The 68,306-nt window shown below is 61.1% G+C and overlaps 1 protein-coding gene across 5 annotated transcripts; it reads left to right on the top strand.

The window, feature by feature from the left end:
- The first annotated feature begins 11,510 nt into the window (after nucleotides 1–11,510).
- TPCN2 (two pore segment channel 2) lies at nucleotides 11,511–39,617 on the top strand. 5 transcript variants are annotated; one of them, XM_046015529.1, is made up of 25 exons: nucleotides 11,511–11,657; nucleotides 14,761–14,825; nucleotides 15,523–15,599; nucleotides 15,978–16,155; nucleotides 17,728–17,844; nucleotides 21,556–21,662; nucleotides 22,292–22,367; nucleotides 23,483–23,585; nucleotides 24,545–24,610; nucleotides 25,224–25,288; nucleotides 25,773–25,873; nucleotides 26,435–26,516; nucleotides 26,734–26,820; nucleotides 27,617–27,736; nucleotides 27,847–27,906; nucleotides 29,555–29,683; nucleotides 30,445–30,494; nucleotides 31,850–31,949; nucleotides 33,708–33,779; nucleotides 34,787–34,860; nucleotides 35,338–35,419; nucleotides 35,557–35,591; nucleotides 35,951–36,032; nucleotides 36,422–36,516; nucleotides 37,091–37,315. In XM_046015529.1, exons 1-25 carry the CDS (start codon nucleotides 11,561–11,563, stop codon nucleotides 37,167–37,169), a joined length of 2,199 nt encoding a protein of 732 aa, XP_045871485.1. In that variant the 5' UTR covers nucleotides 11,511–11,560; the 3' UTR covers nucleotides 37,170–37,315. The 5 variants fall into 5 exon arrangements, 4 of the variants coding, with proteins under 4 accessions (XP_045871485.1, XP_045871483.1, XP_045871484.1 ...); XM_046015527.1 differs by having other exon boundaries at nucleotides 35,509–35,591; XM_046015528.1 differs by having other exon boundaries at nucleotides 22,227–22,299; nucleotides 35,509–35,591.
- The last annotated feature ends 28,689 nt before the right edge of the window (nucleotides 39,618–68,306 follow it).

The following is a 68,306-nucleotide window of genomic DNA, read 5'->3' as shown; positions in this document are numbered from 1 at the left end:
CCATTTGCTTGTTTTATAAATAACGAGTTTGGGGAAAAAGGATTTGCTGGGTGTTGGGAGCATGTTGATTTGCTCTGGTGGAGACCCCCCATATCTGGAAGAACATGCGAAACTGAATTCACCACTGATTGAGTCCACAATGTTCCTTTCGGTGTTCGATTTTGTGTGTGTGGGAGGAGAGAGAGAAGCAGTTCTGGGGGATTCTGCTCAGCCATTTCTGCTACGACAGCCCGCCCCCTGCCAGCCAGGGAACCACCACCTGCTGAGATGGTCTATCCCACCCTGCTTTCCAGAACAAGGGGGATGAGTTCATGGGGACTTGGAGGACCCACGAAGCTTGGTATGAGATGGGTCAGTATCAAAACCCTGTTCATTGCTTGACCCCCAAAAAGAGGACCACAGGGGTGATGTGAGTTTCCCAGAATTCACATCAGCTCGGACCCAGGGTGCTCTACTCTACCCCTCACACATCTGGATCCTTCCTTTCCTCCATTACGACTGCCCAAGTAAATGGCCTCTTTGAGGGAAGGCAAGGAGATCTGTACATTATACATTTTTGGTAGACAAGCAGGGTCTTTTCTCTGGGGGCTCCATAAAATCTGGGGCCTGGAGAAGGGGTCAGGACTCAATACCAGAGTGATTCAGGCAGGTCTGTTGATCAGATCTAGAGGGTTTTGGCTTATTCCAGTCGAGGAAGGTCTCAGTAGGGCTGCTCATCTGTTTGTGAATTATGTTAAATTATAGTCATTCGGGTAACGAATGGTTGACTCTCAGCACTTTGTGTGATTAAACCAAACATTTTGCTGTCAGATACTTCACAATCAAGTAGCCATTGTCAAAGATCACCATGGGTCAAGCTCTTCTGGTGATTACTGTTCTTATTATGGCAATTACGTCCTCCTTGGCTCTCTGGCCATGGGCCACATGGGGCGCTATCATCTCTGTTGAGTTCTGGAAGCCCATTCCTGGGAAGCCCCAACATTACGTTTCTCCCACTTTGGTCCAACACCCTGGGGGTAGGGGCCGTTCCCATATATATTCTTGAAGTTCCCGCCAGTAAGAATGGAAAACACCTGTCAATTCTTGTGCATAATATGTCTTCCTGGGTCGGATTTTGTTGCCATGCTCCCGGACTGTTCTGGGTTTGGAGGTAGGTGCAGATCTAGAAGCAGGAGGTCGAGGTGGGCTCCTGAGGACGTGCCTAGCTCAGGAGTGACCCTTATAGTTCTTCAGGTTAATGACCTTCGAAAAAGGACAGGGCTGCTTTGACCAGCAAGAGCGTTTCTGTGGAATTTGGACATTCAGCGTCTTCACCTGCATTGGAGTCTTTCCAAATGGAATTCATTCCAGTGTTCAAGGCTCCCCTCTTCCCCATTTGATGCCCTAATGTAACTGAGGAGGGGCACGTGGCCACGAGTTGAAATGGTCGTGTCATGTGGAGTTCAGCTGCCCCGTCGGGTCAGAATTTGGGTTTGGATTTTCAGAAATCTCCTGTGGCTATAAGAGATGGGGGGCTTTTTTCAGGCAGTCGTGGAAGTTTTCTGATGCTTTACCTTGGCCATGCACTGAATAGTTAATGCCTTGAGCTCATTTTTCCTCCCCTCCTAATTTTGCTGTGGAGTTAGAAGAGGCCCGCCGACTCCATATCATGTACACTCTGCTGGGCGTGGTTGTCACTGTCAAGGAAGAGGTTGTCGCTCGATCCTCTATGGTACGTGCTGGAAGCCTGGTTGGGCAGAGCACACCGTGAACACCCCCGTTCATCGCTGACTTGAGAAATTACAGCTCCCATCTTCCCACCAAATTCCCACCGAGCAGGATGTGGAGAAGTACGTATTATTCAGCCTTCAAGGTCAGGGGCTCCGGAAGTGGCCAATCCAGAGCATCTCCCTTGCAATGAACGTCCGGTGGCAGGCCTTGATCTTGGAGCGGTGACCATCAAGGAGGGAGGGCTACAGAGAGTGGCTTCACTGTGGAAGCTTGCTGCTCGTGGGTCCCCACCAAGGTTGCCTGTCGTGGATGATCTCTGTCCAGTTCCCGGACACCCTGTCCCGAATTCCCCCCAATAAACCTACATCTCCATTGCTGTCTGCGGGCCTTTTCTTCAGTCTCGCTGGGTTATCACTGGTGTTGGCTTAGAGTCTGCTGGGTGCAGCCGCACAACCTCTGTGGGGCTCATGGTGATTGTTTAAGTAATTGTTTTGGCCCCCTGGTTGCGTGAACACTGGTGTCCCAGTCACCACTGGCAGTTAGGCGCCTTTAAATAGAATCAGGCCAGAGACCACATTTCAGATTCTCACCTCCAGACCTGACTCCTGTTACAGAAAATGGTATCCATCTGAGTTTGATCAAGAAAACAGAGTCCAGGTATTCCAGAAATTAAGGCTTTACTATAGAAACTGGGGCTTCTCTGAATAGGAGCTTTGGGTAAAGGTCTGGAAACCCCAGAAGATCAGGGAAACAGTCACTGTTCACTTTGACCTGGAGCGCTGGAGCAGAGGGGACACACAGGTCAGGGAGTGGTCCAGAGGCAACCACCTTTGACCACTATGGGCGGGAGGGAGGAGCCTGGGAGAGGTGGGAGACCCTCTGCCCACTCCTACCCAGAGCCAAAGGGAAGCTCCAGGAGACCTCTGTGAAGCTGTTGTATCTGGTTGGCACAATGGCTAGAGAATTCTGCTTTACAGATAATTTACGCATCTTTTGAAAATGCCTCTTACTGGTAAAGTCTTACTAGGAACCGTTCAGAGAAGGTGATTCTGGGACATGCCGTTCTCAGCCTTAGAAGGAGCGGCAGTGGCATGTGGTGAGTATCAGACAACCCACGTGTCAGCCGGGGCTACCGTGACCAAGCACCACAGGCCGGGGGGCTAGAACACACAGTTCCAGAGGCTGGGGACTCCTAGAGCAAGGATGACACAGCTTGGTCTCTGGTGAGAGCTTTTATCCTGGCCTTTGGATCACTGCCATCTTGCTGTGCCCTCATGTGGACAGAGGGCACTGATCCCCGCACGGGGCCCCACCCACGTGACCCCGTGTAACCCTCACCACCCCAAGGGCCTGTCTCCAAACACCACCCGGCAGGGGCAAAGGGTTCAACACAGGAATTTGCGGGAGGGGGCGGGGACACAAACATTCAGCCCACCACACTGGCACACCCTCTGTCTCTTTTTTCTATTTTAGTGTGTATTTTTTGTATTTACGATACTCGTTTCTGTGGTCGCCTTCATGACCTTATATAACGTCCACAGTCACTCATGTTTCTGGTCTTTGTCAACTGGTTTCCTACTCTGGGTGGTGTGCTCTTCTATTATGTCATTAAAATTCTATTTAATTTCACGAATCATAGTTTTTGATACTTGCTCTGTCCCGTTGCTAGTTTTCTCTGTGGGATTCCTCTTCCACATCTCTTGGATCTTCTTTGCCCGTCTTCTGCGCCTGTAATTCGATTCATAAAGTTTCTTGTTTTCCTTAAACCTTGTAAACCTCGTTTGCGCTACTTGCTGGCTCATCTCGGTTCCTTTCTGATTCAGCTCTCACTTAGATTTCTCTCTGGTTTTAATTCTTTTTGGTTCTGCCACCTCCTTCCAAATTTTCCTTTTTCTCCACTTGCTTCACTTTTGCGTTTGTTCTCATTCTTGCTCAGGCTATCGGCCACAATATTTCTTACTCTCTAAAATAACAGACATTATTCAGCCATTAAAAAAAAAAACAAAAAACGGAATCCTGCCAGTTACGACAGTGTGGATGGACCTGGAGGACGTCAGGCTGAGTGACATCAGACGGAGAGAGACAAATATGGCGTGATCTCGCCTACCTGCAGAATCATAAGAAAAACAAAGTCGCAGAAACCGAACAGACTGATGGTCGCCAGAGGTGGGGGAAGGAGGGCAGGGGACGTGGCAGAAGGGATCTAAAGTACAGACTTCCAGGAAGAAGATCAGCTAAGCTCTGGGCATGTAAAATGATTGAAATAGCGAATGTGTAGTTTTTATCTGTTCGGAGGGCATGTCTTCGCAGCGTGTCTTCTGGGGGTTATCACTCTTCCTCACCCTCTCTTTTATACAGTGTTTTTCTGTGTGTGTTTTAAAGATTTCATTTATTTATTTGAGAGAGAGGGCGAGAGAGAGAACAGCGGGAGAGGGAGAAGCAGACTCCCCACTGAGCAGGGAGCCTGAGGTGGGGCTCGATCTCAGGACCCCGAGATCATGACCTGAGCCGAAGGCAGACGCTTAACCGACTGAGCCCCCCAGGCGTCCCCCGTGTGGTTTTGGCCGTAGTTCTTTTCTGCTGCTCGGTTTTCTCCCCGGGAGACGAGTTTTTGTGACTGTTCAGAAGAGGTGGGCTCTAAACTGTGCCTCTTTTATCTGGGCCTGTGCTTCGCTCTCCCCCGTCCCTGTCCATTGGAGGCTTTCCCTAGCAGCTGCTTCTCGGTGCAGGGCTTTGTCCCAGAAGGAGGTTTCGCTTCATTAGCCCCAGAGTTCACGGGGCCCAGACTGCTTCAGCACCGGGCCCCTGCTCCTGCCTCCTTGCGCTCACTGCAGGTGGAAGCCTGCGTGTCCCCCTCTAGTTACTGATCCTCTCCTGCAGCCGATGGGGCCGCCAAGCTCGCCGGTGAGGATCTGTCAGGGACCTGGAGCGCCTCCACTTCTCAGGCCCCCCTCCCTGGCCTCTCCTGCCATGGCTGATGGCACGTAGGGTTGCGGCCCTTGGCGCTCCATCCCTACCCGCTTGCACGTTCTGGGTGCCTAGCTGCCTAGTTACACGGCGGCTGGTGTCCGTGAGTTTTGAGTTTTGCTATCCTTGGCGCTCTGTGCATTTTTAATGGGGCATTTTGGGAGATCAGAATCCTATAGCATCAGCATTTCTTCTTCCCCGAAATGCCTTCAGGCCCCACTGACTAAGCAGCAGCAGAAACATCTGCTCGGGAGTCAAAGGGTTGACGACAGCCTGCAGCCGACCGTTCTTTAATGCGAACAAGCAGAGCCAAAGATCAGAGCACGAAATGCTTGGGGGTCTTGGTCTTTCTAGGCCCCCATTGCCCCACTGCAGAGGCCCTATGAAGAGAGCAGCAAGGGGGGCCACCATGTACTGTTGCTGGGTTGTACACTGCTTCGCTGTTTGATGCAGGGTGAGTGTCTCCAGGGTGGCACGCCCAGCCGGCTCTGAGCCACTGCCTGGGTCCAGCTGCCAGGATGCTGCTGGCTTCCTGAGGGGCTTGTACGGTCCATCGATTGGTCACTGGAGACGGACAAGGCAAATCTTGACCAGGAACCTCCAGGTCCCCTAGCCTGGCTTGGCACTCTCACAGGTCGAGGCAGGACCAGGCCTCTCCAGCCTGGATGACCGTAAGTGCCTCCTTGGCCTTGAGTCCAGGGACCTGCCCTTCGAGACCCCAAGCATTGGGTTTCCTGGTTCTGGTCTCTGCCCCTTGGTCCTGGGACCAGCTGAGGCTGGCCTGGCCGCAAGCTCAGCGTCCAAGCTGTTTTCCAGGTGGTAGTGGGGTCTGCCTCCACCCCTGCCCCCACAGTCTCTTGCTCATCCACTCTCGCCTGCCCTGCAGCCCCGAGATGGGCTTCTGCAGCGCTCCCTTTCTGTGCGGTGGCACCCCTAGCCTTTTCTCTCTCTGCCTAGGATTCCTCATCTAAGGGCAGGGATGCAAATGGCCACCGAGAGCAGGGTTTCCCACCCACAGCCTTCTTAAGGCCCAGGAGTGAGAACACATTCGTGCCAGGAACCCCCCAACCCCAGCCCACCACCCTTCAAAAGCACAAACCCCATCGGGTCTCTCTCCCCTGCCCAGATCCTCCAGCTGCCTGCCTTGCTTTTAGCGTGAGATCTGTACCCCTCAGTGTGGATGCCCGGCCAGGCGGGTCTGCTGCTTCCCCCTCACTTTGCCTCAGACCCCTCCTCTCAAGGTCCCTGTCCTCAGCCTGCTGTCACTTACGTGCTGCGCCGCCTCCTGCCTCACTCTGTGGCCAGCTCCTCCTCATCCTTCAGGACTCAACTAAAATGTCACCTCCTCCCAGAAGCCCTCCCTGACCATCTCATCTGAAGATGGCCCCACTATGTGTGTGCTTCCTAGAATGGAGATATAATTCACCTACTATAAAATTGACCCTTTAATTTATTTCTTTTGAGAGAGAGAGAGAGAGAGCGAGAGCAGGGGGAGGGTTGCAGAGGGAGGGAGAGAATCTCAGGTGCAGGGCTTGATCTCATGATCCCAAGACCATGACCAGAGCCAAACCAAGAGTCAGATGCTTAAGTGAGCCACCAAGCACCCCTTTTAGGGCATAGAGTTCGGTGGTTTTTAGTATATTCACACGGTTGTGCAGCTACCACAGCTGACTGGTCCCGGAACGCTTTCATCACCCCAGAAGAAACCTCGAGTCCATTAGCAGTCCGTGTCCCACTCGCTCTCCCAGGCTCTGACTCCCCTAACCTGCCTCTGTCTCCGTGCACTTTCCTGTTCTGGACATTCGCACAAGTGGATCTGGCTTCTTCCACTGAGCGGGCTTGGCATTTCATCCCTTTCTACGGCTGAAAACCATCCCCTTGCTCCTGCGCGCTCCTTTCTGTTTATCCATCCTTCGCCCCTTTGTACAGAACGCCCTGTGAGCGCCTGATATCCCTGCGTGCTCTCCTCGTGTCCCATTTCCTTGATGGGACAGCACCTCCGAGAGAGAGAAGGCCTGGCCTGGGTGCTCCTGGCTGCACCCGGTGCCGGCACAAGGAGGTGTCCAGCGAGCAGGGGTGTGCGTGCCCGTCACAGCGGCTGCCGGTGGGGTGGTAGCATCTGGGCTCCTGGATCTAAGCAGGCTGCTGGTGTCCCCCTTCCCCCTGCCCGTGCCTCGAGGACCACGCCCTTGAGCAGCCCCAGCCAATGGCCAGTGTTGCAGGGCAGTTGTGGGAACACCCGGCTTCCTCACCCCTAGAGGGGCTTCTGGTTCGAGGTTCCCACTGGAACTGAGCCCGTTGCCATCAGCTGGGAATGTGCCTTCTATGGCTTCTTTCCCGTCCCTGACCTGCTTCTCCACTCGCATCCGGACAAAGGACTCCAACTCCATGCCAGGGACTGCACCCCGGGCTCCCCTCAGGCCTTCACCGCAACCCTGCGCTCCAGGCTTGGCCTTCAGCCCCATGCTCTCCTGCCCCTGCCCCTGGCCCACTGACCCTCAGCCCCCCCCCCCATCCCTCCCTTGGCTGCAACCCCGGGCAATTCAGTTCCCAACAGGACAGATGATCTGGGTCTCCCCAGATTCTTGTCGCTTGGGTCACGTGTGAGAGAACTGAAAATAGCAAGGGCAGCCTGGCCTGGGAAGTATCTGGTTTTTCCAGAGGGGGTTGTCCCCAGGGCGCTGCGGAGGGGTTAGCTCATCAGCGCCCCTGCAGGTGGCCCCCGGCTCAGCTCTCCCTTGCTCTGGCCAGGCTCGGCAGCCCCTGTGTCCCACCCACCGTGTGACCGTGGACGGAGTGCGTGGCCTCTCTGAGCCTCAGTTTCCCCAAGCATACCAGGGAGGTAATTGCTGCCTTGTCCTCAGCAGTAGTTTTGAGACTGAGGAGTGACACGGGACTTGGGACTTCTTCGTGACCTTCAAACGCTGCTGTTTCTCACAGACGTGTAATGCAGGGGAGTTGGGAGAAGAGTGGGAATGGGGACTGAGGCCCTGTTGTGTGTCCCTTCTCCCTGCACACCTAGGAGTCCGCACTGTCTCGTTAACCCCATGTTAAGGGTGCGGAAACCGAGGCCCAGCAAGGCGCCTCTGAGCTCACGGGGTCGGAGCTGTGGAGGGATACGAGGTCAGACTTGAATGAGCCGCCGAGCACCCTCCGTGTTCCTGGGTGGTGCCCAGGCCAGTCCTGCGTGCCATCCGTGCTCCGTGGGAGGGAAGAGTGAACGGATGCATCAAAGCCACCTTTAGAAAGACTGACGTGGGCGCATGCTCACTGCCCGTGTGGCTAACGGGGAGCCCCGCCCCGTGGTGGGTGGTGGGCCGGAGGTAGCCAGGAAAGCAAGGAACATGACCCAGAAGCATCTAGAGCAGGCCCAGGGAGCCTGACCTGTGATGGAGGGCGTCTCCAGGCTGCAAGGACATTTGGGCCCCTCTTGGGATCTCCCCTACACCCCTGCAGCCTCACCAGGAAGTTCCCATGAATCTCCCTGTGAAATCAGTTTCCCGACCCCTTGCCCAAAGTCACAGAGAACCCCCTCTACTCCCCGGCACGTGTTTGGGAACCGAGGGGACATTTCCGACATTCAAACCAAGTTTCAAGCCACCCCCGGTTGGGTGTCTTGGGAGAAAATGCTGTCTGTTGTTGGTGTAAGCCTCTGACAGCGGCCCTGGTGTGAGTGGCATGAAGCGATCCTGGGGCTGAGCCCGAGTCAGTGTCCCCACCAAGAGGACGCTTTCTCCACTGCAGCGTCCGGGGAGCACTGGCAACAAAGAGACATTGGAAACACAGCTGTGCGGTGGTGGGTGGGCTTTTCAATTCTGTGCATGGAGGGGGAGACGCGAGAGAGGAGGCCGCTGTCTCCTGGTGAATCTCAGGTTTGTTTTCTTGCCTGGAGTCAGGCCAAGCACTCCCTTTCTCATCTACTCTGCACACTACCGGCTCTGACTTTGCCCTGGTGCCTCCTCGGGGTAGGTCTCATTTTACAATCCCAGCCGTGCCAGGGCCCAGCCCGGCCTTGCCCCAGGCCTGGTGTGCTGTGGCCTGCCCACCTGGGACTCCTTCCTCTCCCGCCTGGGGTTCCTGTGCTCAGGGACAGAGTGAATGGCTGGCCAGGGCTGTGTTCAGACATGGAGCTTCTAGCCCGCTGGGTGAAGCCACCTCAGGAGGAATGCCATTGGGCCCCCCTGACCCCCTGACCCCTCCTTCATCCACCAGCGAGGGACAGTGACAGCTGTCTTGGCTCACAGGATGGACATGAGGACAGATAATTGTGGTGGGAGATGACCTTATGGGCACAGGAGTTAATGTTAAAGCCTTGTCACCTATCGCAGCAGGCATCCTTATTTTTAGAGAGAGAGAGGGAGCGTGAGAGTGAGGGGAGGGGCAGAGGGAGAGGGAGCGAATCTCCAAGCAGACTCTGCGCTGAGCCAGAGCCCAGCTTGGGGCTTGATCCCAGGCCCCCAAGACCACAATCCCAGCTGAAATCAAGAGTCAGTCACTTAACTGATTGAGACAGCCAGGTACCCCGGCAGGCATCCATCTAAGATGACCCCCACAGAGCCCCTCCCCTTGAAGGTGGGCTGACCCCGGTGACTCGCCTCTCACCAGTGGGACCCAGCAAGGGTGAAGGGACTGGACTAGACGGGATATGACTTCTACCTTGTTAGTCCTCTCTCTCTCTCTCTCTCTCTGGCTTTTCTCTCTTGCCTGCTCTGATGAAGCTGACTGCCCTGGCGTGAGCTGCCCTAGGGAGAGGACCACGTGGCAGGGAACCAAGGCCCTCGGTCCAACAGCTCCCGAGAAACTGAATCCAGCCGACAGCCACTGACTGGGCCTCGAGCCTCGAGATGGGTGCAGCCCTGACGGACCCCTCAACTGAAGCCTGCGGCAGAGTCCGACTTGGAGGCCCCTGGCCAAGCTGCATTCAGGTTCCAGTCTAAGAAAAAGTGAGAGGTCACTGATGTTCTTTTAAACCATGAAGTTTGGGGATTATTTGTTATGCAGCAGTAGATAATCAACACATGTATTTATATTAAAGAGCCTTAGGGAAGAAGCATAAGTAGCATCGTTTGGGTTTGCAGACGTTTATTGATTGATGGCAGTGAGACTCAGGAAATGAGTCAATTTTAATCAACCGGAAGAAGACTTAAGATCAATAAAAGAGTGAAACTAAGGGGCACCTGGGTGGCTCAGCAGGTTAAAGCCTCTGCCTTCAGCTCAGGTCATGATCCCAGGGTCTCCGGATTGAGCCCCGCGTCGGACTCTCTGCTTGGCTGGGAGCCTGCTTCCTCCTCTCTCTCTCTCTCTGCCTGCCTCTCTGCCTACTTGTGATCTCTATCTGTCGAATAAATAAATCTTAAAAAAAAAAAAAAGAGTGAAACTAATAGATAGAAGTGAATGGAGGGGGATGGACAATGACCAAATTTCGATAAGAATTAAGATATTGATGGGACAATAATTTCAAGTCCTTTGTTCCTTTCCCACCTAAGGAGGATGTAATCTTTTTCTTACTTAAAAAAATTTTTTTTTAAAGATTTTATTTATTTATTTGACAGAGAGAGATCACAAGTAGGCAGAGAGGCAGGTAGAGAGAGAGGAGGAAGCAGGCTCCCCGCTGAGCAAGGAGCCTGATGTTGGGCTCGATCCCAGGACCCTGGGATCATGACCTGAGCCGAAGGCAGAGGCTTTAACCCACTGAGCCACCCAGGCGCCCCTTTCTTACTGATTTTTAAGAGCTCTGTGGGAGGCGGAATTTTGGTTCCTGGTACCTTCAACCTCCCAGCATCCTCCCAGCATGGCATGGGCGGTTAAGGTAGGATAGCTGGCAAAAGAGATTTGCAGATGTAACTACAGTTACTAATCAGCTGATCTTAAAATAAGAGTGTCCTGGGTTATCCGATGCATCCAGTATACTCCCAGGAGCCCTTACAGGGAAAGAGATGTGGCGGAGGACGAAGCTGGAGAGGTTGGAAGCATCTGGCTGCCTTTTGAAGAGTCTCATTGGAAGCATGAGAGAGGTTCAGGGCGCTCTTGCTGGCTTTGATGACAGAAGGGGCCGGGAGGGAAGGAATGTGGTGATCTCTAGGAGCTGAGAATGACCCCTGGTTGACATCCAGCAAGAAACAGGGACCGTAGTCCTAGCCAGCCCATGAGTGAGCCTGGCCCTGACAACTTGACTTTGGCCTTGTGAGGCCCCAACGTGAGGACCCAGTCCAGCCGCTAGACTTCTGACCTCGGGGACCGAGAGATGATACATGGAGGGTGATAAATTTGCGGTAATGTGTGACTGCAGCAATGGAAAACAGCTGTTTATGTCTTAATGTTGGAAACACTTCATGTATATGTTGCAAATATTTTTTTTTCAGGTGTGTCAGTTGTCTTTTTAAACCCTACCCTTAATTATACTGAATCTGACGTAGTTCATTACCAGAGGTAAACTCAAGTTCCATTTTGGGGGAATGTCCTTTGGTCGTGACCCCCATGTACCCAGCGCTTACAAGCAAAACACAGATTCCTGGGCTCTGTCCGGAGTTTCAGATTCCGCAGGGCGGGGAGGTCCCAGGAATCTGCGTTTCTAACCAGTGCCCAGGAGCTGCTGACGCCGCCCTTTGAGAAGGCTTTCCTCCCAGGCCCCCGAGTCCTTAGAACCCCTCCCTGCGCGTACGGAGCTGAGCCCCACCCCCTGGGGGGCAGGGCCCGGGAGAGCCCCGCCTCCCCGCGAATCCTCCGTTCTTATTGGCTGGTAGAGAAGGAGCATTCCCTAACGTCACAGCACCATCAGCTCCTCCTCCCGACGTCCAGGGGCGGGGACACCACGCCTGCGCAGTGGAGCTCGCGCTCGGCGTCCTGCGCTCCGGGGAGGGTTCGAGCGGCGCGCGGCGGTTCCATGGAGGACCCCCGGGAGGAGTCGGAGCCGCTCCTGAGCCGGGCCCGGGGCGACGGCGGCCGCGACTGCCCGGCGGGTTCAGCCTCTTGCCGCCCTGGTGAGCGGCTGCCCGGGCAGGGGAGCGGGCCGCGGGGACGCGCATGGGGTCCTGCCGGCTCCGCGCCGTTCGCCGTCGCCACTGCGGTCGCACCCCACGGGCCAGGGTCCGAGCGGGCGTGGGGAGCGAGGGGAGCCGTGCTCCGGGGGACGGGGGCTGCGCCCTGCGGAGTCGCGGGCGCCGGGGCCGGCCACGCGCCGCAGGGTCGCGCCCTGCCTCCGACCGACCGGCCGGCCGGCCCGAGAGGCGTCGCCGCAGCCCCATGCAGCCCCCTCGATGGACCTCGGGTGGACCCAGGCTTCGCTGATCGCCTTGGGGGCCCCTAGGAGGCAGCACTTCCGTTTTCCTCCGGTTATGATGGGGGAAACCGAGGCACAGAGCGGGGCGTTCCCCTGCCCCAGCAAGGTCACACAGCCGGGAAGTGGCTGGGCTGGGGTTCGAGCCCTCCTGGGGGTAGACTGAGGAGATCTTTCAGTCTACTCTCTCAGTCTGGGTGCTGGACTGTCCCCAGAGGCTGGTCCCCCTTCAGCTTGGGGTTTGAGGGTGGGGGCAGGCCTCCCCAGACCAGTCCAGCCCAGGGCAGCTTCCTCCCTTTGCCCTCTGCAGCTCCCTCTCGCCCTTCCTGTTTAGCAGCGGAGCTGCTGAATCCCGAGGAGGGCCGCAGGCGGGAGGGAGGAGTCCATCTGTCTCCCGCAGAAGTCAGGGGTTGGGTGCTGGGTTAGGGATGGAAGGGCCTCAGCCTCATTTTACTGAGGAGAAAACCAAGGCTCAGAGCGTCTCCGGGACCTGTCCAAGGTCAGCGCTGGGCTGCCGTGGGGCTGCTGGTGGTGTCATGCTGGGTGTTCCTTCCCGGAGCACTTTCCCTTTCTGGCTTGCGTGCTTTCTCTGTCCTGGAGAGGCCCGTAGCGTGGGGGCCGGGAATGGGCTGGCCTCCCTCAGCTCCCACGGGGGCTCTTAGGTGGGGCTCTGTGCATTGGGTGTTGGAGCCCTGCAGTTGGATCCTCCTCCTGACGGGTCGGGTCACTGTGCTGCTCGGTGTCCCGCAGACCCTGCAATCAGGTCCTTCCGGCCCAGCCTCTGTTCATCCGCCCCAGGGGACAGTAGCTGTTTCCTCTTCTCGTTCCTGGTCGGGGAGTCACCCTCTTTCTGGTCATGGAAAAGTCAGAGGGCGAGGGAGCGCCACACTGTGGAAGGGGCTTCTGGAGTAAAAGCACCGGGAGCTACAGCGGCCCATGCAGTCTGCACAGCCCTCCGGTTGTGTCTGACCTGTGAGGGGGAACTGAGGCACAGAGGGGAAGCGGTCTGCCCAGAGTCATCAGGGAGCTCGTGGGGGCCCCAGGCAGGTCGTGCAGGGTGGAGCCTGGAACAGGAAGGAGAGGGGGCTCGGGGCAGAGAGACTGGCCCTGGGCTGCTGGGGGACACGGTGTTTGAACCCCTGTTTCTTCTCCTCTCTTCGGCAGATGTTCTGCCCTGACGCTCTGACCTGGTGTGCGCGCTGATCGCTGCTTAGGGGAAATAGTCCTCCTGGTAGGGCCAACAGCCGGAGCCAGGGCTTGGAGTCTTGGGAGAACTTGGCCTTGGCAGAGCCGAGTGCAGGATGAGCGGCGTGGAGGGTGTGGGGTGAGGGAAGCAGCAGGACGAGTGGTGGGTGGGTGACGTGGGCGCCGCAGTGGCAGCTGGGGGCAGTGTGGACTTCGTCCAGGAGCACTGGGGACTCGTGGGAAGCTGGGACGTGCTCACGACCGAGGGTTTGTGACAAGGTTCCTCCGGCCTGCTGCTGTCAAGAGTGTGCGAAGCCGGTAGGGAGGCCCTTCTGAGGTTTGGGGCCCCGAGGCCCAGGCCAGAGGTCTGATGTGTGCGAGCAGTTCCCAGGGTGCCCGACACCCCTGGCCCGTTACGGCTTGCCTGGACGTGAGCCCCTTCAGCGGCACCCCGCGTCTGCGCCTAGAGTGAGCCCACAGGCTTTTCTTGTCTAAGAAGCTTGTATGCTTGGATCTCTCCAGGCGATCTCATCATCTCCCCTGGGGTTTGGGTAACTGCGGGCCCCTTTTGGGCCCTCAGACCACCCTGCCCTGTAGCCTCCCCTCAGGGCCATTCACTCACCCCATAAAGGAGCTTTGAGGACACTCTGTGCTGACCCCTGCACGGTCCTGGGCTGTGTGGGTGCAGCAGGTAGTCGTACAGGGCTCCTCGGGGTGAGCACGGAGGTTGTACGTGGAGGGAAACTGAGGCATGTAGAGGTGGGTGTTTGCTGTGATGGCAGAGCCCAGCTGGAGTCGTGCCTCCTACTTCTGTCCAGGGTCCCCTGGCTCCCTGATTGCCAACCCCACCCCGCCCCGCCCCCGGAGCCCTGAGGACGGGGCAGCTGCTTCCCCAGGGGTGGGGGCAGAGTGGACGGTGGCCTGCGGCCTGCCCTGCCTCTGGCTTCCGTAGCTCTGCTCTAGAGGCGTGGGTGAAGCTGCTTCTCCCCGTCCAGAGCTGCCGGCGCAAAAGGGCCAGAGGTGACAGTAAGATGTTCAACAGAAGCAGCTGCCCCGTCTCCAGGCCCCGCCCCGGGAGCTGCTGGGGGCTGCGTGCCGGCTCCCCCTGACCTCCCCCGGGGCCCGGGCTGCCCCCCCCCCCTCCTGGACCGCGGGCCGTGGGCTTCCTCGTTGCAGAGGCGGCCCTTGGCCGTGAGCAGTGGCTGGATCCCAAGGCTGTGAGGACTGACCTAGCAGTCTTTGGCTCCTTGATGGGCGAGGGGTGAGGATGCTGGGATGAGGCTTCCAGCTGCCCAACTTGTCCCAAAGGCCTCTCGTAGTCGGGAGCCTGCGGGGGTCCCTGTGGGGCACATCCATCCTCCTGTGCCCTGACACCCCCCAGCCGCTGGGGGGTGAAGACGGCTGGAGGGGGCCACAGTGGCCCCCGCTCATGGAGCACGCTCTGTGTGCTGGGCCGGGCCTGGGGCTCGCTCCTGTGCGGACTTGCTGCAGGGCGGAAGGCGTGTCACTACAGAGCCCGGGAGAAGGATGCCTGCAGTTTCTTTCCTTGGTGGCAGTGGTCCCGTAGCCGGGGCGCATCCCGTGGTCCACGTTGTCACCCAGTGCGGCTTCTCTGCCTGCAGGGGCCGCGTCTTGGCGGGACCTCTGCTTTGACCAGGCTGCTGTCTTCATCGAAGATGCCATCCAGGTGGGCGGACCTGCTCGCAGTGGCGGGGTCTGGGCTGGTCTCCAGGCGTTTGTGGGCACTGGGTGCTGGCCGCCCTGCTGATCCCCTCCTTGCTGTCCTGGGGCAGGGGCCCTGGTGGCCGAACCATGTGGTCATCATAGCCGTGACAATGGGGCCTTTGGGAACGGGTCGCTTGGAATCCTCCCTAAAGCTGGTGCACACCAGGTCAACAAGATCACTTGTTCTGTTGAGTTCCCTCCTGCTGAGAGCCTGGCCTGTGCCTGCCTCTCCCAGGTCCTACGGAAGACACCCAGGGATGGTCAGACCCTGTCCCCTGCTGGAAGACAACACCCAGGCTCGATTCGGGAAATAGGATCTGGAAGGGGCCATGTGGGGGGCTAGGCCGTGGGGCAGCCTGGAGTGTGATACACCGGGGGGGCCTTGCACAGCAGAGCGGGGGAGTCTCACAGGCAGGCAGCGGGCGCAGCCGTACGTTAGGACGTGGGTGTCCGGGCGGGGCCGTGGGGCTTCGGGTGCCCTGCAGGGTCACGGGACAGCCCTTCGTCCACGTGTGCCACCGAAGTAGACTCTGGCCTGCGGCACGTCTGCCTGCCGGGGGCCTGTCGTGGGGCCAGTGGGCGCCCAGTCTGCGGCTGGCCACGTGTGCGGCTCTGAGGGGACCCCCGCTCACGCCCCCCTGTGTGATGTTCGCTTTCAGTATCGCTCCATTAACCACCGCATGGACGTCAGGTCGATGTGGCTTTACCGGTTGTATTACTCGAACGCGTGCCAATGGTGAGAAGGCCCCCGCGTGCAGCGGGGGGTTCCCGAGGCCTGGCTGGGTGTGGGGAGGCCGGCCTCAGGGTCCACGCGGGTTCCCCCACCCTATGGTGGAGAAGGAGCCGCTTTCCCCACCTTCTGGGAACGGAGCCCCGCCCGGGGAAAGAGGGGCTCTCCCGCGGGTGAGCTCCAGGCCTGGCCATCCAGCTGTGACCCGAGCACTGGCATGTGACCACGCGGGAGTGGGCACAGACCGGGAGGCGTGGCCTCTGCCTGTTGAAGCCGCGGAGTCTGTCCTCACTTCCCAGGCGTCCTGCCTGCGGATCTGGTTTTTGGCCCAGAGCCCTGCTGGTGCGTGCATTTTAATTAGTTTTTGTTGTTGTTGTTTTCCAGGATATTGAGCTTCACCATTTTCTTGATCCTGTTTTTGGCCTTTATCGAGAGCCCTTCCTCGCTCACTAGCACCGCGGACGTCCGCTACCGCTCGGCCCCCTGGGATCCCCCCTGCGGCCTGACCGAGGGCGTCGAGGTGCTCTGCCTGCTGGTCTTTGTGGCCGACGTCTCTGTGAAGGTGAGGTGGGCGCGGTCGGGGGCCAAAGCCCAGGGGCCAGCACCCTCCTGGCCTTTCTGCCGCTTTCCTGATTCATTTATCCTCCGGGAGCCAACTGCCTTTTTCTCCGACTGCACTTTGACCCCCTGAGCAGAGGCCTGGGTGGGTGGAGAGTTCTGGTCATTGAAACAGGCTCTGTCTGCTTCCGCCCTCTCCGGACCAGACCGAGTCTGGGCTCTTCTTGTCGGGTGCACGACCTTGTGGGACCTCCGGGGGTGGCCGAGGGTCTGGCAGTGCCCCTGTGAGGAGAGACTCCAGTAGAACAAGGCAGGGCCGGTGGTCTCTCTGTTGCCCAGCCTCCCACCCCCAAGAGACGAGGAACACGGGAGGAGGTGGGTGTGGGGCAGAAGGGGGCCTGTTGCCCCGCGGTGTGTGTCTGACTCTAGATCTCTCTGACCCGAGTCCTTACTGAAGCTGGAGGTGGGCCCGGCCTCGCTCATTGGAGGTTCTGAGCCATGTCAAAGGTTCAGAGCCCTAATGGTTTCCCTGTGAGAGGCAGAGGGGCCGAGAGGCCAGGTCTGGCTGTGGGTCTCACGCTGCTTTTATCAGACAACTCTGGGGCTGGGCCCTCGGGACGCCGTTGGCCACACAGTGCGTCGGGCTGTCCCCAGAGTCTGGGGTGCCTTTGCCCGGCCCCTGCTGGGCTGTCCTGCAGCTGACGCTGAGGCCGTGGACAGCTTTGCATTGTTTCTTCAGCCTGTGATGTGTTAAGGGGGTTTGGGGGTTTTTAAAACTGGACCTGAAAGTGGTGAGACATTCTCATTAGTGTTTTGGAACGGCCGGTGCATTTGGGAAGCCTCAAAAGTCAGAGCAAGCGTAGGTTTTTATCTGCGTGCAGTGACGTCTGGGTGGCCTGCTGTCCGTGGCTCATGACGGCTGGCCAGTTGGCCACGGAGAGAGACCTCCGGCCTGGTTGATTTTTACTGGTTTATTTTAATTTTTTTTTTGAAAAATATTTTATTTATTTGCAAGAGGGAGTGAGTGCACAAACGGGGAGGGGCAGAGGGAGAAGCAGGCTCCCTGACGAGCGGGGAGCCTGATGCGGGGCTCGATCCCAGGACCCCAGGATCATGACCTGAGTGGAAGACAGAGGCTTGACCGACTGAGCCGCCCAGGTGCCCCTCAGGCCTGGTTTACAGACGGTTCTGGGTGTGGGCCGGCCCTAACCAGAAGTAGACCACGGGTGGTGTTGCAGCCCTTTTCCAGAGTGGTTCTTTTCCAGAGTGGCTCTTGGGCATAAGCTAAGCTGATGGTTGGGAGGGGCAGGACGGCTCGGCCCCCGTCACCGACGGAAGCAGGTGGGCGTGATTAAGTGCTGAGCCCAGGATCACTGGCTGTCCAAGGTCCCCGGCAGGCTAGGCAGGGAGCTCAGCTTCTTGCTCCCCAGGTCACGTGGAGGCCACGCTGGCCACTGAAGCGCCCCTGCTCTGGCTGCCCCGGCCTCACCTGTGTGCGCCGACAGGCTGGGCTGGCTGCGGGGCTGGTATCTGCGGGGCCGCCTGCTCGCCCGCTCAGCCCCTGCCCCTCTTGCAGAGCTACCTGGTTGGGTGGGCCCAGTTCCGGACGAACCCCTGGCTGCTGGCCTACCTCGCGGTGCTGGTCGTGTCTCTCACGGACTGGGTCGTGTCGCTGAGTCTGCGTTGCCAGGAGGTAGGTCGTGCGGCGGCTGGGAGCAGGGACGGGGGAGCTCTGGGCGGCCTGGCCCCTGCCCAACTCTACCCACCCTCCCAGCGCTCCAGTCAGCCATCGGGCCATGGGGCCGTGTCCCATCTTGCAGAAGGAGGCACTGAGGCCTGGGGAGGGCACAAGGACCTCTGGTTCCTGCCTCGCCATTTTCCAGCTCAGCTCCTCCACCGGCTGGGTCCCCTGCTGCCCTGGGGCCTCGCTCTGGCCACGTGCCCAAACCTCTGGGGGGGCTGCAGTGGGAGAGTCCATGTTAGCCGAGCGTCCCGTCCTGCCCCCCTCCCAGATGCACTGCCCGGTGACCGGATAGGACGGAAGCGGGGAGACACCCGTGTCCATCAGGAACAGTTGGGCGCACGAGCCCGTCAGGTGCTTTAGCCAAGAGAATTTGTATAGAAGCTTTAACGGGTGTTGAGTAACCGACAGAGCAGAACGGGGGTGGGGCGGAAGCGGCAGGAAGCTCAGGGCAGGGGCCCCCACAACTGGGGCCCCACCCTCCAGGCCCTGGAGGAGGGCAGAGCACCCAGACGGTTCCGGAGACTGCAGGAAAGGGAGGCTGGCAGCCCCGGCATGGGCACCGCCCAGGGCCAGCAAGGAGACGGGGAGCAGTCGCGTGTCCCCCTCCGGCCTCCTAGGCTCTCCCTAGTGCCCTCACCGGCAGGAGTGAGCGGCTGCCGAGGGGAACCGAGCTGCTGGCGGGATGGCTGGCTCAGTGCCCGCCTCCCACTTCCTCGCAGGAAAGAGCTCCGTGAACCTGTGCAAACCCGCGTCCGTGCAGCGGGCAGGGGAGGCCACGCGCAGCCCCTCGGGCTTGTGTTGTTGCTGGTGTTGGCCCTGACGGATCCTTCTGGGTTCCTCCTGCTCAGGCTCCCCGTGCCCTCGGCCGCAGCCAGCTCCCCGCTCCTGTGGCTTCTTCCCCTTGAACAGGGACCCAGACCTTCATTCCTGGCCAGTCCATGTCCTCAGGGGTCCTGCCTTTTTGGAGTCCCAGAGTTCTCTGATCGTCCTTCCTACTGACTGTGCCTCAGGAGCCCCGACCCAGACCTCCCCGCGCCTCCGCGCAGCAGCACCCCAGTCTGTCCTTGGCAGTCGGAGTGGTGTGCCCCCGCCGCCGGCATCCCACCCTGCTTTTTGTGACTCTTACGGCATGTCTGTCCACGGGGTGGACATTTCCAGAGCAGCAGGACTCTGGATTGTGGCTGGGGAGAGGAGGATGGCCGTTCTGTTCTGTCCTGGTGCTCGGAGTCTCTGGTCTGAAGCCGCATGGCCCCTGAGACTCAGATAGTGGTCCTGGGGCACTCCCAGGCAGGGCCCTAACCCGCATGCCTGGCTGTCCAGTGAGGACAGATCAGCGCCTTGCCCAGGGGAGGGGCCCATTGCAGTCACCCGCCCAGCTGCCGCGGCCACATCGCGTGGGTGAGCGGAGCTGGACTCCGCGGCCACATCGTGTGGGTGAGCGGAGCTGGACTCCGCGGCCACATCGTGTGGGTGAGCGGAGCTGGACTCTGCGACCACATTGGCGTGGGTGAGCAGAGCTGGACTCCGCAGCCACATCGCGTGGGTGAGCGGAGCTGGACTCCGCGGCCACATCGTGTGGGTGAGCAGAGCTGGACTCCGCGACCACATTGGCGTGGGTGAGCAGAGCTGGACTCCGCTTCTAGAGGGTAGACCATCCGTGGTGACCTTGGGGGCAAAGGCTCGGACATGACAGGACATGTCGTTCTGTCTTGTGGGCGTTCCCTCTATCCGTCCACACACACACTTCTCAGACCTCGTCCCCACTGTTCAGGTCTGTTCTTTCTGTGCCCTGACCACCCCGCGGGAGTTGTTATCTTTCTCAGTACAGACAGGCTGGACCCTAACCTGCTGGAATGCTTTCCCCTCAGCACCCCTGTGGCAGTTTTTCCTGATGGAGGTTGTAGTGCCCCACGTGGTCCACTTCTGGGTGGGGTCAGCACGTCACCCAGAACCGTCTGTAGACCAGGTCTGCGGTCCTTCCCTGTGGCCAGCTGGCCGGTCCTAAGGAACTCATCATGGGCACCAGGGGAGGGAGGGTGCAGAGGGCCGGGGGCCTCCTCCCTGCTCCAGCCTAGTCTCTCTGTTTCTACCTTGTGGCCCGGAGGTCAGATCACGTGTGGTCTACCGCTCACTGGGTAGGCCATGGTCACGACTCTGTTCTCATGGGAGGCGAGGCGTCCGCCGGTTTGCTGGCCGGCTGTGACTCGGGGGGCCTCGTCAGGGGCTTCCCTGGTGCCGGGCCAGCTGCTCATCAGTGTTGAGTCCTGCGGTTGTACCTCCCTGTCCTTCCTAAAGGTCACACGTCCCTGTGTCCATGACCCTGATGTGGCCCCAGCATGGGGAGGGCTCTTGGCGGGAGGTGCGAGCGGCACCCTGGTCTGCGATGACCGGCGAGGGTCCAAGACCCTGGGCGCCGGTGCCAGTAGGACCTTCGGCCGCCGCTTGGCCTACGGAAGTGGCCGAGACTCAGGATCCGGGTGCTGAGACAAGGTTCCATCCAGGGGCCGTGAGCGGGTCATGGGTCAGCTGGGGACGCTGGTCTCTCAGCCCACGGGCGCAGGGGGGCAGTGGGCAGAGCCCTGAGTGTCCGTTTAGCGATGTTTCCTGGGGCTTTCTGGCCCTGCGCCGAGAGCGGGCCCCCTTCTGACGATGTGTGGAGCCCAGGGAGGTTGAGTCAGGCCTTGGGCTCCCGTATCCTGCGGACGACCTGGAGGGTCTGCCGTGTGCCCATGCTGGTGGGACCTCGTTCTCTTGCGAGAGAGCCCTCTAGAGTGAGGAAACCCCAGGGGTGTCGTGGCATTCGGAGTGCGACGGGTGCCATGCTGGAGGGGGTGGCATTTACGCTGGCCTCGGAGGGACGGGGACAGTCCGCCCGCTGAGCAGAGGGGTGGCCTGAGGGCTGCAGGCAGCGGGACGGCGGGTGGTGGTCCCTGGACGGGCCAGAGTGGGCCTCCAGGCCAGTCCTTCAGCCTTGGGCAGGGAGGGGACGCGGTCAGCTGGCGCCCTGGACAGAAGGACCGGCTGGGTGGGGGGGGGGGTGGGGGGCGGGTCTTAGAATGGTGGTGTGTCAGCTAGGGGCGGAGGAGGAGGGACGCCCGAGGGAAGCCCTCAAGAGGGCTGGGGTGTCCTGCGGACAGTGCGGGTGGGAGGGCCTCTCCTTGGTTCTGACAGGAAGAAGCGGGGAAGGAGGACACCGGGTCTGCGTACGCGCCCGTGTGTGCGTGTGCATGCCTGTGTGCATGTGCGTGGAGGGTGTGCACGTTCCGGTACGCCCACGGAGCGTGTGTGTGTTTGTGGGCGGGGCCCGTAGGGTGCAGGGTGCGGCCTGGGGGTCATGTGTGCACGAGGGAGCGGGGCCGCAGAGGGGGGTGGGGCGGGGGAGGAGCCGGGAGGAAGGAGCTGTCCTCCACCCCCACCCCGTGGGACAGGCAGCTTTGTTGGGCGGTGTGGAGCCCCCCATGGCGCTGCAGGGCTGATGGGAGCTGGGTGGCCCGTTGGCAGGGGTCGGGGGAGGCTGCGGAGTGGGAGTTGGGGAGCACGGAGGCGGGGGGCTGGGGCCTGGAGCGGCTGACCGGGAGGGGTCCGAGTGGGTCTTGCGGGGGGCCCTTGACAGGTCCGGTCTCGGGTCCGGGTACAGAGCCGCTTCCCGCTGTCTTCCAGCCGCTGCGGATCCGCAGGCTCCTGCGGCCCTTCTTCCTGATGCAGAACTCGTCCATGATGAAGAAGACGCTCAAGTGTATCCGCTCGTCGCTGCCGGAGATGGCCAGGTGGGCGCTCCGTGCCAGGGCTCCCTGTGGTGCCATCGGGGGTGCCGGGACTGCGGCCTGGGGCACGACTGGCCCCAGCCTTGGAGGCCAGGGCTTGGGTGTCCGGGGGCCTCCTGGCAGCCCCTCAGTGGTCTGGGACCCTCTGCCTGACGGCTGCAGGGCCCTGCGGGTGCTCCCCAGCCATCCCCGCTGGGGCCGTGACCACCTCCCCCCACTCCCCTCCCATTTGCCCCGCAACCTGCCTCCGTTCTCTGTCCCCTGGCCTCCCTCTGCCTCCAGTCCCCTTCCCCCGGTGGCTCATGTGGCTGGCCCTCGCTGTCCAGCCCAGATGGATGGACGTGGCCGTCCCCCCTGAGAGTCCAGGGGTCCTTGGACCCCCAGACAATGCCCCGAGGGTACCGATGGTCCCTGCCAGGGAAAGCGCTCCCTAAGGACAGGACCGGTGGTGAGCGCAGGTCAGGCTCAGGGGCAGGGAGCTCCCTGAGTGCTCGGGCGGCGTCCCTAGACCCTGTCCCGCTGGGTGCGCGGGGCGTGGGTCCCGTCTGAGCGTCCGCGCCCCCCCAGTGTCCTCCTGCTGCTGGTGCTGCACCTGTCCGTCTTCACCATGTCCGGGATGCTGCTCTTCACAGGCGAGAAGGTACCATGTTCCCTCTGTCTGTGCCGGGAGCCTGGGGCTTTGATGGACAGGTCGGCCCTGTCCTCCAGGTAGTGTTGGGCCTGCAGAGCTGGCGGACCGGTTAGGCCGCCTGCCCTAGCCCCGTAACGGGAGTCAGCGGTGGTCTACCTAGACCCCGGGTGTCTCTTCAAATGGCCAGTCTTCGTGTGCCTGTCCCCATGGCTTCACGGGCTCAGGGCTGAGCGGTCTGGCTGCTGCTCCCTCTCCTCCCTCTTCCCTTCCTCCTCTCTCCTCCACTCCCTGCCCTGTCGCTGACCCAGATTTCTCTACACCCCTGTTAGGTGGAGGCCCCCTCAGACTGGCGCTGGGGGCCATTGGGTGGACTGCGCCCCATCCGCCACGGCGCCCGTCTCCGCTTCTCCGGCTGCAGGCTTTGCCCTCCCCCAGATCCCCTTCCCTTCCCACTTCCGCTGCTTCTCGGCCCCCAGCGGCTTGTTGCCGTGTGGAGGTGTCTGCCGCCTCTCGCCCCGGTCCCCCCGCACCGTGCGTCTGTGGTCCAGTGTGTCTTTCCTCCTGGCCTGGCTAGGGTCACTGTCGTCCTTGGGGCTGGAGCTGTCCCACATCTCTGTCCTGGGGTGTGGCCGAGGGTCAGCTGAGGCCAGTTTCTGGGGAGTTGGTGGCAGTGTTGGGGCGCTCAGACTGTGCTCTCCGTGAGGGAGGACTGCAGATGTCCTGATTCTGGGAGAACAGGAGCTCCCATGTGTGCACGCATGTGTGCGTGCTTGCATGTGCCTGTGTCTGTAATTATCTTTTGAGTGTGTGTCTGTGTAATTGTGTGTGCTGTGTGTCTCTGTACCTGGGTGTGCGCTCTGTGTCTTTGTGTGTTTGTGTGTGTGTGTGTGGGGTTGTGTCATTAACCGGGTGTGCCATGTCTCTGTGTATGCTCCAGCCAGGGTGGCTGAAGGCTTTTCCCCGTGGTTCTGAGCAGACCTGCTTTGTGGGCGTGTGGCCTGTGGGTATGCAGCCCCCTGGGCAAGAGGCCCTGAGTTAGGCTCCGTCTGGCCACGAGTGCAGAGTCTGCGGGGAAATGACGGGGAGGTCTGGGGTGCTGACCCACGGTGGCTGGAGCTCTGCCAGCCGCAGGCCGTGGCTGTTGGGGGACAGAGGCCCGACGGCCCGTCACAGCTGCCCCGTTTGCTCTCAGCAGGGCGATGGGCAGGACCGGGAGAGGCTGACCTATTTTCGCAACCTGCCGGAGGCTCTGACCTCCCTCCTGGTGCTGCTGACCACCGCCAACAACCCCGACGGTGTGTGAGGACGGGGCGCGGGGCCCAGGGGTCTGGGGGATGCGGTTAACCCAGAGCCTCGGCGCTGGGCTCTGTGCGGCCGGAGCGCATCAGGCTTTTCTGTCGCTGGGTGGAGTGTGAAAAGGAGGATGTCGGGTTCTGTCCCTCGCTCATTCCTTGTTTTTCTTCCCCTGTTTGTCTTTTCCCTTCTCCTTCCTGCCTGTTTCCTCTCTCTTCCCTTTCTCCCACTTCAGCTCCTGGCTTGCTCCCTCTCTCCCTTCTGCTCTGTTCCCTTCACCTTGTCTTTCCCGACTCCTGTCTCCACGGAGAAGCTGAGAATGAGCGCGGTGACAAATGGTGTGTTTGGCGGGTTCCCTGGTGGCTTCCTCTTTGAGGCCCAGCCACTGTCCCTGTCGCCACTCAGGCGGGGCCGTGGGGTGCAGCTTGTCCCTGAGGTGACAGGCCCTGGGTGTTCGGTGGCTGTGGTGCTCACGTTTGGGGCTGCTGCTGGGGCAAGGGCGGTGGCCAGGATGGGGGGCCGCGGGCCTCTAGGGCCTGGCTGTGGCCTGGCCGCCCTGGCTGGTGACTTTCGTCTTGGGCTCAGGGATGATGCCCCCTTCACGGAGACCTTCCCGGGAGGGCAGCCCCCAGCTTCCACGCCCAGGGAGAGCTGTGCGGCGGGACGCTGAGCAGTGTCCCCCCACGTCCTGTGAGTCATAGCAAGTCGCCCAAGGGAGAGCTGAGCTTCCGCGTGTGGGGAGTTCCCTGGGAAGCAGGTTTCAGCTTCGTGGAAGGGAGGAGCAGCCGCGGAAAGGAGCGAGGTCCCCGCTGCAGGGGTGTGTGCGCAGAGGTGTGAGGGTTGGTGTTTGGACGGGAGCCAGAGCCCTCCTGTCTGTTGAGGGCACGCGGTGGGGCCGTGATGGGGTCAGAGCGGAGACCGAGCTTGTGAGCCTGTGTCCGTTTCTCCGTCTTCTTCCCAGTCATGATTCCTGCATATTCCAAGAACCGGGCCTACGCCGTCTTTTTCATAGTCTTCACCCTGATAGGTGAGTTCTGACAGGTCTGCGGGGGTCACTCGGGGCAAGATCCCGTATGCTCAGCTGTGAGTGTGCCCTCCCGGCCCTGTGTCTTCGCCTCAGTGTGTCGTTTCTGACCACGTGACCTCACCTGAGTGTGTCCTCCCGTGACTTCTCTCTGTGACTTCGCTTCAGCTGCCTTCGTTGCTGACCTTGCTTTAGTTGGCCTTCCCGACCGTGTGACTTCGCTTCCGTGTGTCCTCCCCGACCCTGTGACTTTACCTCAGCCCTCCCTGCTGACTGCTTCAGCGCCCTCCTGACCCCGTGACCGCATGTGCTCTCTGACCTGTGACTTCTCAGCGTGGCCCACCTCGTGGTTTTCACTCGTGACCACGGATGGCCTCTGTCCTCGGTGCCCGTGGCTGGGCAGGCCCGGTGGCCGCATGTTCATTAGACGGGGACGGGGAGGCCCGCGTGTTGACTGGTGCGCCCCAGGCCCCTGGCAGGAATGGCGGCCTCTCCCTGCCCTGGGCCCCTGGGTGTCGCCCCCTGCCCCCGTCCTGGGCCCCCGCAGCTGCTGCTCCTTCCGGACTCGGCCCCCCGTCTGTGGTGGTCCCCACTGACTGGCTTTTTGCACTCGAAGGGAGCTTGTTCCTGATGAACCTGCTGACGGCCATCATCTACAACCAGTTCCGGGGCTACCTCATGGTGAGCCGGGCTGCTGTGTCTGCGGCTCCGGGAGGAGCGGCCCCCGGAGGCCAGGCGGGCCACAACCAGCCGGGTGGCCCCGTGGTGAGGGGTGGCCGGGTGGGGGCCGGGCCCCTGGGGTGCAGGGGTGCGCTGTGCTGTCCGGTGGTGTCCGGCTCCCTCCTGTGGGGGAGCAGGAGCCGCGTCCCATCCTCCCTCCCCGTGGCCGTGCTGTCGTCACAGCCCCCCAGGGACCCCTTCCCTGTTGTAGCCGCTCCAGGGCAGGTGGCCCGAGCCCCCCGTGCGGGAGAGCAGGGGTCCCCGGACACGCAGCGCAGAAACACATCCTAGCGAGCCTGTGGGCCGTGAAGAGTCGGGCTGTTCCCCTGGGGCCTGCGGGGGCGAGGGCTGCTCCCCCAGATGCGCAGGCACGAGGTGGGGTCGGGGGGTGTATGTGCGGCCAGGACAGGCCCGGCCCTGCCGCTCAGAGCCCTTGTCCTCGCAGAAGTCCTTCCAGACCTCGCTGTTCCGGAGGCGGCTGGGAGCGCGGGCCGCCTATGAGGTCCTCTCCTCCGTGAGTGCAGAGGGAGAAGCCCACCCCCGAGAGTGAGTGCCGGGGCTCCTGGGTGCCCTGCCTGAGCCGGGGGGCGGGGGGCGCGGGGCTGCTGCTGGGAGGGGCTGCCGGATGCTCCGCACGGTGTTTCCGAGCTGCGCGTCTGCCAAGCCCCCCGCGGGCCGCTGCCTGACTCGAGCGCTGCCTCCGACTCGCGAGGACGCCGCATCCCTCGTGCTGCAGGGCTCTGTTGCCCTCCCGGGTGACTCACTTGTGCTCCCGACCCTTGGAGACCGTGGGCTGCCAAGGGCCGAGGGGCCCGCGCCAGGCGCGGAACCGGTGGGGCCTGGTCAGTGGACGGCGGCCGCCCGCGCGGCCCGTGAGCCACCCCATCCTGTCGCGGTCATGCCCTGCGCCTCCGCCGAGCGCCAGCGCGCTCCTCTGGAAGGCGGGACAGGGCTGCCTGGGCAGCGCAGGTGACAGGACAAGGGACGCGCGGCTGTCCTCACGGAGGCCCTCGTCACTGCCGCCTGCCGCGCGGCTCCAGCCAGAGTTGGGGGCGCCGCGCGTGCTGAGCTGGCGGGCTCACTGGGGTGCGGGTGTCTTTCCCCCAGAGTCGGGGTGCGGCCCCGGGACTTCCTGCAGGTGCTTCGGCGAGTCCAGCTGGGCAGCTCCCACAAACAGGCCGTCATGGAGGTATTCGGGGCCCCTTCCCCCGACCCTCCCCAGCCCGTGCTTCCGGGCTCTGCCCAGAGGTCCCCTCGGCCACCAGCCCCTTTTCGCCACCAGGGTGTCGTTTCGGATCCGCCGGGGCTGGCCTGGGCCGGGTGGGGCTGGGGACGCGGCACCGTCCTGTCCCGGGCCCTCCCTCCCCTCGGCCCGGCTGACCAGGGTGCGTTTCCTTCCTCTGCAGAAGGTGCGTTCCTACGGTGGCGACCTGCTGTCAGCCGACGAGTTTCAGAAACTCTTTAACGAGTTCGACAAAAGGGTGATTAAAGAGGTAAGCGGGGCCAGGCCACGGGGGGTGAGCGGGGGAGGCTGCAGAACCTGTTGGCTTCCGTCCCTTGGGTGACTCTTAGTGACCGGTGCCAGGACCCGCCTTCCCAGGGATTCCAGCCCCGAGGATGGTAAATGGCTCTGGAAGCCAGGCTCTGGAAGTAAGGTCTTGTCAACCTTACGCAACTCACAGACCACAGGGACTGGCCTGGGCCAAGCCTGACCCAGAGGAACTGTCCGCAGGGTTTTCCCCGTCTCCATGACAGACTCTTACTTGCTTTCGACAAACTCTTACCTGCTTCCGTGTGTCCTTCCCCAGGACGGTCCCGAGTTTGGCTAAAGCCTTGTTTTTGTCCTTGACGCCGATTTGTCAAGTCCCCAGGTGGCCCTTGGCATCCAGCTCAGCCCCGTGTCCACCGAGAGCCCCTTTCTGGGTTAAGCTTTCAGTCACTAGTGCGTGACTGTCCCATACTCTTTCACAGACACTTTGTGTCGTGTGGGAAATGCTTGGCGTGTATTCAGATGGTGGCCGCGTGTTCCATCGCGGTTTATGTGACAATCTGTGGCCAGTTAGAGTCTCTCCAGTTCTCTTTGACGTTAAAAGATGACCGTGACGGGCCTCTTAGCGTGTGCGGCGAGTTCCGTGTTTGAGATTATTTTGTTAGGCTGGCAGACAAGGACAAGAGAGGAGGTAGGAAAGAGCGGAATCCCAGAATAAAGGGGGACGGGCCCTGCTGGGCTGCCGGCTGCCACGGCCCCCGCAGGCGCAGCTGCCCAGCCCATGTGCGTTTCCTCCCCAGCCCCCGCCACGGCCCGAGTACCCGTCTCCCTTCCTGAGGAGGGCCCAGACCGTCTTCAGCCACCGCTACTTTGACTACCTGGGGAACTTCATCGCCCTTGGGAACCTCGTGTCCATTTCTGTGAGTGTGGGCTTACCCTCGAGGTGGCTCGTCGCCCCCTCCCTCACCGTGGCCTTGGCACCCGGGCGCCGGGCCGGGCCGGCGAGCCGCCTCCCGCTCTGACTCTGCAGGTGTTCCTGGTGATGGATGCAGACGTGCTGCCCGAGGACCGCGACGACTTCGTCCTAGGGGTGAGCTCTGGGGACGTGTGGCTGCAGGTGTTCGCCAGGGTGACGGGGAGTCAGCGGGAGCGAGAGGGCATATCCTCCCCCTCCCTGGGCCCCTTCTGGGGCAGAGCGGCTCCTTCCACTGTGGGGTACCCCCACAGGACGGTGGGAGAGGTGGCTGGGCCCGGGAGGGGCTGGTGCGGCGGAGGCGGCAGGTGGGGCGGCTGGCGTCTTCCGGCCTTGTGTGGCCCTGGGATGGAGCTCCCCGACCCGGTTGTCGCTCAGCTGGTTCTCAGCCCTTTCTAGAATGGCAAACGCCCCTCCTAACGCTACGCAGTCTTTTCAAACTCCTTAAGAATGTAAGAACAGTGTTTTCGTGTTGAATTGTAAGCAAGACAGCCCCCATAGTACTCAGTGGCGGCACTCTAACAAAGCGGGTGTTTTATATATTTACTTATTTTTAAAGATTTTATTTATTTATTTGACAGAGAGAGATCACAAACAGGCAGAGAGGCAGGCAGATGGGGGAGAGGGGGAAGCAGGCTCCCCGCTGAGCAGGGAACCCAATGTGGGGTTTGATCCCAGGACCCTGAGATCATGACCTGAGCCGAAGGCAGAGGCTTAACCCACTGAGCCACCCAGGCGCCCCCAAAGCAGGTGTATTAAAGTTTACTTTGACAAAAGATCTTGGGAACAATTTTAAAACTGAGGAAAGCGAGTAAACGTTCTCTGATGACGAAGGAAGAAGCTTTTATCTGATGGACGGCTGACACAGTGTCGTGCATATTGAACGTAGACTGGACTTTACCGGGGCTTCGAAACGGGAAAAATGCCTTTCCTGACCTGACGCTTGAAATTCCTTTGTCTTACCCTTCAAGTCCAGTTCTCAGCTCCCTAATTTCCGTTGTGTTTCCTTCCTGGATGACACGAAGTCTTCTCGGGCACTGGAGAGGCGCCTGGTTTTTATTCCTGATGAAGTCAAGTTGGATACAGTTGACTTGTTTATCTTCTTTAACAGTCGTGGTTAAGCACGGGGGTCAGCCTGATTGTGAGAGACGTGAATGCCGCGTGGGGGTTTTGGGGTGCCTGCCGAGTTCCAGCCCTTTCTGCCCCTTGATAATTGCTCGTGATACGGGGTCAGGAATGTTCTTCCCGCCTTAACGGTGACATTGTCACGGGTGTGCGTGAGGCGGCATAAAGAATGTGGAGTTAGGCTGGACAGCGAGGCGAGGTGACTGACCTCACGTGTCCCTCCCGCGGCTCTGCGCACGCTGTGGGAGGGTGCCACGAGGCTCCCAGTAAGGAGGGAGCCCCTCTGTACTTTACTGACCGGCTTCAAAGGGGACAGTGACACAGTGGCCTGTGGTGACCTTCGAAGCTAAGACCTCCTCTGTCCCCGCCCCCCACCAGGGACTGGGAGGCCATGGCTGAGAGCCAGCATGCCCACTGGGGAGGCCACTGCCCATGTGCGCTGTTAGAGGTCGCCCCGATGTTCCCATGGAGAGTGGCCAGGAGGGGTCAGGACAGAGAACTGGCGCGTGGGCTCCTGGGGTGCTGGAGACGCCCCGCGGAGAGGGGCGGGCGCGTGGGAGGAGCCACCCCAGGAGCCCCGAGGAGCCGGGGAGGGCGCGCGGGGGCCGGGCTGCCTGCTAGGTCCCTGTCTCCCCCTCAGATTCTCAACTGCGTCTTCATCCTTTACTACCTGCTGGAGTTGCTGCTGAAGGTGTTCGCCCTGGGCCTGCCGGGCTACCTGGCCCGCTCCAGCAACGTGTTCGACGGCCTGCTCACCGTCGTCCTGCTGGTAAAGTCGGAGACGGGCCGGGCTGCCGGCCTCCCCGGGCGGGCGCTGTGCTCTCCGTGGCTGGCTCTGCGCCATGTCAATGTCAGGCTGTCCCTCGGGAGGGGAGGGCCCCAGGAATTTGGGCTCCTGCCTCCAGGGACAAGGGGCTGGCTTTCCCCAGCGGGAGCTGCGCAGTGGGCCGCCAGCCGGGGCCCGTAGGACGCTGGGTTTCCGCGGCATCGGGGCATTGGCGGGGGCAGGCTGCCTCTCCAGCCCCGGAGCAGGGCCCGGCAGGAGCCCAGGGTCCTCGCCTGCTGACCAGCCCTGGCCACAGACCTAAGGACGGTGGGACCTTGGGGAGGACGGAGGGCGGGGTGGTTGTGGGTCTCGGGCACCCTCCCAGAACCCGTGGGAGTGGAGGGTGACGCGTGGTGTGTGCGTCACGGCAGCCGTCCTGGTACGGTGTTTATTCGTGTTTGCTGTGGGCCCCTTGGGACGGGAGCAAAGACAGTCCGAGAGAAGGGCCTTCTGTCTGCCCTTGACCTGGGCCTCCGCCAGCCTTTCCGGTGTCCTGCTCTCTGGGTGTGCGGGCTGCTGGGTCCCGAGACCTCAGTGTCTTCCTCAGCCACGGGAAGCCCCACGTTTGGAACAACCCGTGGGGACAAGACCAGAGCTCCGACTTCTCCCCAGACCCCTCTGGTGGGGAGCGAGTTACACACGAGCCGTGGAGGTCTCTCGACGGGTGTCGCTGTAGCCATGCCCTCTCTCTTTTGTGATGGAAGGTGTTGGAGATCTCGACTCTGGCTGTGTACCGGTTCCCACACCCGGGCTGGTATGTGACTGGCGAGAACCGAGGGAGGCTGCAGCGACCAGCGCCCCACCAGGGCCCCAGGGGAGGGTGGCCCGCCGCCCGGGCGCTCCGGCCTGCCTGCTCACGCTGCCCGGCTCCAGGGCGAAGCCCCCGGGTGTTAGGAGGGCAGACAGCTGGGTGCTTGGCCGGCTGAGGACTGTGGGAGCCGTCCCCTCCCCTTGCTCTTGGGGAATGGGTCCTAAGTCGCCATCAGAAGGATAGCGTTCCCAGAACTGGGACAGGCCTTTAGAGGGCGGCGGGCTCAGCACCAGGACCAGGATGGAACGTGTGGCCCCCTGTGTCCCGGCGTGTGGAGACCCGCATCTTAGGGCTGGGGTGACCCCCGAGCGCTGGAGGCCGTGTGACTGATGCTGGCGTGTCCCCTCCCACTCTGGGCTTGGGTTTAGCGCCCTGGAAGTTGGCAGGGACGGGGCTGCTGCATGAGCCCCACTGCCCCCGCTTCTGGCCGCAGAGCAGTGCAGATGCTGGGCCGGGGTCCCAGAGCGCCTCGAAGTGTGGCTTGTGGAGGCTCTCGGGGGGTGTTGCCCAGAACACGGTGGTGCCAGCCAGCGGCCTTGCTGGCCCCGGGCCTCCCGACAGCCCTGGTGTCTTGGCAGGTCTGTGGGCTGCCTCCCTCCTAGTGGAGCAGCTGGAAAGTGCTGGAGACGGGGAGGAGGACCGAGAGACTTGCTTTAGGGTCAGCTGGCCCAGGAAGGGTCTACGTGGGGCAGACAGGTCGGGCTGGACCTGTCCTCGGTGGTGTGGGGGGCATGGCGGCCGCAGGGCCACCTTCCCTTGCTTCCGAAGCGCAGTGAGAACCCGCCGCGCACATGCGGGAATCACAGGGGAGTGTTGTGCGGAGAGCGAGTTTCAAGTTGGATAGAAATGAGAACACACTGAGCGCCTGAGGGACACCCAGCGGGCCGGGTACAGGATGGGATCACAGGATAGGGGATGGGGCTCAGGAGCCAGGGTCAGGCGGCAGGGATAGGAAATGAGGTCAGAGGATTGGACCGTGGCTAGGGCTCAGGGGTCAGCGCACCGGCTCAGGGACCAGGTCCCTCCTGCTTGTGCCAGGACCTGAGCTGGGTGTTCCAGCGTTTGGAATCTGAGTGGTCTCCCGGGTAGGACGGGGAGTGTGACAGCCAGTGGCATCCTGGGCTGGCAGGGGTGGCCGTCCAGGCTCTGTCCTGTGCCCGTGACAGAGGCGCCCCCCCCCCCGCCCCCCGCCTGCCACTTGCTCTCTGCATCTGTCTTTGTCTGAACACGCATCTCCCTGTCTTCCTGTTGCCGGCGTCTCGAGGCTCTCCCAAACCGCGTCCCGTGTGTCTCTCCAGGAAGCCAGAGATGCTGGGCCTGCTGTCGCTGTGGGACATGGCCCGGCTGGTGAACACGCTCATCGTGGTCCGGTTCCTGCGCATTATCCCGAGCCTGAAGGTATGTGGCATTGGACCTCCCGGCTCGCCTCCCTGCCGTCCAGCTCCCACTGCCGCTTTGCTCTGGAGAGTGACTGAGCCTGGGCAGGGCGGAACCAAGACCAGGACTGTCCCCCTTGTCACCCTGGTCCCCTTGGGCTGTGTCCCCAGCCATGCACTGCTGCTGGGCGGTGCTGGAGGGCAGTGTGAGCCTGCGAGCGGCCCAGCCATGCTTGCATGGACCAGGACAGGGAGGGCCGGCACGGGTGGATGGGTGTGGGGCACCTTGGGCAGCCGTAGGGGGTAGCTCTGTGCTCTTTGAGGCCATCGGTGTTTGTGAGGGGTGGGGACTGGAGCCCTTGGAGCCAGTGTGTTCCTGGGTGTCCTGAGGTTTCCAGGAGGCCATTGGTGTGGGCCTTTCGTGGTTTGTGGTACTGAGGGCCAAAGGCGAGATTGGCCAGGCACTCCCCTCCAGGTGCCCCAGTACAGGAACGGGCATGTGATCGGCTGGGTGCCCGTCTGCACGACTCCCAGTCCTGGTGGCTCGTGACTGTCTGTAGACCTCATCGTCTCCTCCTGTATCCACAGGGAGGGACACCAGCCTTGAGGGGAGGGGAGCTCGGTGAGCAGGGCCGAGGTAGAGTTCGCTCCTCCTGTCCATTTTCCCAAGAACTTTTCTGGAGAGAGGAAACCAAGGACATCAGAGACCTTTCTGTATGTCCGGGTCCTTCCCCGGGGCTCGTCTGTCCTTCCCTGGGAAGCTGTGCGCCTGGTGCCACTGGGGGCTCCCTGTTAGCTAGTGGGCCCTCCCGTCGCAAGGTGGCCTGGCGGCCCTGGATGTCGATGGGGGGTCACGCCCAGTGGTTGCGCAGGCCACACCCGCGTGCGATCACACATAAGCACACGCAAGCGTGCACGCCTGCCCACACTCACATGATGGCACGCACCTGGAACCACACAGACGTGAGCACACCCGCAGCATCACAGACTCCAGCCACGCGCACACGGTGAGCTCGCACGTGAACCGTGTGCGCAGTCTCACGCGTGCACCCGCAGAACTGTACGCGTGCGCTGCCATGCCCGCACACTACATGTGCACGCACGCACGTGGCTGTGCACACACGCAGTGACCCGGACGTCCATGGCCCTGCGTACGCACGCTGCTTCTGCGTGTCCGCATCTGGGGTTTCGGGCTGATGAAAGCCATTCTGTGAGGCTCAAGTTCCTGCGTCCGGGGAGCAGCCCTCTGTAGCCGGGGTGCCTGGCTGGGTGTCTGAGCCCCTTCCCAGGCCTGACCGCGGGTGAGCTGGAGACCTCAGGTCTGTGCTTCTTTGGGGCCTCTGGACCCGAGAGGCGCTAACCCAGCCTTCGTGGGCGCTCGGCAGTGTGACCTGAGCTCCCGCACACGTGGGCTTCGCCGAAGGGACTGGGATTGAGACCGTCTGCGTCTGGGTGGACGGCGGTGTCTGTGTGTGTGGCGTATGAGTGTGTACGGTGTGTCTGTGCCTCTGGATGGATGGATGTGGGTGTGTGAGCATGTGGGCGTGTTTGTGGGGGGCCGTGGGGTGCACGTGTGGGCGTGTGTGCGGGCGGGGGGCCGTGGGGTGCGCCTACAGGTGAGTGTGGGCGGGCGGCCGACTGGCGTATGCGTACGGGCGTGTGGGTTGTTAGTTCACTGGTTCACTGGTGCTTTTCCGGGTCCGGATCAGGGCCGTGGGCAGGGCCGGTGTCCCCTCAGTGGGGCCAGGAAGAGTAGGGCCTGCTTTCCTTCTGTCCTCAGCTAATGGCTGTGGTGGCCAGTACCATCCTGGACCTGATCAGAAACATGCGGGCTTTCGGCGGGATCCTGGTGGTAAGTCTGGCCGGCGGGCTCTGGCCGGCAGGGGGGCGCGGGCATAAGTGGAGCCGCCTGCGGGTTCCGGGAAGGCTGAGCCCGAGGCTGGTTGGCCGCCCTGGAGGAAGGAGGGCCCTGTGTTAGGGGCGGTTCTAAGGCCGTGTCGGCTCGGGAGGCCAGAGCGCTCCCTGCCGTTCCCCAGCGTGGACCCCGGGGCTGGTCCCGACCACTCTCCTGTTCCTGCTGGAGGTGCGTCGGTCACTCGTTATTCTCTCACGCATGTTGATCGCAGGCCACACTGGGACACTGATTTTGAAAAGCGTGAGAGGCATTAGGGATTCCTGAAGCCCGTGTAGACCCCAGATGGGGCTTTGGTTAGCCCTCCCTGCGTAGTGGGATCTCGGGAACTCCTAGCCGCGGTGGCTGAGAGCAAACCACGGCGTCCCCCCAGCTCCACTGAGCCTTGCCACTGAGCTGCTGTTGGCACAGGGGGACCCCTAGCGCTGCTCTAGGCGCGAAGCCTCACAGAGGAGATGGAGGTCTGGGAGGGACTGGATTAGCCCGGTGCCCATGCCCCTTTTCCCCTGGCACTTTGGGGCTGGGTGGGGACGGGTCGGGGCCACTGGTAACCTCTTCTCTCTGCGGCGTGAGACTGCTGGGTGGTTTGCTTGCACGTCACCTCCTGGGGAAGCTTGGCCAGTTCCTACCTGCCCCTCCCTGGAACCTCTTCCCCTAAGACCACCCAGAGTAGGGGCCCTTCTCACCTCTCTTTCTGCCACACCTGTCCTGGAGAGGGGGTGGACAGCCTGGATTCCTTGGCCCCTGGGTCTTTCCCCCTGGCCCCCCGTTGCTCTCTGGCTCACCCAGTGGTGGCGGCTCCTCCCTCCTTTCCTCTGGGGCTGGAGAGCCCCAGCGTTCCCTTGGGGAACGTTCCCTGCCGGGGGGCGCAGAATCAAGGGCTGGGAACATGCTGCCCTGCGGGCCCACCTGCGGGGGGCACTGAGCAGGCCTGGCCCGTCCCCCAGGTGGTGTACTACGTCTTCGCCATCCTGGGCATCAGCCTGTTCCGCGGAGTCATCGTGGCTCCTGGAAACGGCAGGTGAGGTGGGGCCTCAACGTCCCAAAGGGAGAAGCGCCTCTGGCGGGGCGGTGGTGTGGGGTGGACTCCCCGGGAGCGGGGGTGTCTCCGAGTCCCTCCTCCTCTGTCTCCCCCCCCGTCCCCGCCCCGCCAGATGCCCTCACCCAGCATCTCTACCAAGTGTTTCCGAGGCCTTGTGGCTGCTCCCGCCCCTGCACCCCGCCCCCCCCCCCCCCCGCTCCGGCCAGGCCACACGCTGGTGGAGGGGGCCGGAGCCAGACTTGGATCCCGTGTTCCGAAGCTCCGTTTCCCATGCGCATCCGCGGCTCTTGGCTCCTGGCTGCTCTCACAGCACCTCCGGACGGGGGCCTCCTTTCTTCCTCCGGCTTCTCCGGGCCCAGAGGGCTTCCAGCTGGGCAGGGGCTCAGGCAGTGCTGGGGCGCCGCGGGGTCCGTGCTCCGGTCCCCACCCCCGACCGAGCTTGCCGTGTCCCCGCAGCCTGAGCCCTGACAACAGCTCAGCACCCTGCGGGAGCTTCGAACAGCTGGAGTACTGGCCCAACAACTTCGATGACTTTGCGGTGAGCCCTGCACCCCCTGGTCCTCAGCACCCTCGCCCTCCCGTTGCCCTGTCCCGGCCCCCCCGGACCCCGTGTCTGCCGCCCCGCAGGCCGCCCTCATCACTCTGTGGAATGTCATGGTGGTGAACAACTGGCAGGTGTTCCTGGATGCCTATCGGCGCTACTCGGGCCCGTGAGTGAGCCCGCCCCGTCCCGGCACAGTGCGACCCTGGCCGGCACGCCCCTGCCCCGTCCCCGTGCAGTGTGACCCTGGTCGGCACGCCCCCACCCCGTCTCCATGCAGTGTGACCCGGGTGGGCATGGCCCTACCCTGTCCCCGCGCAGTGTGACCGTGGCCAGCACATCCCTGCCCTTTCCCTGTGCAGTGTGACCCTGTCCGGCACACCCCCGCCCTGTCCCTGCACAGTGTGACCCCAGCTGGCATGCCCCCACCCTGTCCCCGCGCAGTGGGACCTCAGCCAGCACGCCCCTGTCCCTTGTCCCATTGGCACCGCTCCTGGTGGCCCACGGCTGGCTTTCTTGCCTCTACAGGTGGTCGAAGGTCTACTTTGTGTTGTGGTGGCTGGTGTCGTCTGTCATCTGGGTCAATCTGTTTTTGGCTCTGATCCTGGAGGTACCCGAGATCCCTGCCCGGGCTGTCTCGGGGGTGGTCGCTGACTTACCACCGACGGCTTGAGGCTGTTGGCCAGGCCCGTCCAGAACGGGGCGGGACGGGGGCCGTGCTGGGTCCCAGCTTGGTGCTACTTGAGCTGGCTGCTGGGAGCCTCTTAGAACGTCCTTGACATTGGGCCTGTGGGGGTTTCAGCCTGTGGGTGGGGCTGGGGGAGACCTGTCAGGCGTCCGGCTCCTGCAGGAGTGGGTGGCCGTGTGGGGCCCTGGATCCCAGCGTCTGGCAGGGACTTGGCTCCCCGCAGCGGATGCCTGGCCCACACTGAAGGGGAAAAGCCTGGGTCACATGGGGCTTACACCCACTGGCCACCCTTTCCTCCTCCCGCTTGCCAGAACTTTCTTCACAAGTGGGACCGCCGCAGTCACCTGCAGTCCCTCGCTGGGGACCCGGACAGCACCTGTCAGATGAGCGCGGAGCTCTTGTTCAGGTGTGGGGGTCAGGAAGGGGCTCTGGGGAGGGGAGGAAGGGAGGGCGAGGCAGGGCGTGGGCGGGCGGATGTCCCCTGTGACCGCAGCGTTTCTCCTGCCGGTTCTGAGTTGGGACCAGGGTCTGGGCTTCCTGTTCTCCTGCCGCTGGGGCTGGGGCTGGGGCTGGGACCTGTCTTGCTCTCCGATGAAGTTGTTTAAGACCACGCGCTCCGGTTCTGTTAGTCTCCAGGGGGTGCTGTTGGCAGGTGGGGGCGGGTGGCCCTTACCTCCCCGCGGTGCAGGACAGTGGGGTCGCCCAGAGAGCCGCGGCCACGCCTTGCCTCCCTGCACCTGCGCTGTGTCGCCGCAGCCCCTCTGCCCTGGCACTGCCAGCCTGGAGGGCCTCCCCCACCCCCGGCCTCCGGCCCCCGGCTTTTCAGAACGCCGTGCACGCGTCCTGGAGATGGATCTAAGTCCCCGTGCTCCCTTGGGCACGCGTCTGATGATTCCTAAATGAGGAGCACGGCGGCCCACCCTCCTGGAGGTGCCCGAGTCCCTCTCCAGAGCTCCCTGCGTATCTCCCCGATTCCCCAGGGAGGTCCTGCAGGAGCCGAGCGAGGACGAGCTCGTGGAGAAGCTGAGCCACCATCCGCACCTGCGACTGGGCAGGTGACGTCCAGGCGCGCCGTCCCGGCGAGGGCGGCAGGGGGCCCTGTGGCCTCAGCACCGACGCCGTTGTGGGAGGGGGCGGCAGCTGCCCTGAAGGAGAGGAAGGAGAGACTTTCCACCGGATGGACTAACGGACAGATGGACGGACGGAACTCCTCTACCCGCCCTAGGCTGGGGCAGAGAGCGGAGGCCCTGGGTCACTGCTGAGCGGAACCACTAACCACCACCAGCTTTTCTCGGTGGCACCTGAGTGGGCTGCTTGAGCTTTGTGTGGTGTCTGGGCCACGCTGCTCTCTTTGCAAGCTGGCTTCGGCAGAACTCCGGCTTCTCTGAGTCCTGGAAGAGGGTGACTCCTCAGGGACTCTCAAGACTGAGCAGCGGGAAGCCGTGGCCTTCCTTCCAGACCCTGTGATTTCCGTGGTGCCTTCATTGCTGGTGGCCTTCAGGGACCAGAGGCCTGCCTGGAGCCTGTGCAGGCGCAGCCAGCAGCTTCCCAGGGCATTAGATTTGGGATCCTGGTGGTTTTACGTGAGGAGGAACTTAACCGTTTTTTTATTTAATGGTTCGTGTGAGTGTGATTGGGTGTATTTCTTTATGGGTCAGAAAGCCAATAACTTTTATCCTGAAGTCTTGCAAAGAATGAGGTTGTCATTCTTTACTGGGACACAACTCTGGTCCTGCTTCTCTGGAACAGGGTGGCCAGGTGAGGTGGTTCAGGTTGTGCACTACAAACATGGCTGCAAGGGTGTGTCAGCCACACACGTCTCCCCACGGTGAGGGGTCTCTTTCTCATTTGTGTAAAGGCCGTATGAGCCGGTGGTGGCTCTCCTTTACGTGTCCACAGGGGTGTGGCAGAAGTAGTATGTCGGGGAGGAGGGAAAGTGAGTGATGTGCGGCTGGCCACTTTGTCCCTTGAGCCACCGTGGGTCCGGACAAAAAAATGGTTTTCTCATTTCAAGGGCTGACTCGAGTGATGGGTGGGTGCTGCTGGAGATCCATGGAGGAGGACTGGAGTCCTTGCGGACAGTGACGCGGGGAGCGGTTAGCGGTGTCTGCTGTGGGCGCTGACCCCGTGGGGGCGGGGGGACAAGAGCATGGGTGCGGACTCCACGGCAGGGAGCGATCGCCTCCGTCTTCCCAGCTGGTCTGGGAAATGGGAGTGGAGGAAAGTAACTAGAAAAAGGAGCTTCTAAGATGTCCAGAAACCCCAGTGCTCTGGACTATGTTCCAGGGGCCCAAGAACGTCGTCGTTTGTGATCTTCGAGTTGGTCTGAGATCTGGCGCTTTGACGTTGCTGCCGCTCAGGTTTGGGGGCTCTTTGGGCGCTGCGAGGACTTTCTCAGACCTGTCCGCTCTGCAGGCTGCCTTCTGGGAGAGCTGGTTTTGGGCGGGGGCACCTTGTGGAGCAGTGGGTTAGAAGTGTGCCCCCAGCCTGTCTTGGCAGAGCCCTGCTGGCCCTGGGGACAAGGGTGAGTCCCCCCTGGTCAGCTGATATGCGTACCTGCTGCGGGGTCATCCCTCCGCCCCTGCCCGCCCCAAGGTCTGAGCGCCATCTGGTGGCAGGATCTGGTTCACATTTAATGCAAGCTGGACCCCATGACCCTCAGTGCTCATGGCCTTCCCCCGGCCAGCTGGAGGCGGGGAGCCCAGCCTCACTGTCTGGGCCGCAGGCTTGGCCACCTGCAAGAGCTCGTTCCAGTGGCTGCTTGCCAGGTGGGATGTCCCGTTCTCTGCCCTGACTTCTGCAGGTCCCTGAAGGTCTGCCTTCCTGTTTCCTGGCTTGTGTGCATAGAAGCCCCCTCTGATCGTTACCGTCACGTGGCGCCGAGTTCTGGATGACCCATGTTGGACTCTGGCAGACCGTGCTGTTCCGAGGCTGGCGCTGCCCTCAGGATGGGGTGACCGGTGCTGGGGCTGTCGGGCTGGTGTCTTCTGACCACAAGCTGGTGTCTCTGGGATGCTCTGGGCCAGGGGCACTGACGGTCCCATCTGTCAGTTTCAAATAGCATTGGCCATCAGACCTTTGTCCCCCGAGAATGGGGGGCTGAATTCAGAGTTGAGCTGGGGCTCAGGTTTTGGTTAAGGGGAGCAGGGCTGGTGGGGGTCTCCTGGTCTGCAGTGGTCCTGGTGCCCCCCCATCCTGTCCCCAGCCTGGGTGCTGCACTGGGTAAAACCCATTTGAGAAAGGGCGTGTGCTCACCTGTCTCAGATGAGCCCTTGCAGCTCTGGTGGGGCTCGTGGTGTTTTTTGTGGCTGTGGGGGCTCGGGCCCACTGGCCCCTGGAGTCCCCCAGGGCCATGCAGGAGTCTGGGACACCTGGAGTGGTATCACTGCCCCGGGGAGGTGGGAGGAGGCAGGAGCAGGAGGCCGCTGTGCCCAGAGGAGCCCTGTGGCTCGGGTCAGGCTCTGCGGAGGGTCCCTGTGTGTCCGCAGGCTGGGGAGCTCCGGGCTGGGTGTCAGCGAGAAGCGCCATGGAGGCAGCTGGACTGGTGGGGCAGGCCCAGGGGGAGAAGGGCACGGGCTGGAGTGTCCGCTGGGGAGGGGCCGTGGGTGGGGCAGGGTGGTGGGGTGCCTGTGGGCCCAGAGCCGCACACACCAAATAGCAGGGCCTTAGCTCCTAGTCATTGATGGCCCTGGAGTGTGGGCGACGCTGCGGCCTGGGTGGGCACCCAAGCCACAGCTTGCCTGGGAGGCCTGGGTCCTGCCCAGCAAGCACTTGGAGCCTCCACCTTTTGGGGGAAGTGGGGGGGGTCTCACATCCCCCCTGCCCAGCTCAGGGCCCTCCGCCGCCCTGGGACTCTGAAGGTGCGCACTGCTTCCGGTCCTGCACTGACTAGGAGGGGCTGCGAAGCTCTCGTGCTGAGCTTCCCCGTGGAGGCCCCTGCCCTCTCTGGGGAGCGCTGGAAGGACAGTTGCCATTTCTGGGGCGGGGGTGGTGGCGGCGGGCAGAGCAGGAGTTGTTTCCTGTTTAACAAAGGCGCGGAGGGAGCTGTGACTCAGGAAAAAGTTACAAGGAGAAGCTTTCTTCCGGAGTCAGTGGAGGGGAAGCTGTGGTTCCGGCGCCTTTCACCATCCCTGCTTCAGGGAGGGCGTCCCGCAGACGGCTGCGCGGGCACCGGGTCGCCGTGGGTTCCTGCGGGCCGGCGCTCACTGGCTTCATGGCCGTTCTGAGCCTCCAGTCTGGTCCTCGGGCCCCCAGGGTCGCCAGTAACCTTCCCAGACAGGTGACCTCGGCCCTCGTGAAGGCCGCCCAGTGATTGTGTGGGAAGGTCCCCAGGCTGGGTTTACGCAAGGTGTCCTCATGAGCTTGATTCTGTGGTTTTTGCAGGAATGGCCCAGAAGCGCATCCTGGTGGGCGGTGTGAAATTTCCGTTTGCCCCGTGGCTGTGCCTTCCCTGTTGCTTGGTGGCGGTGCCTTCCCTGTTGCTTGGTGGCGGCAGCGGCTGCCGGGCTGCCCAGCCTCAAGCTGCTCCTTCTCCCTTTGTGACGAAGGGGGTGCTTTGAAGCTCTGGGTGTCCACCGCCCCAGACTTCCCGTAGTTCCTCCTCCTCCTGCGTTCCTCTGCGCACACAATGCTTCCTCCCACGCTGTGGGCCGTGTGTAGGCTGTTGCTGGACTTTACTTCATGCCCAGGTTATCCCTCAGCCAGTGGGAACTCCTTCTGGCTTTCCCGTTTGCCATCTTTGTAGCACTGCTTTGCTTTGTGGCCTGAAAAGATGTTCCGGGTTCATGTTGTGTCTTCTCTGGCCCAGCCCTGGAAGCAGCTGATGCCACAAGGGGCCCTGCTCCTTTCGGCAGGAATGGCATCGAGGAACCAAGATGTGGGTGTGAACTGTGCCTCCTGCTGTTGGGGTATCGCTGTATGCAGGTTCTCTTGGTACCCGGAGCTAGGGAAAGTGTGCGTGCATCTCTGTGTGACTGTCCGTTCGTCTCTCCATCCATCTCTTGGTTCGTCTGTCCCAACTGTCCATGTGTCCATCCATCTTATGGTCCATCATCCATCCGTCCATCTATCCATCTGCCCATTGATGTGTGTGTCCATCTGTCCATCCATCCATCTGTCCACCCGTCTGTCCATCCATCCATCCGTGCATTGGTCCATCCATCCATCCATGCATTGGTCCATTCATCCATCCATGCATTGGTCCATCCGTTCATCCATCTGTCCATCTGTCTGTCCATTCAGTCGTCCATCCATCCATCCATCCGTCCATCCGTCCATCCATCCATCCATTCATCTGTCCATCCATCCACCCATGCATTGGTCCATCCATCCATCCATCTGTCCATCCATCTGTCCATCAGTCCATCCATCTATCCATTCATCCGTCCATCCATCCACCCATGCATTGGTCCATTCATCCATCCATCCATCTGTCCATCCATCCATCCGTCCATCTGTCCATCCATCCGTCCGTCCATCCATCCAGTCTGTTAACATCCACGAGATCACGCTGATACCTCCATTTTCAAACCAACACCACAGCGTGCATCTGGTTTTCTCTCTGCAGGGTTGTAAGCCCATTTCTGAACGGTTCCCGTCCATCCGTGCACTCACTTGATTAGTTCTGTAAATACTCCTCTCCCCTTGCTGCTGCTGCCTCCTCCCCACAGAGATGCCCTCCTCGCCCCATGTGGGTGCCGTTCAGATGCCCTCCAACCACGGACCTCCAGGAAAGAGCTTTCTAGACAGAGATGGTACTGGCAGCCTTTTTAAAACTAGGAATAGCAAAATTAGAACCTGGCCAGGTCAGCAAAACCAGGTAAGTTAAAAAAGTAAACGTTAGAAGAAATATTTCTATTTTTTTAAAAAGATTTTATTTATTTATTTGACAGCACAAGCAGGCAGAGAGGCAGGCGGGGGCGGGGGAGCAGGCTCCCTGCTGAGCAGAGACCCGGATGCGGGATTCGACCCTAGGACCCTGGGATCATGACCTGAGCCGAAGGCAGAGGCTTTAACCCACTGAGCCACCCAGGCGCCCAATGTTTCTCTCTATTCAGAAATAACGTGATTGTCCAAATAGAAAGGCTAAAATTATTGAACAGTAAGAATTCAGCAAAATAGCTTGCTGTAAGATTAATGCACTGAAATCGGCCGCTTTTCTAAACACGAGCAACAAACTCATAAGTCTCCTTTAAAAGATACCAAAAAAGGTACTGTGGGACTATCTACCTGAGTAAAACCTTGGGGGTCCTTAAAGATACACTGAACGTGGGATGTCAAGGTCTGCGTACAGGAAACTAAAATGTCGTTCAAGCCCAGGGCTGTGGACTCCTGCGAGGGGCGCTTGCTGGGTCTTGTTACCGCCCGCTCGCGGCTCTGCGGGCCCGGCTACGCTGGCGCTCTTCATGGTGGGGCGGGGGCTGTACCCCACCTGGGTTCTCTGGGAAGAGCCGTCGCCTCCGCCCGTCCAGGTCGTCAGCCAGAGTCTGTTTCCGAGGCAAGAGGGCGGAGGCTGTAGGGTACTAGCACTCGGCGTGACCCCATTTCCTCGGCTGTCCACGGAGGGTGGCTCTTAGGAATTGGAGGCTGCCTGCGTCCCCTGCCCCACGGCCCCCAAACCTCAGTCAACAACAGAGGACCTGCTGCGGAGAGTCCCGTCTCTCCCCTTTCGTGCCTCTTCTCCAGGAAGAGCCCTGACCCTGTCCAGACTCACCTGATTAGGTCAGGCTCACCAGGGTGTTCTCCTTTCCTTGAAGTCAGTGGTGTTGCAGATCAGCACCCAACGCTACGGGTGACTGTGGCATCATAGTCACGGGTCCACCCACACCCGGCGGGAGGAGCATGTACAGGGGTGAGGGTCACGGGGGGTCATCTCGGAGTTCTGCCTACCGCAGCTGCCCTGTTCATGGCCGGAAAGTGTTGATATTGTCAACATGCCCGTTTTCCCCCAATTAACCCATGGACCTGTTAAAATTCTAAACAATGCTAATTTTTTTGGACAAAGTTTGAGAAGCTGATTGAAAAATTTGCATGAAACTGAACGTGCAAAAATAGCTCTGTTGCTTCTATAGGACAGTATGGTTGAGGCCCGGGGCGTGATCTCAGGGTCCTGGAATCAATCAAGCCCCACATCAGGCTCTCCGCTCAGCGGGGAGCCTGCTTCCACCTCTCTCTCTGCCTGCTTGTGATCTCTGTCAAATAAATAAATAGAATCTTTAAAAAAATGTGGTTGAGGACCTTTGCCAGTGTTCCGTACTCACTGTGAAGCTATGGTGACCAGGACAGTGCGACCCTGGCGTGGGGGCCAGCGGAGGGATGGAATGAAGAGCACAGAGATGCCAGCAGCGAGGGGCCGGGGCAGCTGGGAGGCCCGTGCACCCCTGGGGGCCGGAGTGGCCTCGGTCAGTGTCTGCTGGGCCGGCAGGTGCAGAGCCGTGGCGGCCATGGCTGGGCTGGCGGCTAGATGGGGTCCAAGGACCCGGGTCGGGTCTGCTGCCGGGACCTGGGAGCGGGGTCTCAGCACGCGGTTTGGAGCCTTTCATGTGGTCTTGTCTGCTTGGCACAGCAGGGAGGAATCCTGTCTTTCACGAAAACAGCCAGGTTTTGGTTTTCTGCCTCAGAGATAATTGGTGGTTCTTATTATTAAAAGGTTAGAACAATCCTTTTTTTTTCTTTTTCTTTTCTTTTCTTTTTTTTTAAATGGAAGGCAGGCACACTGTGCTGCTCTTAAATTTTAAGAAGGGGGCGTGGGGCTCGACAATGCCCTTCACATCAAAGTGGCCAGCAGACGCCACGGGCAGGGTGCGGGCAGCTCAGCCCCGGCCCACTGATCACACACACAGGGGGCCCCTGCCATTCTGGTACCCGCACCTGCGGGAACCTGTGCGGCCTGGCGGCTGCCCTGGGTTTAACAGCAGTTGGCTAATCCACGTCTGGGCCCCGGCAACACCTGTCGCCAGGTGAGCCAGACCTGCCTTCCCCGCCTCCCTGGCCTTCCCCTTTCTCTCTCAGCTAACGGGCAGGTGGACGGGGCTCCCTAACACCGACTCCGGGGCCAGCAGCTCTCGGAATCACCTGGAGGTGGCTTGCTTTAACGGAGCTGTGAACTGTAGCCCCGGCGATCTGATTTCGGTGACCAGGGGTGGGTGTGCTAGGAACCTGCATTGCTGACACGTTCCTGGGGGATGCTGCTGCGGCTCCAGAGACCAGAGTTGGAGAATAGCCGGCTCAGGCAGTTAGCTTTCCTCGCTCCTCGTTTGCTTGGTTTCCCCACTGTTGCTGCCAGTGAATTATAAAACAGTACGTCGTGGGGGCAATTACAGAAAGGACGCCTTTCTGAGTGGTCCTCTCTGGGCAGAGGAACCAGGAAAGGTGCTGGCTTCTGTCCTGGCAGGCAGAGTCCAGGCAGCACGTTGTCGTCCCTGCCACCCCACCCCCCTTTTCTGTTGCCTGGGTTTCAGGTCTGTGCACAAACTGCACAACTGGACATGGAGAACCTGGCTGGACCCCAAGCTGGACGAGAGCCCTGCCCAGGTTTGGGGGAGTGGGTGCGGCGGGCAAGGGCACAGACCAGGGCTCTGGTCCTGCCTCCATGGGGGTCCCACCACCCTCCCCCAGCAACATGATTGTACGCTCTCCTTGCTGTTTGCTCGCCCTTTGGGGCGGGGGGTGTTTTCATTCCTTCCTCTGTCCCCAGGGCCTGGTGGTGTCTGTGTGCGGCTGATGCTCACTGAGTATCAGTGAGGGGAAGAATCTGGAGCTCTTGCTGCCGACGAATGCCGGGAAGAACAGCCGGCGTCTTGCCTCCGACCCTAGCATGGTCTAGGACTATGCTCTGCGGGGCTGGGATCTGTTAGGCACAGACGCAAAGTGGGGCGAGAGCGGAAAAGGCTGAGGGCCAGGAGCAGGAGGAAGCGGCTGCAGGGATGCCTGAGGAGGACCCACACCAGCCCCAGACCCATGCGGAGCTCCCTGGCGGCCTCGGGGAAAAAGGAAAGAGGTTTCTGCCGGGGGCGGGGGCGGGTGGCTGGTCCGTTCGAGGCCCAGCGGGGGTGGAGGCATGCTGGATGGGGCTGGAGCCCACGGCCTCGCTGTCCTCGGCTTGTTTCCAGGTCTTCGTGGGGGACCCACGACGGGAAGGTTGTGAAAGCCACGAACACGTAAAGGGATTCTCGAGAGACCAAAGTAGTGATGATATTTAAGATGAAGAACCGCGATTTGGGCGCTGGCTTCCCACAGTGCTTTTCTGAGCCCTTCACGAGGCAGGTGTGGGCTTGTTTCATCCCATGGAGTCATGGGCTAGGGCGGCGCTGACAGATGGGTAAACCGAGGCACGGAGTACAGAGAGGCGGAGGCTGCCTGGCTGTTCACGACACTGCCTCCCCCCGGTCTGGCCTCCACTGTACCCCCTCCGCACGTCAGCTCGGGGACATCGATGCCACGCGTGCCCGAGACAAATGTCTGTCATGTTTGTAGAGTCACCCCTGCGGCGTCAGACCATCCTTCCCTGCACGCGGGAGGGTCCCGACTGTCCCCACGGGGTGCGGGAAATGACAGGCATGACCAGGGGTGCTTTGGGGGGCAGGCTGGGCTCCTTGTGACTTCCTCCCTCTTAGCCATGATCCAGAGAGGCTCCCGGCACCCGGTCTGGGCCCCACTTGCCGCCCACCATGACCCTGACGTGCAGTTAGCCTGCCTGGACGCCCGCTCCCTGGACTGGAAAGGAGGCGGGGGACTGCGGACTGGACTAATGACACCGAAGGAGCAGGTGTGCTGACCCCGGTGCGTTTTCGAGCTTCAGACCTCAGAGCTCCTTGTAGGTGGGGAAACCGAGGCACAAGGTTTTGTCTTTTTTCTTTTTCCTTTTAGGAGCCTGTGCCAACAGGTAGCCAGGCGGAGTGTGTGCGCAGGGCTGTCACGAAGGCAGATTCGCTCAGCCTCGAGGAGCCTGTGACAGGGCCTGTGCCTGCCTACGGGTATGACACTTGCTGCTGGACCCCGGACAGCCCTCCACACAGCTCCATCGCCGTGGCCTCTCGCCCCCCACGTGGCCCGCCTCTGGTCCCAGGAAGCCTCCGGTGGTCCTTGCCCCATTGACTAGAGGCCGGGGTTGCTGTCCTGCTGCACTGGCCTCGGTCATGGTCCCCAGTGGCCCTCGAGGTGACCCCGAGCCCAGCACATCGCATTGGCAGCTGGGGGGCGCACCCTGGTGGCAAAAGCCATGCCCCTTCCCCTCTGGGCACTGTCGGTCTCCTGGGAGCGAGAGGGCTTCTGAGACGGGGGCTGGTTTGTATCCGTCTCCTTGGTCACTCCCGTTCACGTCAGCAGAGCTCCATCTCGGGTAGTCATGCCGCCCGGGTTCAGGTGGAAGGTCGCTGATCGCGTCCCCCCTGCGATGTGTTTGCCTAGAAGCAAAGCCAGCGATGCCCCAGCCTGTGACTCTTCCTCCCGATGGTGCCGCGGTGGGCGGCTTGTCCCCTTGACCGTGTTGCCGTCGGACCCTCCTGCACTGACTTCTTCCCTGAGACAGGTGTTTAAGGGAAGGACAGGACGTCTACCGGGCGTCCCCTGGGCCCAGGCAGGAAATGGATTATGGAGAAAGTTGGCACGAGCAGCTTTAGAATAAACTGGAAAGTTCCTGGTTGGACAGACAGTGGACGTTGGTTGCCCTTGCAGTGCCTGGGGTTCGTCAGGCAGCTGCCGAGTCTGTGGTCCCTTCTTAGAAAAAGGTCTTAGAACTGTACCCTAAAACACATGGAAATACAAGGAGAGAAATTATGTTGAGAAACTGCTAACGCGATAGTAACAAATCCAAACGTGGGACAGAGGAGAGCCCCAGCCTGCCCTAAGTTCACAATATTTTGAGATGTGAGCCTGGGCGGCCATGTGACGGGAAGGTACCTGTGATTTCTGCTCGGGAGGGCAGGAGCTCTCCCTGATCCCTGGTTGGTGGCCTGGTCCACGCTGTGGTTTGGTTTTGCCACCCAAGTCCCCAGGTCCCCGGAACCATGGAGGCCCCCATTGGTTTTCTGCTGGGACTCCCCCTGCCCCCACCTTCCCTGAGTTATGGGGACACAAGTGACTTAGTTCTGATTTCAGCCAAGGCAGAGGGTGGTGGCCCCACCCCGCTGCCAGGAGGCCTCCCTGGCACCCCCATCGGAATGAACCCCCTCCTGCTCCCACCATGTTTTCTGTCTGGTCCAGCAGGTGGCTGGGGGCCTGTGAGCACCCAGGGTCCTGGAGGGTCTCAAGCCTCCTCCATCCCAATAAATGAAGTAAATCCTGACGGACGTGACTCCTGACCCAACCCAAACGTTTTGTGGTTTCATTTCAGTGGCTCCCAAACGTGGGCTGCATCAGGACCTCACCCCACTGGGAGGGTCTGATACAGCAATGCTGGGGAGCCCAGCGAGGAAGTGCATTCGGAGCCCATTCCCAGGTGATGCCCACACTGCTGGCTGGGGGCAGGCACTCAGTGGGGGTGCCCCTCCCCCTGTGCCATGAGGATCAGTGGAAGCCCCCCGAAGTCCAAGTCCTGACCCCCCACCCCGTAACTGTGTATGTGAGCTCACGTGGAAATAAGGTTCGGCAGGTGTAATTATGTGAAGGCTCTTGACACGAGATCCTACTGTCTTTAGAGTGGGCGCTGGATAGAATGACAAGTGGCCGTGTAAGGAGAGAACAGAGATGTGGGAGGGGCCACGTGACCACGGAGGCAGTGGTGGGAGGGAAGGGGCCACAAGTCCAGGGATGCCTGGAGGCTCCAGATGCTAGGGCAGGAGGGACCCTGCCCCAGAGCCTCTGGAGACAGCGCCCTGCCCACACCTTGGTTTCTGACTTCCGCCCAAAAGTGGGAGGAAATCCTTTTGTTGTTTATGATCAGAGTGGCCCCAGGACACTTGCATAGCCCCAGACAAGAGCTTAATATGTTTGCTGAGCTCCGTGAGGCTTCAGATGACAAACCCCAGACCTTAAGGAGACCAGTGCTCAAGGGAAGAAGCAGTGTGGACAATGTCCTGCTTCCCGCTCCTCGCCAGGAGCTGACCCAGAGCACCTTCAAGAACACACCTAGGCCTGCACTGCCTTGGTCCAGGGCTCTCGTTAGGGCTGTGACTCAGGGACTGCCAGAGAGGGCATCTCCTTGGTCTGGTGTGGAAGTGGAAGCTACCAGGCGAGGCCTGGCTGGGGAGGCCAGCTGGGCGGGGGTTGTGCTGTGGGGACTTTCCTTGGGGCTGCGGCAGGATCCTAACAGCCTGCTCTGGGCCCAAAGGCGGGGGTCCGTGGGGAGGCATGTGGCCGCAGGGCTCTGTGGTGGCCCCTTCTCCCCTCTGCTCTTAGTGTCGCTAGTGTGGCCTGGGGTGGAATTTGCCTCGAGGGGCTGTGGGACTCAGGTTGGGCAAGGAGACAAGGAGACGGGCCTTGGGCCGCGCCTGGCGTTTCCCCTCGATGCCGCTGGGGCAGGGGGAGGAGTGGGCGCTGCGGACACGCTCCCTGCATCACCGTGGCCCGTGAGCTGCTCTCCGGCCCCTCCCCTGGCTCCCAACATGCCGGTCTCCCTCCGCACTGGGTGCCGGGCCGAGGCTCCCCTTGCTTCCAGGGTGACGGGGGCACCTTCTGAGGAAGCTGGGCAGCAACCCCTCAGCCCGCCCTCCCGGAGGGAGCACCAGCGCGCAGACCCAGGACCGGAGGATGGGCTTGGGTGTCCTGGCTGGGGCAGGGCTTCCTGTGATCGGGGCCGGGCCACCTTGTCAGTCCCCCGGACACCTGCAAGCCAGCTTCGGCGACAGGAAACACAGTTCTTCATGCTGCCCCTGCTGGCAGTGGGCTGGGGGCCCCAGGTGTGATTTGCATACAGGTGAGGGCCCAAGGAGGAGGCCCCGGGGACGCACACACCTGGAGGGAGGTCGGGCGGCACACACGCAGTACTGAGGCTGGCCAGCGGGGGGCAGCAGAGCTCCAACAGCAGGTGTCCCCTCTGGCTGGGCAGCACCCAGCCTCCCTCCCTAATTCCAGTCCCAGGCCAGGGGGAACAGAGGCAGCTACCCCTTCTGGAACTTCCTTCCCTCCCTTCTCTGCAAAGGTGTGTCTTCCCACAGACATCCTCGACCCTCGGGCCCATGCTGGGGATGTCCCCCTGCTGCCCCAGCCTTGGCTGCCTCTGCAACGTGCTCTCATCACTATTTTAAGTGGCCTAAGGGATGCGTGGGACCTGTGTGCCGGCAGTGTCCTGGGGCTGCGGAGTCCATACAGACATCTGCTGAGCTGTGGGTTCCGGTATGGAGGGCTTCCTGGCCCTCTGGAGGGCAGGCGGTGCGGCTGTGCGAGCACGGATGGCAGGGTGTGCTGCGGAGCTCGTGGACCCTTAGCAGGCGGGGGCTGCTGTCTCGGCGCCGTCCGGCAGAGGGGACGCTTCTGGCTGGGTCTGGAGGAGTCTCGGTGCCCGCCCCGCCCACCGGCCACCGCCGAGGCAGCTTGGACTCCCTTCTCCCCGGGTGGGGACATTTCTGTGACGTGCCCACATCTGGTGTCCCCCGAGGGAATCTGGGTGCTGGGCGGTGGGTGGCGTGGGTCCTGCTGGGCGCTCTGTCGTGGCTCAGAAGACCTTGCCGTTCTGTGGGTTCTCTGTTCAGGCGGCCTGGTCCGCCCAGAAGTCTGCCTCCTCAGCGTGAGCCCTCCCCACAGCTCCTTGAGCCTGTGCCCCAGGGCCTTTACACATGACATCACCCCCACCCTGACAGGATGACAGACCCTCCCCTCCCCCACCGGCCTTGACTTTCTCCTTGTCCTGTTGCCATCGGCTGATTGTCAGGTGCGGAATAGACTCTGTTTACGGTTTCCGGTCCCGGAATGTCAGTGCCACCAGGGCAAGGACACTATCTTAGTCACCGCTGAGTCCCCCCTGCTCAGAGTACCCCCTGGCACTTTGTAGTGCTCCCCAAATTCCTGGGGGCCAAGGGGACAGATGAATGAATGAGCCTGGGCCCAGCCCCCGAGGCCTCCCCGCTCTGCCTCTGAGCAGCCAGGGGTGGGGTGGAGGGCAGAGCGCTCCCTGCCTGGGGCTCGAACACCGTCCCGCCTGGTTAGCACAGGGACAGGGGCTGAGAGGTGAGTGTGGGGCCACTCTGGTCCCCCAGGTGCCAGACAGCTGGTGGTCTGGGAGACCCCGAGGTGGGGGTGCCTGGCTCAGCTCCTGTGAGTGGGAGGGGGCGCCGTGGGGTGCTCCCAGGCCCTGGAGGAGTGGGCTCAGGGGCACCTAGGACAGAGCTAGGGTGACAGGCCCTGAGGAGACAAGGCGACAGATCCCCTCTCTCTGTCCAGAGCCAGGCCCTCCTGAGGCCAGGTGCTGCGGGGACAATGACAGGAGGGGAGTAGAAGGGACCTAAAACCACATCCTTGGAAAAAATGACCAAGTAAGCTTCTGGGTGCTGGGCCAGCCTCAGAGCAGACCGGGCGACCCCGGGCTTCCCCTTCACCTGTGGGGCAGTGGGCCATGCACGCCCCTGCATTCTCGTTTCTGTCTCACGGGGGCAACTGAGGCTCCGAACATTCTGGAAGAGCCCTGTCCTGGCCTGTTCCCTGGGCATGTCTGGGCTGCCTGCTTCCAGAAACCAAAGTGCCGGCCACTGTTAAGGGCAAAAGGAATTAGAATTATGTCAGGGTGTGCCTGGGGCTAAAGGCCACCCCAGGGAGGACAGGGAGACCGGTGTTCGCGCAGAACCAGGGGCCTCTTGTCATCATCGAAGTGTCTCAGGCGGCGTGTGGCTGTGGGCTTGTGGAAAGTGGACGGATTCCCGTTCTAGAGCCCCAGGCATGCTGGCCGGAGGCAGGGGACAGGCCCGACACGTGGTCCGCTCTGGGGCTCCGGGAGGGCCTCGCAGGCCCCTTGCTCTGATCAGATGCCTTTGGCATTGTTTTGAGATGCAAAGAATGTGTTCCGGGGCACCGGGGACCCACGGTCTTGCTTTCCACCGGCCACATAGTTTTGTCGCATAACTAAAGGGCAGTGACTTTTCTTGACCACAAGGCAGTGAAGGTATGCAGGACGGGCTCTCTGCTGGCTCTCTGCTTCGGCCTGGTGGCGGTGGGGGTGGCGGCCAGGGGAGGGGAACTCCAGGCCGGACATGGGGAAGGGTGCGGGAGGAGAGAAGGGCCCCTCCTGGCCAGGGCCACGCTCCGCCGGCTGCAAGCAGGGAACCCGCCGCAGAACGGCCATCCTTCAAGGCCCCAGGATCCGTGCTTCTGGGTGGAACCTTCTGGCACCCATTTTTCTCTTTTTTCCCCCCGGATCAAAATTCAGCCGCATCCCCGGTTTACAGATAACGAGGCGGGAACAGGATGTACACGTGTTGGGGCGGGGGGAGGGAATGAGCGGCACGGCGCCTCCCCCAGACACGGGGCTGCGGTGTCGTACTCACTTCCCGGGGCATCGTGACAAGGTGCCACTGACGGGCTGATCTGAAGCAACAGAAATTGGGTGTCCCCCGTCTGGAGGCCAGAGAGAAGTCTGAGATCCTGGTGTCAGTAGGGTCGTCTCCCTTGGGAGGTCCTAGTAGAGGGTTCTTCCGACTTCTTCCAGCTTCGGGAGCCCCGTTCCCACAACCCCCACCTCCGTGGCCACACAGCCCCCTCCCCTGCGTGTGTCTTTCTTCTTGTAAGAACACCGGTCATCGGAGTAAGGGTCCCCCTCCTCCAGTGGGAAGACCCTGCTCCCCCCGAAGTTCACACTCTGAGCCTAGGTGGACGTGAATTTGGGGAGACACAATTCAACCCGAAAGAGGAATTTTCTCTTGGACAAGCATTTCTCTTAGACAAGCAGCTCTGCCCCTGGCTTCCCCTGGTGGGCGCCCCACCCCAGCCACGTCTCCAGCGGCCCCGCGCTAGGTGTCAGGAGGACAGAGGGCGGGAAGGGTGCAGGCGGCAGGGGATGGCGGCAGGGGTGGACTGTGGTGTCCCATCAGGCTCCAGCCCTAGTCTTGCCAATTGGTAGCTGTTTGGCATGTGAGTTGTGGAACCCGCTTGGGCCTCGGTGTCTGCATCTGTGAAATGGGTCTGTTGCTCCGGACGGGTGTCACTTGCCGACTCTCTGAAGTAAATGGAAAGGACAGAGAAGAGATCGTTTGAGTGGGACCAGAAGCAGGGTCTTTGGGAAGAGCCGAGCGTCCCCATGCTGCCGTCCACTTGCGGCACAAACCCTCTGCACCTTGGCTGCTTTCTCTGTAGAAGGGGGACGTCCCTACCTGGCTGGTGTGCAGTGAGGACAGGTGAGAGGGGAGGGGAAAGGCAAGCGTGGGGCTCACCGTCCACACAGCACAGCCCCACTGGGTGGGAGATGGTAAAGGACAGTCTTACGGACTCTGTTTCCCCCTCCTTCCTGCTGGCTTTGGTCCCAAAGCAGGTTTTATTGGCATTGTTCCTGGCAAGGGCCATCAAGACAGACCTGGGGGACAATTCTAATTATCAGCCATATCCCGAGATGAAATTGGTCCTAGATGGGCTGTGGGTGAGTCTGGAGGGGTAGAGGCCGGGCTTCCTCTGGGACACCGGGCTGCCAGGACGCTGGGCCATGCGGCAACCACAGCAGGTGTGTCTGCAGCCAGGAGACAAGTGTGGGCAGTGTGACGGGCGGGCCACCCTGCGTCCACTGCACGGCGAAAAGCACGTGTTCATTTGGGACGGTGCTCCTCCTTCCAGAAAGTGGATCCCAGGGAAGGGGATTAACTTCTGGTCTTTCACGTGTAACTTCACTTTTCCACGGGAATCCCTTGTCCCCGCACTGGCCAGACTTCCTTCTAGAGGCCGCCACCGTGTCAGCTGGCCGGGCCTCCGGTCCCCCTGGCTCTGTGCGTCCTTGCTCTGGGCCTCTCTGTCAAACAGCTAGTGATCCTGCACAAAGCTCAGTGTCCTGGGGGTGCTCCTGTCGGACCGGGCCCTGCCACGGGTCTTCTGTGATGTGGGGCTCAGTGGGGCACGCCTGTGGTCGGCCCCCCGCTGCCAGGCCGTCGTCTGGGTGAGCAGCCCCGGCCTCACCCAGCCGCCGGGGCCCCCGCGGCTCGCTCACCTGGCACAGAGAAGCAAGGATAACCAGGAGAGGGACTTTTGATCTCGGGACAGCTGGCACTTTTGCCAAGAGCCCCCAGATGTCTCTGCCTGGCTCAAGCCCAAGCCAGCTTCGCAAAGGGCAGCCCCTTCCAGAGAAGCTTTTGGGAAACACCTTTGACAAATGGCTTCATGCGGTGGCCTGGGGCGCCGGGGACCCAGCCACAGGGCTCCTCCTTGGCTACCAGCCTGGGTCCCAGGACGCAGGGCCATATGGCAGGTTCAGAATGTGAGCCAGGCCCCGACATTCCTGCGTGGCGGCCCGGAGGCCCCCCACGGCCACAGCCCACTGCCCGTCTCTGCCAGCCTGGAGTTGTCCTGAGTTTCCAGTGCACTTGGGGCGGGAGGGGGTGGGGAGGCTCCCACACTTGGGGGCGAGCGCAAGCCATCAGGGCGTGCAAAGTGCCAAGGGGCCCTCCCTGACCTCCACGGCCACCGCGCAGCAATGCTCCCCCAGCCTCGGACGTGGCTCTCGGAGTCGGGGACGCACCGGGGGCCTGAAGTTATTTTCATCCGGCTCAGCCAGGCCGATGGTCTTTAATGAGGCCATCGCGAACATTTCCTTGTAAGCTCGTTTTAAGGAAATGTTTGCGCACTGAGCACTTTCCCACAGCTGTGGGACAATGTGCTGTCCCTTGCCAAGGATCACTTTTGCCATCCTCGTCTTTCCTGAAGCTGGAGGTGGGCCTGGAGGCCCGCCAGGCCCGCGCTGCCAAGCCGCCTCCATTGATCATTATCAGGATGCGTTTTGATTAATATCTGCCGGAGCGAGAGGCCGGTCGGTGCTGGGCTGGCGGGAGCCTCCCGCACCGAGGGGCCCCGGCGGTCGGAGGCCCCGCCCTGCCTGCGGGGTCTGGGGTGGCTGCGGCTGGCGGTGGGGCGGGCACCCGGGCCTGGGGGGCTGGGTGGTGTGGGTGACCGTGCAGGGCTTGGCCACGGCCGTGTGAACCGGCAGCCCAGCCGTGCACCCAACTCTTTGAAGTACTTCCAGTTTGCCCGGCTCCGTACGCCCAGTGCGGACCTTTGCATTTCCAGTTCATCCAGATCCACGGAGCAAAACCAACTGCCCAGTCCCCCTGAGGCCTGCTGGCCCTGCCTCCCGGGCCTGTCCGCCTAAGGAGGCGTTTGTGGGAAGCTGCCTCGGGGCTATCCTCTGAGCCTGTCCCAGCCTCCTGCCTGCAGTGGGGACCGGCTTCCTTCTCACCATCTTCCTGCTTGGGGCCACTTGGAGGCCATGACCATTGGGCCGGCCCTCTGCCAAGCTGTCAGGATGGGGACCTGCCATAGGACAGGGACACCACATGGCAGCTTTGGGGTTTTCAGGAATCACAGCCTCTGGGCGGAAGAAAGGGGTCTGGAGCACGGACGTCCAGGCAGAGGGAAGGAAGCCGAATCTGGCGTGTGTGCGGCTGCAGTGGTGACGTGGAGAGGTGGTGGCTGATGCCTGCGGAGGGGTGGGCAGGCCCCGGGCACCTGCTGTCCAGGGAGCGAATGACCACGTGGATAAGGTGTCGAGCAGGCGTGTTCTAGATGGGAAGTCCCTCATGTTTTTGGAAATGGAGAACTTTACACAGGAAGGGCCTCTGGAGGCCTTCATGTCAGACCCCGTTGTCTTGGGAAAGCTAAGACCCACTGAGGCAAGGAGCAGCCTGGGCCGTACAGGGAGAGGCCCCCCAGGCCCACTTGGAGAGGGTCCTCAGATCTCTCACGGAGCATACCTCAGGGCCCGGGGTACTGTTTTTGTGCTGAGGAACACTGAGGAAGGCCTTGTCATTTATGCCACTGTGTTTGCTGAACACCAGGGTTTGCTGAGCACCATATCGGCCCAGGGATATGTAGTGAGCATGGCAGGTGCCACTCTGGCTGAATGCTGCCCCAGATCACCTAGCCTCTTCTGCCTCAGCTCACATCTGTGAGGTGGGGTACCTATGGCCCCCACTCCTCAGTGCCACGGGATGGTCATACCTGGTCACACCCACACCTTCTTCATCAGGGCTTTGCCTGGGGTGTTTGTCATGGCTCCAAAAAGATCTAAGTCCCAAACCCCAGAACCTGTGAATGTGACCTTATTTAGGAAAGAGGGTCTTTGCAGATGTAATCAAGTTAAGGGATCACAAGATGTGACCATCTTCGACGATCCGTGTGGGCCCTAAGTCCACTGACCAGTGTCCTTATAAAAGACAGAAGAGAAGAGAAGATACAGAAAGGAGGAGCCACGTGACCATGGAACTGGGGTGTGTCCAGATGTCCAGGCATGCTGGAGTCCCAGGAGCTGGGAGAGCAGGAAGGACCCTCCCCCAGGGCCTCCAGAAGGAGCGCAGCCCTGCCCACACCTAAATTTTGGACTTCTGGGCTCCACACTGGGAGAGGATATATTTGTTATTTTGAGCCTCTCAATCTGTGATCACGCATACATTCTTTCTCCCTGACAAACTCCCCACACTCTCAAATCTTTCAGGTGGCAGCTTGGCTTCCGGAGAGGAGGCCCCTGGTGCCCATCAGAGTGCCTGCTCCTGTCCCTTTAGGAGCCCCACTGCAACCCATAACCACACACTTACTGATCCTTTAATGATCAACGTGTAGTCATTTATTGGTGACTTTGATGACTGTTAATTATTATTAAGTGAGTGGATACCTCCTCATCCACCCACCCATCCACCCATCCATCCATTTTATCCATCCAACCATCATCCATCCGTCTGTCCGTCTGTCCATCCATCCGTTCATCCATTCATCCATCCTTCTTATCCATCCATCCATCCATCCACCCATCATCCATCCATCCACCCATCATCCATCCATCCATCCATTTTATCCATCCAACCATCATCCATCCGTCTGTCCGTCTGTCCATCCATCCATTCATCCATTCATCCATCCTTCTTATCCATCCATCCATCCATCCACCCATCATCCATCCATCCATCCATCATGCATCCATCCAAGCATCCATCCATCCATCCACCCATCCATCCATCCATCCATTTTATCCATCCAACCATCATCCATCCGTCTGTCCGTCTGTCCATCCATCCATCCATCCATCTATCCATCCATCCATCCATTTTATCCATCCAACCATCATCCATCCGTCTGTCCGTCTGTCCATCCATCCGTTCATCCATTCATCCATCCTTCTTATCCATCCATCCATCCATCCACCCATCATCCATCCATCCATCCATCATGCATCCATCCAAGCATCCATCCATCCATCCACCCATCATCCATCCATCCATCCATCCATCCATTTTATCCATCCAACCATCATCCATCCGTCTGTCCGTCTGTCCATCCATCCATCCATCCATCCATCATCCACCCACTCAGTCACCACTTAGCGCCCACTGTGCCCCAAGAATAAGAGAACAAAGCCCAGGTGGGGGAAGTGGTGAGAACCAGGGAGCATCTGTTGTTCCCGATGGCGGTGGTGTGCAGTGAGGGTGTGGGTTGGGCCAGGGGTGCTGCTCCATTTCTGGGGAGTCAGGGAAGTCCTCTTGAATGAAGGGCCATTTCAGCAGTGACCTGTAGGAAGGAAGGGGTGGGGAAGCCACGCAGCGATCTGGAGGAAAAGCCTTCAGGGCAGAAGGAGCAGCTTGTACAAGGGGCCTGAGGACAGCCTGGTCTGGGTGCCAAGGCTTATGCAGGGACTATACCAGGGAGCAAGATGTAGGGGCGGGGGCACGTGGCCAGGCCCTGTGGGCCTCGTAGACCAGTGTAGGGACTTCACTTGTGCGTGGATGAGTCGAAGCCCTGCAGGCTCGAGCAGAGGGGGGATGAGAGAAGATGCCCATGACTACAGCGCGCCCTGATGGCTATGGCATCTTGGCCTTTGAGCCGGACGTTCTGGAAACGAGCACTCCCAGGAGCCATCTTGGCCTTGGGTCTGGAATGGAGAAATTTGTGGGAACTTCTGGGAGATATCAGGAAACTGAGTCTCGGAGAGGAAAGTTCTGCTTCTGGGTTCCTGTGCTGGGAAGCGGCAGAGCCTAGAACCTGGCCCTACATGAGCTTAAGGGTAGCGCCGTGACCCGTCTCTGTGCACACCTCCCCACAGTCACTGCACCTGACGCAGAAGGGAAGATTGAGAAGCCGGGACATGCCAACCTCTGCTCTGGGGGTGGGGAGTGGAGGTTAGGGTCCCTGGGCAAGAGGGCTTGAGCTGGAGGGGGGTTTGGATGTGGGAAATGGAGGTATTGGTATTCGAAGTGGGGGAACTATGTGAGGAATGCCCAGTGGTGGAAAAAGGAAGCCAGGAGGGTGGCCTGCTGGGAGTCTTTGCTTCTAAGGCGAGGCGAGGAGGCCTACCAGGGCCTGCTGAACTGAGGTACTTGCTTGGCTTTAGAAAATGCAAATTATTCTACTAAGACAATTGTCTTTTTGGAAGATAACGAATGTTATCCATCCACCCATCCATCCATCCATCCATCCACTCACCCACCCATCCACGCAAGCGCTCATCCTTCCTCTGTCCCCTCCTTCCTTTTCCCCTCTCTTCATCCAAGCGTCCGTCCACTCATCCATCCTCACCTATCATCCCTCCCTCCCGCCATCCATCCTCGTCTATGACCCATCATCCATCCATCATCCCTCCATCCGTCTACGGGTCCATCATCCATTCATCCATCCGTTCTCTTTTTAAAGATTTTATTTATTTGAGAGAGAGAGAAACAGAGATGGTGACAGAGATAGCAAGAGAGAGAGCATGAGCAGGGAGGAGAGGGAGAAGCAGGCTCCGCACTGAGCAGGGAGCCCAACGTGGGGCCCGATCCCAGGACCCTGCGATCATGACCTGAGCCAAAGGCAGATACTTGACTGACTGAGCCACCCAGGCCCCCTCATCTATCCATTCATCCATCATCCACACACCCTTCCATCTGTCCACATCTATCATCCATTCTTCCGTCCATCATCCATCCATCCCTCCATCCTCCCATTACCCATCCAACCTTCCATCCATCCAACATCCTTCAACCCATCTTTCCATCCATCCATCCAAACATCCCTCCATGTGTCCTTCATCGCTGCATTCTGTGGCAAGCACTCTTCTAGACTGGGGGTGTAGGATAGACCTGCTCTCTGCTCTCAGCCTTGAACGGTAACCACAGGCACCGAGCGAGTCATTATACAGCCAATTCCACTAGAATTGTGAGGAGCTCCAGGAAGGAAAATGCAGTGGCCACTGAGCAGATAGCTGCAGTCTTGTCTCAAGGGATGGCCACGGTGGGCTTCTCTCCGCTGAGATGAGTTGGGGTAACCCAGAAGAGCGATCCTGGCCGGCGGAAACAGAATATGCACAGGCCCCTGAAGCAGGAGGGTCTTGGTGACGGGGCGGGGGACCATCCGGAAAGCCAGCGTGTTTGGGGGCACCGTGGGGGGGCCACGTGGAGGCCGCCCAGGAGTCTGGGGACCTAGGTCTTGGTCAGGGGATGATCTTCTGATGACGCCGACGTGGTCTGAGCCAGTCAACCGCTCTGGAGGGGGCAGGCTCGGTGTGGCCCCCTCTGCTTTCTGCTAGGCTGTTGGCTTTCTCAGAAGGTTACTCTGAAAGGGGACCTCAAGGTCAAGATGGGCACTTGGAGGCTTTGGAAGCCGAAGCAGTTTTACTTTGACCAAGTCAGCTGAAGGAGCACGTGGGCCTAAAATGCGGCGCGTGCGTGTCTGCTGGGGCACGCTCAGAAGTCCTGTGGCAGGATCCACGCGGCCTTTCCCTGTCTGCTAATGGTGCAGTCTGTTCGGACCTTTGGAACATTCCTCAGCTTTTATTTAATGTAGGAAGAATCATTTCTGGAATTAGCATATAAATTGGCCAAAGTCAGCAGCTCTGGAGAAGGCCCTTTCCCCGGGGGTCGGGGCGGGATGGCGGGATGGCGGGGCGGGGTGGGGGGGCGTGAGGATGAACCCGTTCTCCTTCAAGGGGCAAAGACAAGCTCTGTTTACAAGCCTCTAGGCTGTCTCCCAGAATATGCAACTGGGGAAAGGGTACGTGTCCCCTCAGCGATGGCCGCGAGGGGCGGGGGAGGGGGATGGGCTCTGCCGTGAGGCAGGAGGTGTGACCCGGTGCGTGGGAATCTTTTCCAGATAGATGGCTTGCTGAGGGAAACTTTTCCCACAGGCCTGCCTCATAGAACAAGGTTATCGAAAGGGGAAACCCAGAAATGTTCCCTCCCTGGATGTCATGTCTGGTCTGGTCGGGGGCAGATATTTGACACATTTTATAGCGCTAGTAGTTCTCGGGCTTTTGGATAGGGGTGACGAGTTGATCATTAACTGTTTGCTACGTGTGGCATTCCAAGTTCTGGCCCGAGAGAGCCCTGTGCCGCGTGCCGATTCCGCCTACCCATTGGGCCATGGCCGGCCGGGCGGGTGCTCCCCCGAGGCCAGGGGCTGGGGCCCGGCAGGGACGCTCCCCAGTCCTCTGGGTGGCCCCGGCGCCCCTCTCCCCGGGCTGGGTCCCCTCTCCTCCCGGGCCTTCCCCGCGGCCAGTGGTTTGGGGGTTCCCTCCCTACAGGACACTCCTGCCCAAGTGCAATTGCGAGGCATTAAAGAAACACGCTCCCCGGACGCCCCCGGCTCGCTTCTCCACCGCCGCCCCCGGAAGACCAGCGCCTCTCCCCGGCCCGCGACCCCTCACTCGGCTCAGCTCGCTGTCCTGCCTCGGGCCCCCGGCCCCCGCCTCCGAGCCCTCCTGGGCACCGAGGTCTCCGGGGGACACTTTCAGATGTCAGATCTGGTCCCTCACCAGGGGCTTAGAACTCTCTACGCTCCTCGAGATAAAGATCTAACCGAAAAGCTCCAACCCCCGGTTTGCTCCTCAACGGTCCCACCCAGCTGGCTCCCCTCCTTTCCCCGCCCCGTGGCAAGGGGGCTCCGAGGACACCCCCGGGCATGGCGTCGCCGTCCCTGCCCTCCACCTGTGCAGTTCCCACGCGCAGACGCTCCCACTCAGGCTTACAGGTGCCGCGTCCCATGGGGAGATGGATCCAAAGGCAGCCAGAGCTGGGACCCAAGGGTGGACGGGCACGGCCACGGGAGCAGCCAGACCTGGGCTTGGGCCTGGGCCACCGGCTGTGTGACCGCGAGCCAGTTACCTAGCCTCTCTGAACCTGGCTTCTTAGGCCCGGAAGCAGGAGATGCAGTCGCCTGTGCAGAGGGACCGGCCTGCCACGGGCCTGCCCCCACCTGGCAAGCGCTCAGTGACCAGGTTTTCCATGTGGTGGCCGGACCGTGGCAGGTGGGGCCCAGAACCCAGACTGGGAGTAAAAAGCCAAACTTGGTGCCAGGAGGGGCGTTTCGGGAAGATGTGGGAAGAATGCTGTTTCGTTTCTCTCCAGCCCGCATGCAGGATGGGCGTTGGGGGGGGGGGGTGCGTCAGGCACGGGGGTCCCGTTCACTTTGCCCCCCTCCTGCTGGGTGACTCGGGGCCAGAACCGGGCCTCTCTGGGCCTCTGTCCTCCCCTCTCAAGTAGGGGGCTGCTTCCACGCCCTTGGGGGCTCCCTTGGCGCTGCCCGTGGTGATACGGTGGGGTCCTCTGGGGTCTCAGGCCGGACCGTCCCTCGGCCACTCTGTGACCTCCAGCTCCTGAGCAATGCGGGCCCGACCACAGAAGGCTCGTGGTCTAGAGCCGAGACAGACCCGAAGCTGATTTCCTTTCATGGGCAGCAGACTCGGGGTGGGAGAGAAAGTGCTAGAAACAAAAGGACCCTGAGACAGGATTGCTCCATGGTGAATGCTCGAAGCTGCCTTTCCTTCCCAGACCCTGACTCTGCGACGGTCACCTGTTCGTGACGCGGGCGGCGGCTGTGACCAGCTCGGTCTGACGGGGCCGTGGAGCCGCCAGGCACACAGCCACGACTCGGACCAAACCAGGCAGGCAGTGCTCGCTTATCGAGGCTTTATGGGGCACCTGGGCCCAGAACGTAGAGCCTGCCCCAAAGTCCCGGCGACACCCTATCCCGTGTCCCTGCAAGATGTCCCCCAGAAAAGGGAAGAGGGTGTCCCTGTTTAGATGAGAAGAACACGGTTTCCTTGTGTGCAAGCCCAGGCCGAGCCCCATGGAACATTCCCATTTTACGGATGAGCCGCCTGAGGCTCGGAGGGGGAGAGCTTGGCCCAGGTCAGCCGCTGACGTCGAGGATTCAGAATCCCCGGTGGGAGCTGAAGCCGGCTGGGGCTGACCCTCCAGCCTGCCTGTGACCCTGACCCTCCCACCTTCCCCAGCCAGGGGATGCCTCCAAGGGTGCTCGTAGTTTCAGGGAGTGCTGGGGGAAGGCTGGGGAAGGGGGGGACAGGGGTCCCCGCAGAGGACACCTCCCCACCCCGGTCCCAGGATCTCTCCCCAGTGGCTAGGAGCCGGGGGTCCCAGAAGGAATTCTGCCGAGAGAGAGCTTTTTCCCCTTGAAGGACTCAAAAGCACACACACACATTCCTCCGAATCAGGGGTGTGCCAAGCAGGCAGGGAGGGCAGGGCCCCTGGACCGGCCCGCCGCCAGCAGTGCGGGCACATGACAGCCCTGAATGCTGCTGGCAGGCGCTCCGGCCGGGCGTTTGCAGTGGGCGGCGGTGCCAGGGGCGGGGGTGGGGGGGTGGCCTTTCACCAGCTTGGCACCTTGGACATGTGACGGTCGGGGCAGCCCGAGGGGTGCCTGTGCTTGCTGAACCTTCTGGGCCTGGCCTCTGTGCCCACACTCGCCGGTCTGGGGAGCTGGGGGAGGCGGCGTGAGTGGGGAACACGCAGGCCTCGGCATGGCCAGGACATGGGATCCTAAGTGGCTTTTTGTAACTCCCACCGTTTCGCCGGGAGAGGCTCTTGGCAGTTTCCACAGCAGGGTCACCGCCACCATCCAGCTCCACGTTAGCGAAGGGGCAGCGTGGGGCTGTGCGGATCGCATGCCACCCGCCCCCCCAGCGTCACACGGTTTCCCAGGTGCCGTGGTCTGGAGTCCTGGCCGCACCCCTGTGTGTGCCGTGGCTCCTTTAGGAATCGTACAAGAAATGAACCGGCATATGTGTGTGCTGGGGAGGTATCAGTGTCCTGGGGCGGCCGTGACACAGGACCACGGACAGGGGGGGCTTAGAACAACAGAAATCTGTCTCTCCCCGTTCCGGGGGCCGCAGGGCAGGCTGGCAGGGCCGTGCTCTCCCCGAAGGCTCTGCGGTGGGGGTGGGGATCCTTCCTGCCTCTTCCAGCTCCTGATGGTGGCCTCACCCCTGCACTCCCTGCCGCCATCCGCTCGCGGTCTCTCCTCCGCGTTCACTTTCTCCTTCCCCTTAGACACAGAAACCTTACAGGGTCTTTGTGGCCCTGTTAACAGGCTGTTTCCCAGCCTCCCTCAGCTGGAGGAGTGTGAAGCTCCCTTTTGCTGTGTAACGAAGCACTGCAAACCACGGGGCTTGACACAGCCAGGATTCATGATTTCTTGTCATTCTGTGCTGGCCGGGCGACTTTGCGGGCGACCCAGCTGGCCTGGCTGGGGCCGTGTGATCCGGGATGGCCTCACTCCTATTTCGGGGCCTCGGCAGGGACGGCTGGGCTGCCGGAGGTGACTGATGCTTCTCTCCCTGCGCTCTCACCTCTCAGAACGCTAGCCTGGGCTTGTTCCCATGCCGGCTGGGGGTCCCAGCACCGAGAGAACAAGCCTGAAGCGGAAGCTCTTTTCCAACCTCTGCTTGTGTCCCTCCTTCTGTCCAGGGATAAAGCACAAGGCAGGTCACAGGGCTGAGCCGAGATTCCGGGGTGGAGAAACAGACTTCACCCCTTGCCAGGAGGTGTGACAAGGTCAAACAGTTATGCATACAGGGGCGTGTGTAGAGGGAAGCACGAGCAAATTGGGAGTCACACCGCCACGATGGGCCACTCAGGTGTGCTTCAGTTCTGGCCAAGGAGGTCTAAGCAGCGTGGGTCTTCCAGAATGTGTCCTTAAAGGGAAACCCCTTTCTTCCCTTCTTCCGTCCTGCTGCTTGGAATGTGCATGTGAGGGCTGGAGCTCCTGCAGCCCCATTGGACCGAGGATGATCACCACATCCTAGGGCTGGTGAATCAGCAGGTTGAAAGGAGGCTGGGATCTGGCTAACTCCTCGGAGTCTTGGACTGCCTAGACTTGGACTTGTCTCACGTGACAGCAAAGTCACCTGTGATCACATTTCATGCCTCTAAGGGATCTGGGCTTCTTGGGGCCCGCAGTCTGGGTGCCTCTGGGCTTGGGTGCTAGGGGCAAGACTGAGGGAAGATGGGCTTTGAGGGCCCGAGAGCCAGTGGTACAGGCAGAGCCCTGGGTCTTGGGTCCTGCCCATCTAACATGACGCCGTGGCTCTGTTGCGTCCTTGCTCTACCGCCGGAGGATCCGAGGCCTGTACGAGTCGGGCCATCCAGCCGTGGAGCCAAGTTCAGAAGCACAGACCTGGCGTGGGTCGCAGTCCGAGGCCGGTAGACCAGCCTGTCATTTATACCTCTTGGTCATTCCGTCCTTCATTCATTCGCCCAGCCCTGCGCTCACTCCCTTGTTCATTTGACACTTTGTGAACCCGTCCCTGGGCCAGGCCCTGCCCCCGGCGCCGTGGACAGCACGAGCGGACCTGACCTCCCCCGCTTGCTGCTCCAGGTTTGTGGGCTCAGAGACACGTCAGTCCGTTGCTGGCCTCACGAGCCAACTCAGTCTCTTGGGGATGTGACCCCTGCCCCGAGGCAGCGCTGGGCGAGGGCAGCCTCTTGGGGAAAGCCCGGGGGTCTCCCAGGGGCGGCGTGGGCACGAGCAGCTGTGACTTGTTCTCTGCGTAAGCCGGCTCTGGACGCGGGGTCTCATAGAGCAGGGACCCTGGTGCCCTGACCGGGGGGCTGGTGAGGGGAGGTGGCTGTCCCACGTTGGGAACGCCGTTCTGGGGCCGCTCCCCTACAGCCACTCGTGCTTCAGCCGGTGCCCTGTGGGCACCGCCCGGGGCTGGGCGCAGGGGCTGCAGCCGGGAGTCCTCCTCGGGCTGCCGTGGCGGCTCTGAGCGGCCCTCGCCTCACGGGCCCCGCAGCCAGCTCGGGCAGCTGTAGCAAACTCCCCAAACCCGCAGGCTCGCACAACTCCTAGGATGCACGGTCCCCTGGTCCTGGGGGCCGAAGCCAGAGACGCAGGTGTGGGCAGGGCGGGGTCCCCCCGAGGCTTCTCTCCTCGTCTGTGCACAGCCGTCCTCTCCCCGGGTCCCCCTGGGGTCGTCCCTCCGTGCGTATCTGTGTCCTGATCTCTTGTCATAAGGGCTAGGGCACCCCCGCCCCATGGCCCCACTGTAACTTCATTTCCTTTCTAGAGACTGTGTCTCATCAGAGGTTCTAGGGCTTAGGGCTTCAACATATGAACTTTCGGGGAAGCCCGGTTCAGCCCATAACACGTCCCTGGGGCGGAAGGTGCCAGGCTGGGGACGGGGAGACACCTGCTCTCCGAACATGGTCTGGGAGGCCCCTGCCTGCTTGGGCCAGGACCGTGAGCGCTGGGCACCGTGGGCGCCCTCTTCGGGAACGTGGGTGCTGCCCGGGGAAGCGGACAGACCAAAGCTAGTAGACGGGGACTCCCGAATTCTGCCATCTGTCTCTTCTCCCCTCGGTTCACTGCCTCACCAGGCATCCTAGGCGTCCCCACTGCGTGCTGGACGAGGCCGGGGACCCCTGGGGGTCAGAGCGCTGGGTGGAGGGGGGCCTGTCTGCAGGCTGGGGTTGCGCCGCGGTCTGGTGGGGCCTCGGGACTCAGGACTCCGGGCTCCAGTCCTGACTGGCCGCTTCCTGGCTCTGAATGACAAGCTCCCTACCTCCCTTTGCCTCAGTTTCCTTGTCTGCAGGGTGAGTCACTGTGGACCTCCTGGCGTGGCTGGGGTGATCTACACGGGCTCGAGAATGGCGCCTGTCCTCAGGTCGCTGCCAGCAGCGAGTGACAAGGATGTGTCTGGGGTCACCAGACCCCACGTGACTGCGTGGGCTTTGACCCCACAGAGAGTTATGCTGTGTTTATTATCTTGACCCTCAGAGGACACTCCGGATGGCAGGAGGGCCCCGCTCTTCCGGCGGCTCCATGGGGGGTTGGGGGAGACCAAGGTCTGGACAGGTGAAGTGGCCGGGCCACGGTCCCCTCTGCCCGACCCTTCAGTCGGTGGCAGCCCCGCCCTGTCTCCTGTTCCTGACCCGATTTGTTGGGCCCAGTGTGTCTCCTGAGGAGTGGCCCCAGGCTTCTCCCCAGAGGCGTGGGGCCATCCTCCCTGACAGCGGCCTCTTCGTCCTCGAAGGGAAGAAGCAGAAAGGGCCTTTGGGCGAGTCGTGTGGACCTTGCCTGTCTCTGCAGATGGCCCTCTGGCGTGGCCTGGGTCCCCAGCGCCCTCCCTGCCCTAGACACCCCTTGTCCAACCCCTCCCTCGCCAGCAGGGCCTCCCACGTCTTCCGTCCTTGCCTGTTCCCCACATTGGTGGGGCCTTCTGCCCTTGGCCCATCTCCACCGGCCTCAACCTCACAGTCACATCTCTGCCCTCTCGGGGACATTTAGGGACATCCTTGTCTCAGGTCCCCATGTCCTGGTTTTTCCAAACCCCCGTTCCCCACAGCTTCTCTCTGTGTCCTTGGCTCTTGGTCCTGGGTGTGGTCTGCCCTCTGCCCTTGCCCTTTGCCCTTTGCTGGCCTTGGCCTTTGTCCAGCGTGGGGCAAGGTGGGCTGAGAGAGATGCGGCCAAGGCAGGAGCCAAGAGACCGCCGGTGGGACGTGAGGCCCCACCCGTCTGCCTCCATCGCATCCCTGGGGACCCTGGGGAACTCGAGGACAGACGGCAGGGCTCAGAGGGCAGCTGGGCCAGCCTTGGACCGTTAGGGAGGAGGATGATTCCAAGTGGCGGGAGAATTTGCAGTCAAGGGCAACATGCCCCGGACACCAGAGGACGCAGCCCCCAGTTCTGTCAGAGCTTGAGATGGTAGTGGGAGATCAGGGAAGGCTCCCAGGAGGCGGTGACTATGAGGCTTTGAGAATTATATAGGTGCTCATCAGGGAGACTAGAGGTGGGCTTAGGGAACAGAGAGACACCCGACTGGGGGGCCCTTGTGGAGCCCAGCCGTGGCAGAACGGTCTCCGACCTGGTGGGCCCTGGGCACCTGTCGGCTCCGGGTCATGCAGCCGGTTTGAGGCAGAGGCAGGACTGGAACCAGGTTTCTCTGCCCCCACATCTGGCACGCGTCGTTCTGCGGCATGACCTGCCCCTGAGCAGCCAGCCCAGCCCTCCTGGGCAGTTAAAATGCTGTTGAACGTACAAAGTTCAGTTTACATACAAAGATGGCCATGCCCGGGCAGGTGGCTGAGGGAGAGCACTGTGCGAGCCCGGAATCGCTCCCTGAGTCCCCAAGTGACCTTGGGCCAGTGAGTGCCTTCCCCTCCTGGCGTGCGCACGTCCTCCTCTGGGCGCTGCTCCGACGGCTCCGACGGGACCTGGCTGGGCTGTGGACGATGGCGCCCGGGGGCTGGTTCCAGGCTGCTGTTTACTCGGGTTCTGCATGGAGGGTTTGACCTCACGCCCGCTCCCCACCCTCCGGTCCAGCTGAGCCCGCCTCCTCTCTGCTTAGCTGACTCACAGCTCTGCTATGTGTCCTGCAAACACTCTGAACCCTCGCCCCGCAGCAGGGCGCTCCGTGCTGGCCGATGCAGGCCACGCTCTGGGCTCCAAGGAGGACGCGTTTGGGTCCCCCAAGAAGCACCCACCATCCTCCATGTGCCTCTCCCTGGTGATGGCGTGCTCCCATATCTGGGACCTTACTGTGGGGTGTGCCTCTGGGCCTCCTGTGGAAGTTCTCCTTCATTCTTATCCTGACCCACGGTGGGGTAGGGCGGAGGGACCCAGAACCCCTGGGTCCTGTCCCTGACCCGTTCCTGCCGGCCCGGGTCCTGGGGCAAATCAAGCCACCTCCCTGGGAGAGAAACCAGTGGTTTACAGAAACAGTGGCCACGGAGCCCTGCTCCTGCTGACCTCTTCTGTGTGGCCCCAATCTAGATGGCCCAAAGAGGGAGGCTCTGGTTGAATTCGGGGGGTCTGGAGAGCAGAGGTGGCTTTTGAACTCCCATACTGCTGGGGCCCTTGGATCGCCACCAGTGGGAAGTCACGCCCAGAGTCCCCGTAATCTTCGAGGTCACTCTCTATGTGAATCTTCTGCACCCCACGCCAGCCCAAAGTCAAGGTTGGGCCTCGGTGGGGATTTGAACCCTGGGCACCAGGACCCCAGAGTCGGCAAGCATTCCAACCACGCCCTGTGGTTGGTTGGCCCCTGTGACCTCTGCTGGAAGCCAGCTTGGTGGCGTTAGGGACGCGAGTGCAGAGCCTGGTGCTTGTTAGACGTTCGAGAATCCTTTGCTGAGTGAGGGAGGATATGCGGGGTCCTCGGTTTCTCCTGCCCTCTCCTGGCTCCCTCTGGAGACAGGTGCCCTCCCCACCACTTCCCTGGTCGGCTCACACTCACCCGCTCTTCCTGGCACTTTGTCCCCATCCCCAAGGACTGCAGGGCTCCTTTGTCCCACTGCTGGGCTCCCGTGCTCCGTGGAGAGTGGCCCGAGGAGACTCTCCTGGCTTGGGATGTGCTATGGCTTAGGCGAACAGAGGCTGGTGCAGACGGTGGCCTGCCAGGGCGGAAGGTGGCTGAGTGGCTGGAGCCAGGACGCTCGCTCCCTGCCGTCTTATGCAAAGCCTGTTGGACTGGAGGTCCTGGAAATACAATATGAACTTGAGGGGATTTACATTTTTTTTTTCGTAGCCACATCTGAAAAGTAAAAAGAAATGGCTTTTAATCACGTTTTATTTCACACGAGCTATCCAAAATATTATTTCAGCATTGTAATCAGATCAAAATTATTAACAAGGTATTTTACATTCCTTTGCATGGACTTAATTCTCCGAAATCCGGGGTATTATTTTTATACTGACAAGCACATCTCAAATCAGACCCTAGATGTTCCACGTCCTGCCACGGCAATAAACTTATGTTAAAAAGAAAACCTCTTTACGTTGCCTTGGTTTTCCAATTTAAATTAGTCAAAATGAAATAAATTGAAAAAACACATTTTTGGGGTCTGACCCGCCACAGGCCATGTGTTCCATAGCCGC

The sequence above is a fragment of the Meles meles genome, chromosome 8, assembly GCF_922984935.1.
Source record: "Meles meles chromosome 8, mMelMel3.1 paternal haplotype, whole genome shotgun sequence".
Classification (NCBI taxonomy): domain Eukaryota; kingdom Metazoa; phylum Chordata; class Mammalia; order Carnivora; family Mustelidae; genus Meles; species Meles meles.
The sequence above is the reverse complement of the archived record's forward strand: the minus strand, read 5'-3'. Positions and strand labels throughout refer to the sequence as shown.

Excerpts from the sequence above, each read along its gene's own strand:
- TPCN2 (XM_046015526.1), top strand. The coding sequence starts at position 11,561 with ATGGAGGACCCCCGGGAGGAGTCGGAGCCGCTCCTGAGCCGGGCCCGG. Across the intron at positions 26,517-26,733 it reads ACAAACAGGCCGTCATGGAG|AAGGTGCGTTCCTACGGTGG; the intron begins GTATTCGGGGCC and ends CTTCCTCTGCAG. Across the intron at positions 31,950-33,707 it reads GCATTATCCCGAGCCTGAAG|CTAATGGCTGTGGTGGCCAG; the intron begins GTATGTGGCATT and ends TTCTGTCCTCAG.